The sequence below is a fragment of the Anser cygnoides genome, chromosome 38 (assembly GCF_040182565.1).
Source record: "Anser cygnoides isolate HZ-2024a breed goose chromosome 38, Taihu_goose_T2T_genome, whole genome shotgun sequence".
Taxonomy (NCBI): Eukaryota; Metazoa; Chordata; class Aves; order Anseriformes; family Anatidae; genus Anser; species Anser cygnoides.
In genome coordinates this window covers 302,118-363,762 of record NC_089910.1, presented here as the reverse complement: position 1 = coordinate 363,762, position 61,645 = coordinate 302,118, and the positions used below count along the sequence as shown (strand labels likewise).

Here is a 61,645-nt window from a genome sequence, read left to right as displayed (position 1 = left end):
CAGGGAGCACAGGGAGGGGACAGAAGTGGGTGGTCCTGTCCTGCCAGAGGAAAACTCAGGTGTTGTCTGAGTTGTGTGGCCGTGCTGGGTGAGGACTCACAGCAGGGGATTTGTGGTGCAGAGCCAGGACTCGTGGACAGGAGTAACATGCAAGTGCAGGAGGCAGGTGGCCAGTCTGGGCCATTGGTGGAATGATTAGCATGGGAAGGTGGCCCAAGACATTCGTCATCCCCAGCCTCTGGCTATGGCTATTCCTAGCACTAGTTGCTCATTCTGGTTTGTGGCTGAGGTTTGCTGCCAGGCCACCCACGTCCTCACCTTCAGCTCCCTGCCAGTGTCAGGGCAATGGCAAGCCCTGTACAACCTCTTCCCTGGACGAGACCCCTTTAGACCCCAGAGCAGGGATGTCTGTGAAGCCCCCTGTGGGACATTGTCAGGGCAAGGCAGGCTCCAGGCACAGGGGGAAGGGGAGATCCATAGGGAGAGGGCAGCAAGGGCTGCAGTGGGGATCATGCTGGGGGACCATTGCCCACCCTGAACACACCCTTCCCTGTGCTGTGTCTGAACAGTGGGGCCATGGGACCATGTACAGGGAAACAGGGCTGGGCTGGTGCAGGGACAGAACCCAGACATGGGCCATGAAGCCTCTGCCAAGAGGTGATAGAAAGGAAGGGGATAAACAAGGAATTAGTGGACGATTCCTTTGTTATGAAGGTATGATCGGGGGAAAGGCAATGCTCACCTGGAGCTTGTAGCTGCAAGAAAAGTCAAGAGTAAAAATCCAAGCTTCAGTGACTGCATTAGAGCCCAAGCATGGACAAGACAAAAGCAGGGCTGCTGTTGAAAGGGGGGGGTGACTACATAAGAGCAGACCCTGATGGGTCTGGAGGCACTCAGTGCCTTCTTTACCTTAGTTTTCACTTCTCACTCCACAGGTCTTCAGTCCTCTGTGCTTCAGGAGAGGGACCAAGGAAGAGGAGAACAGGGATGGACAGAAATTTCATGAAATCCCACAGGATAAATGCCAGTTTCTGCCCCTGCAGGGGACTAACCTCGGCAAAGACACAGGCTGGGGGCTGCCTGGTGGGGAGCAGCCCCATGGGAAAGGTCTTGGTGTGCAAGGGACTGGGCAGGAGGCAGACAAGTGCCCTGGCTGCAAGGGAGGCCAGCAGCGTCCTGGGCTGTGTGAGCAGGACCCTGGCCAGGAGATGGAGGCAGGGCATTATCCAGAATACTGCATCCAGATTTTAAATCCCAAAGCCAGGGAAGATGTCGGCAAGCTGGAGTGGGTTTGGGAGGGGCTGCCAGGATGGTTGGGGCCCAGAGCACTTCACCTCTGAGGAGAGGCTGGGAGAGCCGGGCTTGTCCAGCCTGGGGCAGGGAGGGCTGAAGGGGATCTCCTGGAACCTGCCAGGACCTAAGAGGAGCTCATTGAAAGGGAAAGAAGCCACTGATATGGCAGGAGCTGGGCTATCTATTGTCTGACATTAGTAGAGGAAACGTAGTGAAGCCTCAGGCCATAGCATGAGCTCTGCCTTGCCTGAACGTGGCATGTAGTGGTGACTGAGCAACAGTGAGCGGCATTGTGTGGGGCTCTGGGTGGCACCGATGAGGGACGGGGGATGTGCTGACCATGGAGGTGCCAGAGGGGAGCCTGCCCTGGGAGATAACATCAGCCATCCTGCCCTGCAACAGAGAACCACCAGTCTGAAGGAACATAACGTGTACATGTTAAGAACTGATTGGACCCTAGCAGAGGAAATTACGCTTGTACAGGTAGGAGAAGCCAGGGAAAGCTTTGAGCAAGGTCCCTCCTTGGAAGCACCCAGCTCAAGCTGATATATGGCTACCATTAAATTCTTGCTGTGTTCAATAAAAGTCAGCTCTGAGTGAATTCTGGTTGCCTGGGGGTACCAGGCTCTGTGCAAGACTCCTATCCATCTTTTTCTTTCAAGCTCTAGGCCTGAAAGATGCCAATTGATATCAATTAATATCAGTAAAAAAGAAACAAGGAACTGAAAGATCTAAATCTAAGAAAATGTGTCCGCACACTTTGCATATTCTACAATTCTTGGGAGGGGGGAGGGGTTCTCTTGGTTTAATACAGTAGTCATTGAGGGGATTCTGTGTCTATTGGAGTTTTGTTTGTTAATTTCTTTCTTTCTTGTTAAAGGTCAGTGTTTCCCAGAACTGGGGTTCTATGGGGGACACAAATGCCTTCAGCTACAGGATCACAGACACCTCCTGCCAGTGCCCATACCCTGGCACCCCTGACCAGCTTCCACCTGCAGCTCCAGCAGGATCTGGTCTCCCACAGATCCTCCGTGACAGCGACCAGTCCTGGGCAAACACTTCATGTACAGTGTTGCTTTGGAAACAGGCACTGCATGTCTCTGGTCAGACATCCAAGGTCTGCCTGGAACCATGAATAACCTTCTCAACATTTTAAAAACATATGAACATTTTCATCAGCTGAACTAATTGAGTGCCTTTAATAATACAGCGATGTTTACCCACCATGGAAGAACGTCAATTTCCAGGAAGCGCACTAATTGCAGGTGGAGAAATATTGATTTTTCCCCTGTACTTCCACGACCTCTGCTCAACCCTGCTACATTTTTAATCTGCCTCATCTTTCAGGTGCTGTTGGCTCCCCTGAATAAATGACCATGGCTAAGGGCGTCTTTTCAGTAGACTACCTGGATATGTGCCGTTCCAATTGCTCTCCAGATTTCTCCCTCCCCTTGCTTTTTCTTCAGTCAGATACTTCTCAACTACCTGGCTCCTCCATGAGCTTCAGGGAATTAAAGAATTTCCCCATCTCCCAAAAGTCCAACAAGCTTTAGTCAACTCCTTAACCGTGTTCATTCTTTTCTGTCTCTTTTTCTAAGACTTCTCTTGTGCAAATAACTCTAGCAGAAAATAGATCCCTTTAGATGCAACTTCGTCATGGCAAATGTTCCTTCTTCATTATAGGCCTGAGTCTTGGCTGTGGAGAAACTTTCCCAAAAGGTCCACCAACTTAAAAAGAGTATTCCTTCCTCCACACCTGCATGAACCAATATCTCAACTATTAGGAGTAAGCATCCGTCTGCTCAAGAAAGGGGATATGGTGGATACACATGCTATGCCACCCTGTGATTTTTCCCTATGTGACCATGTCGAGGAAATGAGAAAAGGGGATGGGAAATCTACCTCGACCCTAGAGGCACGGGTACGTGTGTTGCAAGGAAAAACAATCACAAAACGGGGGTTCTTCCAGGAAAATTGCTGCTCCTATTTCCATGAATACCATGACCAGAACTAGAAGGGCCCTGCCTCCAGCTAGGTGGAGGGACAACCAGCTTTATTGGACTGTGTGGATTTGATGGCCTGACACATCAGATCCACAAGAGTATAAGGCTCTAATGGACACCAGTGCAAAGTGTATCCTAACGGCATCAAGCTATAAAGGGGCAGAACCTATTTGTATTTCTGGAGTGACAGGGGGTTCCCAGCTGGTAACTGTATTGGAGGCTGAAGTGAGTCTCACTGGGAAGGAGTGGCAAAAGGACCCCATTGGGACTGGCCTGGAGGCTCCATGCATCCTTGGAATAGGATGAGGGAGGGTACTTCAAAGATCCAAAGGGGTTCCAGTGGGTTTTTGGCATATCTTCCTTGGAGATGGAGGACATTAAATAGCTGTCTGCCTTGACCTGGTCCCTCTCAGGACCATTCCTTTGTGGAGTTGATGAGGATCAAAGAACAGCAGGTACTGATGGCTACCCCAGTGGTGCACTGGAGGCAACATCTCACTAACTGAGATTCCCTGATTCCCATCCATGAGCTGATTGAAGTGGAGAGCCAAGGGGTGATGTTCTGGTTACAGCTAAGATAGAGTTAATTTTCCTCCTAGTAGCTGGTAGGGTGCTATGTTTTGGATTAGGATGAGAAGAGTGCTGATAACATGCCGATGTTTTAATTGTTACAGAGCAGCGCTTACACTAAGCCAAGGTCTTTTCAGCTTCTTGCTCTGTCCTGCCAGCGGGCAAGCTAGGGGTGCAGCAGGAGTTGGGAGGGGACACACCCAGGACAGCTGACCCAAACAGGCCAAAGGGGTATTCCATACCATCTGACGTCAAGCTAAACAATATATAGGGGTAGCTAGCTGGGGTGGGGGGGCAACTCCTCAGGGATAGGCTGGGCATCTGTCAGCGGATGGTGAGCAATTGCATTGTGCATCACTTGTTTCGTACACATTATTATTAGTAGTACTATTATTATTATTATTTTCCTGTCTTAATAAACTCTCTTTATCTCAACCCATAGGCTTCACTTTCCTGTTTCTCTTCCCCATCCCAGAGAGGGAGGGGGGTGGGTGAGCGAACGGCTGTGTGGTGTTTAGCTGCTGACCGGGTTAAATCACAACAGGTGATCAGCAGCAAGACTCGCTCACCCTTTAATAGTCCCATATGGCCAGTGTGAATGGCTGAGGGAGAGTGGAGACTAACAGTGGACTATCATGGCCTGAATGAAATCATGCCACCACTGAGTGCTGCAGTGCCAGACATGGTAGAACTTCCATACGAACTTGAATCACAGAAAGCCAAGCAGTACGATACGAGTGATATCACTAATGTGTTTTTTCTCAATCTCTTTGATATCAGAGTGAAAGAGAGAGTTTGCTTTACCTTGTAGGGCCATCCAATCCACCTGGAATTGACTGTTCCAGGGGTGGAAACACAGCTCTACCATTTGCCATGGACTGATCCAGACTGCACTGAACAGGGGGAAGATCCTGAATACCTGCACTATATTGATGATAACGTAGTGTGAGATGACACAGGAGCAGAAGTTTTTGAGGAAACAAAGAGAATAATCCGAATCCTTCTGAAAATCAGTTTTGCCTTAAAACAAAATACAATCAAATACAAAACACAATACAAACCTGTACAGGAGATCCAATTTATTATACTTTTAGAGTACTTTTCCAGAAGTTATGCAGGAGAGATGGGATCGCTTCTCTTAAGAGCTCTAAAAGTTATGTTCAAGTCTTAAGCCTGAACTGTCTCTTTTCCTTCAGTTTTCCATCTTAATTTAAGGTTTTGACCACCGCATTGAATATCTCCAGCTTTTGCAAGAGTTTTGAAGCTTGAAGATACGGTGCCTTTATAGTTTTTAATATCCTTCTATCTTTTTCATACTGTGCTTTCAGGGCTCCTATCTGTTTCTCAGCATCCTGGGTTTGACCTGTACAGCAGGACAGTTGACATTAGTAATCTGTTTTCATGGCTCAGATCTCTTCCACTTCAATATTCAGGTTCTCTCTTTTCCTGGTACTTTTTCCTCTTAATCCATTTATTTTTTGGCAGTAGATCTCACCTGTGCTGGCAATAAACTGCACTTCGGTCAGTTTTCTCTTGCCCTTTTGTCTTTCCACTCTTTTCAGCCTTGCTGCACCTATGTCATATACAGAGATGGTTTTGTGCCCAGCAGGCACACACTCTGCCAGCCCGAGAGAGCTGAGGCTGCTGTAGCTCCATGTCCCTGGGTTCAACCCGAGCAGGGCAGAGCATATACTCCTGGAAGACACACACACAAGCCTCTCCGGCTGAGCAGGACGGAGACACATTAGTGGGAAACGTAAAGTGGTTTTGTGTATGCGTGCATGCTTGTGTGTGTGTGTGTGCAAGGTGGATCCCTCCAGCAGCTGGGCTCAGACACTCAGCCTCCCCAGGACATGTCCCTGGCTCCCATTCTCTCCACTTGAGGGCAACTGAACAGGACCTCTGACACCCTGGTTCTAGTCCAGTTGCTGCACTCAGCCCCATGTATACACACCATGTGTCCCTACAGGCCTTGGCAGCAACCCCCTTAGTATATTGTGATGCAGAGAGCTGCTGCCAGTGGCTCACCTTCATGGGTTTCCTTCCTGGACACTGGGGTGGTGGTCTACCCAAGGCAGTCCTGGAAGGAGCTGGGAGAAGATCTTGGTTCCGCAGGAGCCTGTGACTTGGGTTCCCACCTGCCATTGTGCTTTGTGCTCTTCTGGGCTCATGGAGATGGGCTCTTGTTGAGCTGGGGGCTCTCCTGTGCTGGGCCTGGAAGCAGCCAGGGCAGGGCATGAACTGAATTACTCGTTCTGCCACCGCTTCCCTGGGCCTTCCTTTTGCATGCAGATGCACTTCTTATCATGCAGCCTAACACAATCCAGAAGGAACATAAACCTCCAGAGGCATCTTCATGTGGAGGTCACATATATGTGATTGTCCTGGTTCCAGCTAGGACAGAGTTAATTTTTCCTCATAGTAGCTGGTAGGGTGCTATGTTTTGAATTAGGATGAGAAGAGCGCTGATAACATGCTGATGTTTTAATTGTTGCAGAGCAGTGTTTACACCAGGCCAAGGACTTTTCGGCTTCTTGCTCTGTCCTGCCAGCGAGCAGGCTGGGGGTGCAGCAGGAGCTGGGAGGGGACAGACCCAGGACAGCTGACCCAAACAGGCCAAAGGGGTATTCCATACCATCTGACGTCATGCTAAACAATATATAGGGGTGGCTGGCCGGGGGGGGGGGCGGCTGCTCGGGGATAGGCTGGGCATCGGTCAGCGGGTGGTGAGCAATTGCATTGTGTATCACTTGTTTCTTACACATTATTATTATTAATACTATTATCATTTTCACTATTATTATTATTATTGTTATTATTATATTCCTGTCTTAATAAACTGTCTTTATCTCAACTCACAGGCTTCACTTTCCCGTTTCTTTCCCCCATCCCAGAGAAGGAGGGGGGAGGGTGAGCGAAGGGCTGTGTGGTGTTTAGCTGCCAGCCGGGTTAAACCACAACAGTGATGGTGGTATTACGTAAGATATGGCAGGAGAGAACTCAAATTGCTCTTCAGAAATGCATCACGATTAGGGGAAAAGCTGTGCTGTTGCACGGGCAATGACTTCCTTCAGAGCCAGCATCACAGCCTTGTTTCTAAGACTGTAGATGATTGGGTTTAAGAATGGGTACAGGACAGTGTTCAGCAAAGCTACACTTCTGTTGGTCTCCAAAGAAACATGTCCTGTGGGACGTGCGTAGAGAGCAATGCAGCTTCCATAGGCAATGGCCAAGGTGGTGAGATGGGAAGAACATGTAGCAAAAGCTTTTTTCCTCCCAGAGGCTGCTGGCATTTGTAGAATACAGAGAAAGATGCTTGTGTAAGATGCCAGAGTTAAACACGAGGAAGACAGCACGATAAACAATATGAAAATCGAGTCTATTTTCCAAAGCAGGCTGGTGTCAGAACAGGAAAGTTGGAATAAGGGAGTGTTGTCACAAAAAAAATGCTCAATCTTGTTTGAACCACAGAAAGTGAGCTTTGAGAGCAGCACCAGGCGGTAACTCAAGAATGTGAAGCCCGTGACCCAAACAGCAGCAACCAGGTGGATGCAGAGCCGATGCTTCATGATGGCAGCATAGCGCAAAGGCTGGCAGATGGCAACGTAACGGTCAAAGGACATGACAACAAGGAGAGCAAACTCTGCAGCACCCAGGACAAAATAGAAAGAGGACTGGGCAAAGCAGCCACCGACTGAGATTGTTCTCCTGCCAGAGCTCAGAATCACCAACAATTTGGTGCTTGTGGAGGACGTAAACCAGATTTCCAGGAATGCCAGGTTGCCAGTGAAAAAGTACATGGGGGTTTGCAGGTGGTTATCCACACACACCAGGAAAATGATGGCTGCATTCCCCATCACCGTTGTCAGGTACATAAGTAGAAGGAGCAGGCAGAGAAATAGCTGTAGCCTTTGATCAAGCCCTGAGAAGCCTGAGAGGATGAATTCAGAAACGACAGTTCCATTGTCTGTTCACATGCCCAATTTCCATTCATCCTGCTGAGGCAGGAACATGGCAAAACCGAGTACAGTAATTTCATGGTCTGGACAGAAGGCTATCTCCTTCCTTCTCTCTTTCCTTGCTTGCAGGCTTCCCATACAACAGAGAGAGACTGGCTTTTCTGTTTCACATATCAGCTAGAGTACTCTGGGAATTTCTTGTCTTCTTTCCAACTTTGTCCATCAGCCACAAATGATTCTTTCTCAAGAACACAGGGCTAACAAGGGGTTGTTAGTGATTGCACCCCGTTCCTGGGAAAGTCCACATTCACTCAGAACAATTGCAAACATCCATCATAACAATGTTTCAAAAGGAAATCTCATGTACTGCACAAATACCTTCTATAACATAGGTGCTAAACCATCAATTCGAATATGTACATTGAAAGTTATTCTCTCTCCTCTTCAGTACTTGCCTTTTTGGACTAGCAACATCTGGGGATCCCTTGCTTGATTTCAAAATAAGAAAATTTCAAGTACATCTTTTGTAATGCCCTGATTACTTCTATGTCATCTTCCTTTGTTTCTTTAGGAAAGAGGGAAAATGGGGACCAAGTGTGGCTTACATTTTTTAGTACTCTTAATTAAGGCCAAAATTCATATGGTCCCACCAGGTCAGTGGAAACGGATCTGTCACACAATCTCATCTGACCTCATTCTGTGCCAAAATGCAGTTGTTTCCAAACAGTTGCTCTTCTCTCCTACTATCAAATGTCCTCACCTAAATGCCTTACTTTTCTGAGAGCTGGAAAAATCTTGTCATCTTCAAAAGTTTAAGGATGGTCCTTGTTGTACAAAGAGGAAGCGCCTAAAAAAAGCAAAGTGCCAAGTACTATTGTGTAGGCTTATATTTCAGTTGTCTAAAAGTCATATCCTGGAGGCTGAGCAATTTACCTTACTCCCATCCTGTCAATGCTGAGAGAGAGAAGAGCATCTGAAAGAGATCCCTCACCTTTATTTTGCATGGCAGTTCTAGTCTGGGACGACCCAGCCACGAGCACTTTCTCTTGTCTCCATTGACTGTTGGGGGAGCCTTGGGAGAACAAGTTCTCACAGGCACCAGGAGTGAAGTAGATGAAACTCTTTACTCAAGTCTCAAGTCTCTGATTATTTTAGTAAATTATTCTCTTCTGTAAATCAAACTACTCCTCTAACAGGAACATAAAGAAAACTAAAACAAAAACCACAAGAGAAATTGATTTAATGAAGATGGAAATTTTCCCCTTCACCTTTCCCTATGTGTTTAGACATAGAAAGGATCACAGCAGATGACTACAAAAAGAGAACACCTCAAAACGTAAAGGTGGAGGAGGAGATGATGGGTTAGAAGCCGTGAAGTGGTTTCTCTGTGGGCTGTATTGTCCCCTCAGAACCTGTCCCAGGACAGAATGGGTCCACTTAGGCAGTAAAATGGGAAGCTCAGAAACAGGGAGTACTCCATGTTTGCATGGACATTTCAGCCTGGGACTTGGGCTGCTCTTAGACCCCAAGTGCCCCTCCTTGCTCTTTGCCTCTAGACTGGCAAAGGGAAATCTCTGCACTGGCTTCATCTGGAAAACTTGTTGAGATTAACCCATTAGCTGTAATTGTTTTAGCAAAAGCTCAAGCCCAGTCACCAACAGCAATATGTTGTGGTTTAGCCCTGACAATCAGCTAAGCCCTGAGGGGATCTGATCAAAGACCATTTCCCATGCAATGAGGTAACATAAGAATGGGAGGCATTGATAGGAAACAAGTCCGGTCAGTCACATCGATCACAGAATCACAAAAACAAAAAGATTTGGGTTTGAAGGGACCTTAAAGATCATCTATTTCCAATTGCCCTGCCATAGGCAAGGACAACTTCCACTAGACCAGGTTGCTCAAAGCCCCATCCAACCTGGCCTTGATGAATTCCAGGGGTAAGGCACCCACACCTCCTCTGATCAATCAGTTCTAGTGCCTCACCACCCTCAGAGAAAATAATTTCTTCTGAATATCCAATCTAAATCTACCCTCTTTTATTTTAAAAGCTACCTCTGCTCTGACTGGAAATGCAGGTTGGGGAGACCCACTGGGCACAGCTGTTTGTGCTGCTGCTGCTAAGGACAAGAGATATGGATCCCGATCTGTCTCAGGAGCCTCACACTGAAATGTAGGTGCACGGGGTTCACATCCAAGCCTGATACATGAACTCCTTATCCTGGTGGTGATACTCAGGGACGAGGAGCACTCTTTTGTCAGCACTCTGGGAGGCAGTGCACAGCAGCTGTCCCAGTCCCTGTCTTTTCTACCTCCTGCAGCCACTGTCAATGAGGGACAGTCACCTTAAAGGCCTATGTCATGCTCTTCTGATCGTCATCAGATAAGGGAAGAGCTACCGATGCCATCTACGTGGACTTGTGTGAGGCTTTTGATATGGTCTCCTACAACACACTCCATTAAACTGGAGGAATACGGGTTTGATGGACTGACTGTTAGAGGGAGAAAAGAATTGAATAAATGGCCTCATCCAAAGAGTTATAGTCAATGTTTTAAGAACCAAGCGGAAACCAGTAAGGAGTGGTATCACTTAAGGGTTCATGCAGGGCCCTACTATTAATAACATCATTACCACCATGGAGAGTGAGATTGAGTACACCCTCAGCAAGTTTTCAGTTGACACCAGGCTGAGTGGTGCAGCTGACATGCAAGTGGGAAGGAATGCCATCCAGAGGGACCTAGACACACTTGACAAGTTTACTCATGAGAAACTCCTGAAATTCAGCAAGGCCAAGTGCAAGGTGCTACACCTAGGTAATGGAAAGCCCCACTCTCCATATAAATTTGGGGATGAATAGATTGTGAGACTGCCTGCTGAGAGGGACTTGTACTGGTGTACTCCAAAAGACAAAGATCTGGCTATCAGCTGGCAGTGTGCATTTGCAGTCCAGAAAGCGAACATCATGCATTGTATGAGAAGAAGAGAGACCAGCAGGTCGAGGGGGGTGATTGCTTTATTTGTCTCCTTCCTAGAGAGTCCCCACCAGCAGTACTGCATCCAGCTCTGGGATCCCCAATGCAAAAAAAAGGCATAGAGCTGTTAAGGTGGCTGCAGAGGATTGCCATGAAAATGATCAGAGAGCTGGAAGATTTCCCATGCAAAGAAAAGCTGAGAGAGTTGGGGTTGTTTAACCTAGAGAAGGCGCCTTCAGCAACAACGGAGGCCTTATTGCTGCCTTATTGCTGCCTTTTCATAGAATCACAGAATGGCTTGGTTTGGAAGGGGTCTCATCTAGTTCCAACCCCCCTGTAATAGGAAAGGATGCTACCCATTAGATCAGGTTGCCCAGGGCCTCATCTAACCTCATCTTGAACACCTCTATGAACAAGGCATCCACAAGCTTTCTGGGCAACCTGTTTCACTGCCTCACCACCCTCTGAGTGGAGAATTTCCTCCTAACCTCTAATCTAAATTTCCCCTCTTTTAGTTTGAAGCCACTCCCCTTTGTCCTGTCATTATCCAATTGAGCAAGGAGTTGCTCCCCATCTTTTTTATAAGTCCCTTTCAAGTACAGAAATCTGCAATGAGTTCCCCCCAGAGCCTTATGAGGGTCTGTAGTGACAAGACAAGGCGTCATGCTTTTGAGCTGTAAAAGCTGATTTAGATTGGATATAAGGAGATATTTTTACAGTGAGAGTAGTTAGACATTAGAACGTTTCCCAGAGAAGCTGTGGATTCCCCATCACTAGAAGTGTTCAAAGTCAGGTTGGAAGGGCCTTTGAACAACCTGATGTAGTGACAGATGCCCCTGCCCATGACAGAGGGATTGGATTGGATGATCTTAGAGTCCTGTTCCAGCACAAACCTTTCCAAGATTCTTTCATTCTTTGATTCTACTATTCCATGATCTAGTCATTGCTTGGGGTTTCAGAGAGTCCGAAGTTTCCATTTCCATATGTAGACTAGAAGTATATTTAGGAAAGTCCTGAACTTTATTTTTACACAATCTTTCATGTCTACAGACTAGGGAAAACAAAAAAACAAACAAAAAAAGTGGTTATAACTTGTGGGAGATGAGCTTCATTGGGTACAGCATGGAACTAGCAAACACTTAAGAGAGTGTGCTTTATTGATTATTAAGCTTTCTCATACTTTATTTTAGTTTGCTTGCAATTAAGAATCATACTTCTCTACCTGTGTGCAACCTGTTCTCTAAGGAAAGCAGGAGGGAGTTGGGACAGGGAACTACAAGGTGCAACTGCAGACTTGAGTGGAGAAGTCTGATGTCAGGAGAAGTGATGCAAGTCCTAGCGGATCAATGAGAGAAATGGTGCGAGACTGGGAGGAGAGGAGCAAGGTTGTCTGTACAGTGTCAAACTTCTCCTACCTGTCCAGACCTCCTTAAGAGACTCTGTGTCTTAAGAAAGGCTTTCTGTGCCTTAATAAGGCCCAAGGTGTAGTTGCAGACAAGTTTATCAACATCAGCTCCTGAGAGGAGACTGATGAAATCTCTCAGAAAGCCAAAGTCAGAAGCCAAACCCCAAAGTCCTTCAAAGCATTGATTGGTCCTGCTGAGGGCCATTACTGACAAAGCCCCATGGACTCCTTAGGGAAGGTAATTGGAGGCCATGATTACAGGTAGGCCAAGGCTCTGTGCAGGCGGCTCTGAGGCTGAGAAAATGCTGGCTTTGTTTCATCAAGCAGAAAGGCCAAGCCTTGCTTGCAGCTCTGGACAGAGAGGCCCTGCCCCTCATGTGGGGCTCTGGGCTCTTCCTCAGGCAGTGGCATGTGGGGTACGCAGTGCCAAGTGAAAGACATTGGTGTGACATCCCCTGGCCTCTGTCAGGAGTTGCAAAGAGGAGATGAGGCCCCAGTTGTATCATCTTGTTAAAAAACAATGTCTCCTCCTAGGCCTTGGTGGCAGGGAGACCTGCCATAGCCCAGGGGACAAGAGCTTGGCTTTCTTGGCTATGTCTAGCCTTGCCAGTGCCCTTGTGCATTGCCACCACTGGCTGTCCTATGCTGTCCCACACCTTTCCCTTTTTCCCTGTAGGCTACAAACATCCATCTTGCTTTCCTACCTGGCACTCACATGGGAATTGCTGTGCCTTTATTGACGTCTGTATCCTCTCCAGCTGTGCCCTGAAGCACAAACACATGGACTGATTACAGATTCCTTTCAGGTGTCCTCTGACACAATATTGCACACCCCTTCCACTCACTTATCTTCCCTCTCACGTCCACCCCCATCACCGAAGCTTCCCTTTGAAGCAGGTTTTCTCTCACATGCTGTTTCCCATGATCAAGGAAAGTTCCAACATCTCAGAAACAATACTTCACACATGGTTCCACACCCATCAGCCTTCCTGGGGCCTGCCAGCTGACCAGATGGAAGGAACCTCGCTATGATCTTCCAGGCCATGTGTCCTTCCTGCTGGCCTTTCAGCTCCTCAGAAAGACACAACTAAGCCACATGCCTGCTGCTCCCCAGTCATGTACTCAGGCACAAGAGACTTGACAACCCACAGTCAAGGCCACTATTTCATGGGCATTTCAGGTACTCGAGCAGAGGGCATCACACAAGCACCATGCCAGCCAGGTGCCTTCTGCTGGCCTGTGAGAGATGCTGGTAAATGTGAGCCTAAAAGCCCATCTGCCAGCCAGGAGTCAAGGGCTGACCTGGCAGCTACTTCAGAAAGATTGGATCTCCCACTCCCATGCACCTTCTCATGGCCTTTCAGCTTCTCTGGTGGACAGGGTAGACCCATGTGCAAGGTCTATTAGGTACAAGGGCAGGAGTGACTTTGAAATAGATTTACACTCTTTGCATGTCAGTGGCTCCCCAGTTCCTTATGACAGCTAACATGACACCCTCATAGAGCAGCCATGTGCCTGGAAGTGGCTTCTCAGGTCCTCAGGCAGAAGTGCCCTGACACCCACCTGCACAGCCATGGGCCTCCTGCTGCCTTCTGAGGTCCTGAGGCACAGCTGACCTCAGCAGAGCATCCCCACCCATCTCCTTCTTGAGTCCTATGACCTGACCTGATCCATGTCACCTCACCTGCCTCTTCCAAGACCAAGTGATTGCTGCAGGACATCCTAAGCCCTTCCCAGCCTCATGGGGCCAAAACCCATCACTTACATGATAGGAGTGTAGGAATGAGAGATTTGAGGATTAGCTGTTCAAGATAGAGTTTAGGGATTAGATCTTGCCTTCCAGGTTTAGGGACTGGGTAGAGTCTTAGAGGGAGAGTTGGGTGTTCTGCTTTGGGTACCCAGCCAGGGTTTAGGGTAGCATCTAAATTTTTGGTTAGGAATGTATTAAATGCTTTTTTATGGCATGGGGGTTGTTGTTAAGGCTGGCAATTTAATGCTAGGGATTAAGGTATATGGATTAGAGAGAGCAATAGGTTAAAAATAATGGAAACAGGTGATGTGGATGGGGCTGGACTTCAAAGTAGGATTTGAGGCTGGAGATTAGAGAAGTGGATTCCCTCAATCCACTTTTCAGGTTCCTGGTTAGAAATATAGCCAGGACATAACATGAATATTTTCCCAGTGAGTGTTGCAGAAGCATCAGCCTTACCTGAACCCTTATCACCTCTTCAAAATCTTTCCTTCTGTTAGCCAAGACTCTCTTCTCTTCCCCAGGTCTCCCATGTTTATTCTTCTGGCTTTCCCCTGACCTCCCCAAATGTGTCACCCTGTCAGGTGACCTCGCAGCCAGCATCCACAGGGCCACAAGGAGCTGTTGTGCTCTGAAGACCTCTTCCCTCCCCCTCTCCACCCCCCCCCCCCTCCCACCCCATTAGCACCGGGTGCAGGGGATGCCCTGCACAATCCCTCAGGTACTCTGCCTGCCAACCAGCTCATGCTTCAGAAGGCCTCCCACATGTCCAGACTCATTCTTCCTCATGCACCCTTAAGAAACTCCAGGGCATCCTGAAGCAAATGGCCACCCTGGTGTGGAAAAATGATTAAAGAACTGAAAATATATTTTAGGAACAAGTTGAGAACTGTACAGAGAAGTTGTTGCTGTGAAAGTCATAATGCCTAGCATTCCTTTATTCAGCTGTTTTCCTGGGGGACCATACCACCACGACAAGTCCATCTCTTTGCAATATCCATGAGAGCAGCTTTGGGAGAAGAGCTGAGCCTTCAGGCACTGCCCTCAGCACATCCCCTTTTATGCTGGAGATGCTGGTACGGAGCCAGCTGTGTTAGAGAAGTGCCCCTGGCCTGTCCCTGCCTGTGGACACAGGACTGCCCCACAGCAGCATGGTGAGCAAGCGACAAGAGCAATCAGTCCTCACAGCAACACAAGGGCTCTGAAGAGAGCATGGGAGGTGAAAGAGGGTGACTTAGGAAAGACCAAGCTGTTTGGCTCCCTGGCAGTGCTGTTGTGCCAGGATTCTTTTTCCCTCCACCTCTGCACACAGCCAAGTCCCCCTGCAGCTCCACCACAGGTCTCCAAGACAGGATCCCAGGCAAACTCGTCACTGCAGGAGCCATCCTTTTATATGTCCTTTAAATGAACCTTGTTTACACCAAGACTCAGAGTCACATGAAACATTAGAGGGAGAAATAGAAGAGGAAGAAACAGGATTTTTTCATAGACAAAATATATCACAATTTAAGTAAAGCAAAAAGAAAATGAAAATGCACACTATATATGCCTTCGCCTTTAATAAGTTATTTTATGAGTGATATGCAGAAGACAGGCAGTTTACTGCTTCTGAAAAACATCCCATCATCAGTTTCCACACTGCATTCTTCAGCTCCTGGTTCCTCATGCTGTAGATGAGGGGGTTCACTGCTGGAGGCACCACCGAGTACACAACTGCCAGCAAAAGATTGAGGGAGGAGGAGGACATGGAGGGGGGCTTCAGGTAGGAAAATATTGCAGTGCTGATGAACAGGGAGACCACAGCCAGGTGAGGGAGGCATGTGGAAAAGGCTTTGTGCCGTCCCTGCTGCGAGGGGATCCTCAGCACTGCCCTGAAGATCTGCACATAGGACAGCACAAGGAAAACAAAACATGCAAATAACAAACAGGCACTAACCACAAGAAGCCCAACCTCTCTGAGGTAGGCATCTGAGCAGGAGAGCTTGAGGATCTGGGGAATTTCACAGAAGAACTGGTCCAGGACATTGCCTTGGCAGAGGGGAAGTGAAAAGGTACTGGCAGTGTGCAGCGCAGCATAGAGAAAAGTACTGCCCCAGGCAGCTCCTGCCATGTTGACACAAGTTCTGCTGTCCATTATTGTCCCATAGTGCAGGGGTTTGCAGATGGCAATGTAGCGGTCATAGGCCATGATGGTGAGAAGAAAAAACTCTGCTGTGAGAAAGACAACAAACATGAAGACCTGGGTAGCACAACCTGCATAGGAAATGGCCCTGGTGTCCCAAAGGGAGTTGGCCATGGCTTTGGGGACAGTGGTGGTAATAGTACCGAGGTCGACGAAGGCGAGGTTGAGGAGGAAGAAGTACATGGGGGTGTGGAGGTGGTGGTCGCAGGCTATGGCTGTGAGGATGAGGCCGTTGCCCAGGAGGGCAGCCAGGTAGATGCCCAGGAAGAGCCCAAAGTGCAGGAGCTGCAGCTCGTGCGCGTCTGCGAATGGCAGGAGGAGGAACTCGTTGGGGAAGCTGCTGTTGGACATTTGCTGCCTCTGGGTATGGTTGGCTCTCCATGGAGGAATTTAAAGAGACATGTTAGATAGTGTTTTCTGAGTAAAACCTAAACCAGGTTTCACTGAAATCCTCATCCTCAATCCTGCATCCTCAACAAGACACACTGCCTCTTCCAGGGAAGAATACATGCTCCTGCCTGGAGCTCTTGTCTTGGTTTCCTAAGAGTGCCACAGAGATGAGGCTAATCAACTTCGCTCTCTGGAAGGGTCAGTACTGCCCTTTAGGTACATGGTAAAGGGCAGCAGGAATGATCCATTTTCCTTGTTCTTCCTGTCCTCCATGGTAGCAGAACGGAAGCAGGTACTCCAGAGAGTGCTTTTCATTCAGGTAGCGTAGGCATTGGTCTTCCCTCTCAAGAATCTCCCTCAAAGATGTCCTCAGGGAGCTGTGGAGCTGTGAGCAGCCTGCCCCAGGCACCAGCCTCTGGGCATCAGCAACACCCTGCCCTGCCCTTCCCTGCCCTGATCAGGGGGCTCCTTCCATCACAGCTTCTCCCCACAGCGCCGTGGGCAGCTCCCCAGGCAGGCTGGGTGCTGAGCCTGGCAGGCGGCAGAGGCCCTGCCCCGGCACACAGCCCCTGGGGCACAGCAGGGACCCTTCTCTGCACCACAGCCCTGGCCATCCCTGCCTGCACCCTGGCTGCACAGCTTGCAGCCAGAACCGCAAGAAGAAATCCTCATGTCCTGTCCCTCTGACAGCTTTGGCAGATAATCCCTGCTCTAGCGGTTTTCACTCCCCTCTTATACAAAAAAACTCTGAGAGTTCTTCTGAGAGCTCCCAAAGGCTGTGGGATTTGCCAGCAAATCTGGAGATGGCACCAGGAACAACAGCTGTGCTGCCCTGCAGCCAGAGACTTACCCTGTTCAGGGCTGGGAAGATTTCTCCTGCAGTGAGCTCTCAGCAGCCCCCCTCCACACTGCCTTTAACATCTCCCTCCCTTCTCTCAGCTGCCCTTGTCCCCTGCACGCAGTGCCCCCAGCCCTGCTGCGCTGGGCAGAGGAGCTGCTCGTGGGCAGAGCTGTCTCTCTGCAGCGCTGCCCGCTTGCCAGGAGCTCCCCTTGGGCCCAGGAGCCCAGCCCAGCTCAGCAGCACAGGGAGCTCTTGACAAGTCCCTGGGCCTTCAGGGGAATCAACTTTGAAACAGACTGAAGTAATCATTTATATTCCTTCCCTCCACTGGAGAGGGACCACTGCCCTTCCTCATTTCAGAAGAGGTATGATGTCCAAGGATCACCTTTCCATGTCCTGGTTTCAGGCAGAACACCCACCCAAGGGTCTCCCTCCCCCTGCCAAGGGAAGGATTTCAGCTGAGTCAAACCAGGCATCTCATACTTTATTTGCAGTCCAGAGGCTAGAAGGGGGCTTAGCTGCCTCTCCCATGCCTCACAGAAGCCCACAGGAGTTGGGATTCCTCTTGTCTTGGTTCAGGTGGGCACAAATCAGGCAGCTGTATGTCAGCTGCTTGTCTCAGCTCCCAGCACATTGAATGGAGACAGAGGCCAGGAGGGAGCTGTTCAGATGCAGACACCAGGTGACATTGGAGATGCCAGAGTGACATTTGAGTGACATTTGACGTGCCAAATTCCTCTGGGTCATAGAGATTTTATTATTGCATGTCCGATATAATATAGCTGTAGGCATTGCTCAATAGGAAAGAAATAAAAGGCTAGCTATGACCTGGTTGCCATCACTGAAACCTGGTGGGACCACTTCCATGACTGGAGTGCTGCAATGACTGGTTATAGGCTCTTTAGAAGAGACAGGCAGCACAGAACGGGTGGTGGTGTGGCTCTCTATATTAGAGAGTGTTTTGATGTTGTGGAACTCGAGTCTGGGAATGATAATGCTGAGTCCTTATGGGTTAGGGTCAGCGGGAAGGCCAAGAAGGAAGGAATCCTGGTGGGGATATCTTATAGACCGCCAAACCAGGATGAGGAGAGGGAGAGGTGTTCTACAAGCAGACTTTGAGGTGTTCAGGACACTGGTTAGCAGAGTCCCTTGGGAGGCAGTTCTGAAGGGCTATTGCTGTTGAAGATAGCAAAAAATGTTTTTATAAATGCATAAACACAAAAAGGAGGACTAAGGAGAATCTCCATCCTTTGCTGGATGTTGGGGGAAACTTAGTGACAAGAGATGAGGAAAAGACTGAGGTCCTTAATGCCTTCTTTGCCTCTGTCTTTAGCAGCAAGACCAGTTGTTCTCTGGGTACCCAGCCCCCTGATCTGGTGGAAGGGGATGGGGAGCAGAATGTGGCCCTCATAATCCACGAGGAAATGGTTGGCGACCTGCTAGAGCACTTAGATGTATGCAAGTCAGTAGGGTCAGATGGGATCCACCCAAGTACTGAGAGAACTGGCGGAAGAGCTGGCCAAGCCACTTTCCATCATCTATCATCTGTCCTGGCTATCAGGGGAGGTCCCTGTCAACTGGCGGCTAGCGAACGTGATGCCCATCTACAAGAAGGGCCGGAGGGTAGACCCGGGGAACTATAGGCCTGTTAGTTTGACCTCAGTGCCAGGGAAGCTTATTGAACAGGCTATCTAGAGTTTCATCACACGGCACTTGCAGGGAAACCAGGTGATCAGGCCCAGTCAGAATGGGTTTATGAAAGGTGGGTCCTGCTTAACATACCTGATCTCCTTCTATGACAAAGTGACGTGCTTAGTGGATGATGGAAAGGCTGTGGATGTGGTCTACCTTGACTTCAGTAAGGCTTTTGACACCTTTTCCCACAGCATTCTCTTGAAGAAATTCTCTGCTCATGGCTTGGACTGGTGTACACTTTGTTGGGTTTGAAACTCACTGGCTAGCTGGCCCCAAAGTGTTGTGGTGAATGAAGGACTCCACTAGTAACCAGCAGTTGGAGGCCGGTCACTAGTGGAGTCCTCCAGGGCTCAGTACTGGGGCCAGTTCTCTTCAATATCTTTATCGATGATCTTGATGAGGGGATCGAGAGCACCCTCAGTATGTTTGAAGATGACACCAAGTTAGGTGTGTGTCGATCTCCCTGAGGGTAGGAAGGCTCTGCAGGAGGATCTGGATAGGCTGGACAGATGGACTGAGGTCAACTGCGTGAAGTTCAACAAGGCCAATTGCCAGGTCCTGTGTCTGGGGCGTAACAACCCCAAGCAGCGCTACAGGCTGGGAGATGAGTGGTTGGAAAGCTGCCTGACGGAGAAGGACCTGGGAGTACTGGTTGATAGTCGGCTGAATATGAGCCAGCAGTGTGCTCAGGTGGCCAAGAAGGCCAACAGCATCCTGGCTTGCATAAGAAGCAGTGTGGCCAGCAGGTCTAATGAGGTGATTGTCCCCCTGTACTCGGCTCTGGTGAGGCCGCACCTTGAGTACTGTGTTCAGTTTTGGGCCCCTCACAACAAGAAGGACATGGAGGTGCTCGAGAGAGTCCAGAGAAGGGCAACGAAGCTGGGGAGGGGTCTGGAGAACAAGTCTGACGAGGAACGGCTGAGGGAGCTGGGGTTGTTTAGCCTCAAGAAGAGGAGGCTCAGGGGAGACCTTATTGCACTCTGCAGGTACCTTAAAGGAGGCTGTAGCGAGGTGGGCGTTCGTCTATTCTCCCACGTGCCTGGTGACAGGACAAGGGGGAATGGGCGAAAGCTGCGCCAGGGGAGGTTTAGGTTGGATTTTAGGAAAAAACTTCTTTATGGAAAGGGTTGTTAGGCATTGGAATGGGCTGCCCAGGGAAGTGGTTGAGTCACCATCCCTGGAGGTCTTTAAAAGTCGTTCAGATGGAGAGCTTAGTGATATGGTTTAGTGGAGGACTTGTTAGTGTTAGGTCGTAAGTTGGACTAGGTGATCTTGGAGGTTTCTTCCAACATAGAGGATTCTGTGATTCTGTGGTAATGTCAGTTATTACAGGAATTGTCAATATTCTGTGTGTCTGTGTGTGTGTGTATGTTTATTTCAACTTTCTTTTTTTTAATTTGACTCATTTTGCAGATTAAAATTGTATTATTCATCCCATTTCCATTTCAGTATCTACACGTTCAGCATTGTTCAAAGACTCTGCACACAATGAGCCAGGCTCTCTGTGAACATAAACAAAAGAAAGGAGCCTGCACTGCCTTCTTTGTCTGACATCCTTCCTCTGAGACCTGGTCTGGATCTGCAGGGGCAGTGCCTGTGTGCAGGGGTGCTGAGGAAAAGAGCCCCATCCCAGCAGCACGGCCAGGGAGCAGCAGCGCTTGGTGCCTGCAGAGCTGCTCTCTTGCCACTGCCGCCCTCTCCTGCTGAGCCCTGCTGGTGGGGTCAGGCCCAGCTGCTCCTGTAGCTTGGTGCCAGTGCTGCTGTGGGGCTGCGCTGGGACTGCAGGCAGGGACAGGCAGTGGGCACGGCAGTGGCACAGCTGGCCTCCACTTGCTGCAGCACTTCCCTCCTAAGAGGGGATCTCCTCCGGGCACTGCCTGAAGGCTGAGGCCTTCCTGCAAAGTTGCTGTCAAGAACAAGCCCAAGGAAGAGACTCCAAAGAGGCTCTGTGCTTTGCTGCTTTCCAGATGGGCTTGGTGTGGTGAGAGCAGAGTCCCAGCATGGAGTTTAGGGATCTGGGGCTGGTTCACAAGTTCCCTGTTAGTTGCTAGTGGATATTCAGCTGATGAATATTTCTAATTCCTAGACACTTGGGCTCCACAGAACATGATGGTGCTGATGGCAGATGAGTTTTTTTGTTTGTTTGTTTGTTTGTTCCCTGGAGGGAGCCAGGAGCTTCCAGGAGAGCCCAGGTGATCTGCAGGGGCAATATGAGCCTGGGAGACAACCGCAGAGCGTGAGCCTGTCCAAGGTGGACTGACCAGAGCTCAAGTGCTCCATGTGGTGTGAGCAGGCAAAGGAGAGATCTGCAGCCCCAGGGCATGCAGCAGCCCCAGCAAAAGAGTCTGGCGAGTGAATTGTTCCAGCCCTGGGGCAATGGCAGTGACCCCATGAGCTGGGTCTGCCTCCCAGCCTTCCCAGCACGGCCCTGCAGAGTGCCCCTGTGCCCTGGGCACCACAGCCCCCTCGCTCTGCAGAGCAGCACCGCCAGCTGGGGCTGGGGCTGGGGCTGGGAGGACGCTTCCCCTGAGTGTCTTCTAAGCCAGCTTCAGGCACATGGCTTCTGGACGTGAGCATACTCCTCAGTGTGCACAGGGAGCTGAGAGACCACCAACAGGCACAGGGCTGAAACATTGCCTGCAAGATCCCTCCTGCCCTCGCACCCCACAGGAGTGGCATGGAACTGGCTCCTGTGCGCCAGAGAGGCTGGGAGTCCAGCAGCAGTGCCATGGGCTTGAAGGATCACAACCAGCTCACTTCTACCTGGGCAGATTCTGGCCCAGGAAGGGGGTGTTTTGTAGGTATGGTATTAGGAGGGCAGTGGTGCCTCAGAAGCTCTAAGTCCAGTAGGAAGCAAATGGCTGTTAAATGGCCTGTGAGTTGACTTCTTTCTGAAGTAGCTGACAGGTCATCCCTTGACTCCTGGCTGGGATCTGTGAGCCTAAAGGAGGCTCACATCTGCTGGTCTCCATGATAGGCCAGCAGATGCGCTTGCTTTGCACATAGTTTGTGAGATCCTCTCTTCCTAAGTACCTGGTAGGCCCATTGAGGAAGAGGTCTTGAAGAGGTGTTGTCATGTCAGAGGTTTCAGCTTTTGCCTCATTCATCCTTCAGGGCTGCTTTCAGTTTTCTACACAGAGGGGGCCACTGCCTCCCAGATGCCTGGGGGAACACAAAGCCTTCACAAGGCCATGGAAGAAGTTACCCTGAGTCCATAGGAGCCATTCTGGAACCAAAACGTGTAGGCAGGAAGTGCACTTTTGTGGTGTTGCAGAGCTGCTGAGCACATTGTGCAGGGTGCTCCGACAGCCTTTGTGTCCTTCTCCATGCTGGCTTAGGAGCTGCTTCTTTCTCAGGAACAGAGCAGCCAACAGAGGTGAGACACATACTCTGAGTTCATGAAAGCCATCAGAAAGCTGCCCCTAAGAAGATGACTGATATGGGGAAGGCAGGAGGAGCCTGGCCAGGAGAGATGTGAGATTTGGGGGAGGAAAGAGGAGCTTGGACAGCAGACGCTAATGATTTTGGAGAGGTAAGAATATTCAGGTAATGTTGATCTCACCATAAAGCTGACTTAAAGCAGTCATGTGAGGCCCTTACCCTATTTTAACTTGTTACGTTAATACCTAAGTCTAAATGCCTAAATGAGGAGATGGGTGGGAATGCTCTGATGAGCTCAGCTCTACCTCAGGATCTCCTGCCCCAGCAGGAAGAATGTGACTGTGGAAGGGACTGTGAGGTCACCTCTGTCTCTGCAGTTGATAGGGCAGCAGCAGGAACGTGTCACGGAAAGGGACTGTGAGGTCACTTCTGTCTGAAGTAGCTGGCAGGTCACACTTTCACCTAGGAACTGTACTTTTTGGCTGACATCTGCAAGTGGTCCTGGTAGTCCAGCAGAAGGCACCTAGTTGGCATGCTGACTGTGGGATCCCCTCTGCCTACACGCCCAGGAGGACTCATACAGAAAGAAGGCCTGAATATGGGTCGTACTGTCCCTTCTGCTCGAGTACTGAGTGGACAGCAGGCGGCACAAGGCTTGGTTGTGTCTACACAAGAAGCTGCAAGGCCAGCAGCAGGACCATGATTTGGAGGATGCTGGTGAGGTGACTTCTGGCTGGCTGGCTGACAGGCCGCAAGAAGGCCGATGGGTTGGGATGCCTACTTTAGGAGTGGTTTCCACCCTGATGGAGCTTTCTTTGGTAGTAGGAAAGAGCAGGAGAGAAAAAACTGCCACAAAGTACACATTGGAAGGTTGGCACTGGCCATGAAGAGGAAGAAATGTCCCTCAAAGGGTTGTGCTGTTGTGCCACAGGTCATCCAAAGAGTGTCTGTGATCAGACCATGGCTTTGTGTTTCAAGGAACAGCTGGTGAGGGTTGACAAGACATCAGTGAAACCACGGAAATGCTGGGATGAGAGCAATGTGGTGAACAGAGATGGGTGTCTGCAGCCTTCAAGGAAATAGGGCAAAGTGTGGGGCAGCATAGGGAAGCCTGGAGAGGACAAAGAGGTGGGTGCTGGCAAGAAGAGAAGGCCCCAGCAGCCCTGACATTTTTGTCCCCTTGGACAGAGCTTCTGAGGAGATGAGATATAGTCATTGCAAGGGGGCTCATTGTTTTCTTGAGACCCTGTGCAGAGGCAGGGAGGTGTCATACCGCTGTTCTTCTCAGGGCATCACACTGCCCACCACATCCCACAGACCCCCAGGAAAAGCCCTGAGCCAGACATGGGGGTGCAGGATCTTCCCTCCCAGTGGCTGGAGTCAGGACCTGGCCCTTTTACTTCACCACTACAAACCCAGAGTTTTCTCAGCACGGTGCTTTGCCTATCTGTAAGCATGGCCTCCAATTTTCTGCCCTAACAAGTCCCTGAGGAGAATCTCTTGGTAACAGCCCTCAGTGGGGCCCATTAATACTCCAAGTCACTTCAACTTTTCCTTCTGACTTTACTTTCTCGAGCAATTGCATCATTCTCCTCTCAGTACCTCAGGTTCACAGGCTGAGCACCAAAATCCACCATGGAATTTATTAAAATGCAGAAACTCCTAAGGAACCATATGTCTTCCATAGTTTTATTCAAGTCTTCAAGACTTGGACAAATAATTGGAGAGTTTTCATGGTGTAGTTAAGGGGGAAGATTTCAAAAAACACCTCATAAAAATCTTTTCTCATTTTAAAAGCTGAATTTTGTTGCATTTCAGCTTTGAGCATCTTTCTTCAATTGATATTAATCCAGGGCTTCTCCTATGGAGACGTCCACAGGGAGGAAAAGCAGACTCTTGAGGTCTGACAGTGCATGGACAACCTTGCTCCTCTCCACCCCAACCCTGACATTTCTCTCATTGGCCACCTGGCACTTGCATCACTTTTCCTTACACCAGACTTCTGCACTGAAGTCTGCAGCTGGATGTTACAGCCCCTTTGCACCAGCTCCCACCTGCTTTCCTTAGAGACCTGGCTGCACACAGGCACAGAAGGGTTTTTCCTCATTTTCAAACAAACAACAGGAAAACATGCAGCAATTTTCCAAACAGCAAAGCAAGCACCTCATCTGGAATGTCTTCAGTGGGGTTTACCTTCCCATAAGGATGACTGTAAATTAAGCACTTTATATTGATTGATAGGAAATTATAAGTATTAAGATTAACCTGGCAGGCACCTGAGCACCACACAGCTCACCCTCACCCCCCAAAAGCTCACGTGTTGAGGTAAGGACAGTTTGATAGGACAGAAAAAAGAGAGAGAATAATGATGATGATGATAATAATAATAATAATAGGTACAAAGCAAGCATGCACAATGCAATTGCTCACCACCTGCTGAACGATGCCCAGCCTGTGCCTCTGCAGTGGCCCCGTTGACCACGGCCAGCCTGCATCAGGATCCAGTGTGCCTGTCTCTTGACCTTATTTTTTTCAGTGCAAAATCATATTTCAGAAGGATTTGGTACATGTTCTTCCCTTTCTCAAGAACAGCCTCTGCTTTCTAACCCCACATAATGATGCCATCAATGTACTGCTGGTTTTCAAGAGCTTCCCCTGCTCCAGGGCGGTCTGAATCAGTCCATGGCATATAGTAGGGCTGTGTTTCCACCCCAGGGCAGTTGATTTCAGGTGGACTGGACTCCCCTCCAAATTAAAGCAAACTGTGACCTGCATGCTGCTGGCAAAGGAATGGAGAAAAATGCTTTAGGTATATCAATTGTGGCATAGCAGTAGGATGCCTTTGACTCCAGTTTGTATCGATGGGAGATATCATCAGGGATGCTGGGGATAAGGTACGGGATGACATGCCATCCCACTCATGCCAGCTGAACACCAGAGCCAGCAAAGGATGCCCAGAGCCTAGAGAGGGAACAGAGCTTAACAGGAGAGCTCCCGCAGGCCCAGATGGATGAGTTAAAGTTGCCCCATCCAGAAAGGCAAACGCATTGGGAGCCCAACTCAAATGCCTCTATGTAAATGCACGCAGCATGGGGAATAACCAAGGGGAACTGGAGGTGTGTGTGCGGTTGCAGGGTTATGATCTCGTTGCAATGACTGAGACATGGCGGGACATCTCCCATGACCAGAATGTGGCCATGGACAGCTTTGTGATTTTAGTGAGGACAGGCCAGGAAGGCGAGGTGGTGGAGTTGCTCTTTATGTCAGTGAGCAACTGGAATCTATGCAGCTCTGCCTAGGTGGGGACAAAGTGCACGTCGAGAACCTATGGGTGAGGATCAAAGGACAGGCCAACAGGGGTGACAGTGTGGTGGGTGTTTACTACAGGCCACCGGATCAGGAAGAGGAAGTGGATGAGGCCTTCTACAGGGAGCTGCAAGTTGTGTCACGTTCTCAGGCCCTGCTTCTTATGGGGGACTTAAACCACCCAGATATTTGCTGGGGAGACAACACAGCCCAGAACAAATGGTCCAGGAGGTTACTGCAGACGATTGTGAATAACTTCTTGATACAGGTGGTAGGTAAGCCAACAAGGAGAAGGGCGCTGCTGGACTTGGTGCTAGCAAACAGAGATGGTCTAGTTGGAAACATGAAGGTTGAGGGCAGTCTCGGCTGCAGTGATCATGATATGTTGGAGTTCAAGATCCTGCGAGGAGGAATCAGGGCAAAAGGAGGACTGCAACCCTGGATTTCAAGAGAGTTATCTTTGACCTCTTCGGGGACCTAATTGGAATAATCCTCTGGGCCAGGGCCCGAGGGGAAAGGGGGTCCAGGAGAGCTGGCTAATATTCAAGCACCACTTCCTCCAACCTCAGGGTTGGTGCATCCTTACAAGAAAGAATTCGAGGAAGGGAACAGGAGAACTGCATGGATGGGCAAGGAGGTCTTGGGAAAACAAACAGAAGAAGAAAACGTACATGATGTGGAAGAAGGAACAGACGACTTGGGTTGAATTTAGGAACATTGTCAGAGAATGCAGGGATGCAATGAGAAAGGCCAAGGCCCAGTTAGAATTAAATTTAGTGAGAGACATCAGGGATAACAGGAAGGGCTTCTTCAAATACATCAGCAGCAAAAGGAAGACTGAGGAAAATGTGAGTGCTCAGCTAAAGGAGGTGGGTACCTTGGTGATGGCGGATACAGAGAAGGTGGAGTTACTGAATGCCTTTGTTGCTTTGGTCTTCACTGCTAAGGCTAGAACCCAAGCACTACTGAGCCTGGAAACAAGAGGGAAAACCTGGAGGGAAGAAGACTTTCCTCATGTTGAAGGGGATTGTCTTAGAAGTTATTTAGGCAAGGTAGACACCCAGAAACCTATGGATCCCAATGGGATGCACCTGAGAGTGTTGAGGGAACTGGCAGGCGTTATTGCTGAGCCACTCTCTATCATCTTCAAAATGTCTTGGAGGACAGGAGAGGTGCTTGAGGACTGGAAGAAAGCCAACATTACTCCAGTCTTCAAGGAGGGCAAGAAGGAAGGCCCAGGCAACTACAGGCCGGTCATCCTCACCTCCATCCCTGGAAAGGTGATGGAGCAGCTCATCCTTGAGGCCATCTCTAAGCACATGGAGGAAAAGAAGGTGATCAGAAGCAGTCACCATGGATTCATCAAAGGGAAGTTGGGTTTAACCCACCTGGTAGCCTTCTACAATGAGATGACTGGATGGATGGATGGATGAGGGGAGAGCAGTGGATGTAGTCTACCGTGACTGCAGCAAGGCTTTTGACACTGTCTCCCATAACATCCTCCTGGGCAAGCTCCGGAACTGTGGGATCCATGAGTGCACAGTGGGGTGAATCGAGAACTGCCTGGATGGCAGAGCTCTGTGTTGTGCTCAACAGTGTCAAGTCTAGTTGGAGGTCTGTGGCTCGTGGTGTCTCCCAGGGGTCAGTACTGGGTCCAGTGCCATCCAACTTATTCATCAATGATCTAGATGAAGGGACAGAGTGCACCCTAAGCAAGTTTGTGGATAATACAAAGCTTGTCAAAGTGGTTGACACATCAGAGGCCTGTGCGGCCACTCACAAGGACCTGGACAAGCTGGAGAGATGGGCAGAGAGGAACCTCACGAGGTTCAACCAGGGCAAGTGCAGGGTCCTGCACCTGGGAAGGAACATCTCTGGGCACCAGTACAGGTTGGGGGCTGACCTGCTGAAGTGCAGCTTTGCGGAGAGGGACGTGGGGGTCGTGGTGGAAAAGTTAGCCATGAGCCAGCAATGTGCCCTTGTGGCCAAGAAGGCCAATGAGATCCTAGCCTGCATCAGGAGGAGTGTGGACAGCAGTTCAAAAGAGGTGATCCTCCCCTTCTGCTCAGCCCTGGTGAGGCCACACGTGGAGTACTGCGTCCAGTTCTGGGCTCCCCAGTACAAAAGGGATGTAGAACTTCTAGAGAGGGTCCAGCGCAGAGCCACAAAGATGATTAAGGTATTGGAGCATCTGTCCTGTGAGGAAAGACTAAGCAAGCTGGGTCTGTTTAGCCTAGAGAAGAGGAGACTGAGAGGGGATCTTATCAGCCTTTATAAATACTCGAGGGGACAATGTAAAGTGGATGGGGCCAAACTCTTCTCAGTGGTGGTGAGTGATAGGACAAGGGGTAATGGGTATAAATTGAATGACAGGAGATTTCATTGTCATATGAGGAAGAACTTCTTTACAGTTTGGGTGACAGAGCACTGGGACAGACTGCCCAGAGAGGCTGTGGAGTCTCCTTCTTTGGAGATATTCAAAATCCACCTAGATGTGGTCCTGTGTAACATGCTCTAGGTGAGCCTGCTTGAGTAGGGGGGTTGGACTAGATGATCTCTGGAGGGCCCTTCCAACCACAACCATTCTGTGATTCTGTGAAATAAATAAAAAGATGTTGTGTTGTTGTTCTTCTCGGTGTGTAAGAAGTCTTCATTTTCAGAATTTTGTAGCTTGTCTAGAAGATTTATGATTGTTTTCATAGGTCTGGGACATGTCCCAGCAAGATGAGGAAGTTCCCTCTATGCAAATATAAATTTATATAGATATTTCCAAAAATGCATGTCCTCCCAATAACATAAATGGAGGTATTATATCGCCCAAACATATTTATCTTGGCATATCTCGCATCTACGTTTCATATTTAAATGGATTTGAGAGCAATAAAGTCTTTAGAGGTTGAACAGATCCTGCCTTTACTTCTTTGCCATTGGGCTACAGCTGCTAGCAGTTTCCTCATATCGTCTCTGTTTATGACCCAGAGGAATCTGACACCACAAATGTTACTCAAATGTCACTCTGGCACCTCCAATGTCACCAGAGGTCTGCATCTGAACATCTCCCTCCTGCCTTCCACCTCCATTAAATGTGCTGGCAGCTGAGACACGCAGCAGACATGCAGATGTCTGGTTTGTGCCCACCTGAACAAAGGCAAGAGGAATCCCGGCTCCTGTGGGCTTGTGTGAGGCATGAGAGGCAGCTGAACCCCTTCTAGCATCTGGACTGCAAAAAAAGAAAGAGATGCCTTGGTTGACTCAGATGAAAAACTTCCCTCATCAGGGGGAAGGCAGATCCCTCCCTGTCCTTGTGTGAGTGTTCTGCTTAAAACCAGGACATGGAAAGGTGATTTCTGGACATCATACTTTTCCTGATATGAGTAACGACAGTGCTGGAAATGAGTTTCCTTCGCCAGTGGAGGGAAGGAACATTAGTGGTTGCTTCAGTCCGTTTCAAAGCCGATTCCCCTGGAGGTCCAGGGACTTCTGAAGAACTCCCTGTGCTGCTGAGCTGGGCAGAGCTCCTGGGCCCAAGGGGAGCTCCTGGCAAGCGGGCAGCGCTGCAGAGAGACAGCTCTGCCCAGGAGCAGCTCCTCTGCACAGCGCAGCAGGGCTGGGGGCACTGCCTGCAGGGGACAAGGGCGGCTGAGAGAAGGGAGGGAGATGTTAAAGGCAGTGTGGAGGGGGGCTGCTGAGAGCTCACTGCGGGAGAAATCTTCCCAGCCCTGAACAGGGTAAGTGTCTGGCTGCAGGGCAACACAGCTGTTGTTCCTGGTGCCATCTCCAGATTTGCTGACAAATCCTGCAGCCTGTAGGGATTTTTCAGAAGAACCCTCAGAGTTTCTTTGTATAAGAGACGAGTGAAAACCTTCAGAGCAGGGATTACCCGGCAAAGCTCTCAGAGGGACAGGACATGAGGGTTCCTTCTCACGAGGCTGGCTGCAGGCTGTGCAGGCAGGGTGCAGGCAGGGATGGCCAGGGCTGTGGTGCAGAGCAGGGTCCCTGCTGTGCCCCAGGGGCTGTGTGCCGGGGCAGGGCCTCTGCCGCCTGCCAGGCTCAGCACTCAGCCTGCCCGGCGAGCTTCCCATGGAGATGCGGGGAGAAGCTGCAGGTGGAAGGAGCCCCCCAGCAGGGCAAGGCAGGGCAGGGTCCTGCTGGTGCCCAGATGCTACTGCCTGGGGCAGGCTGCTCAGAGCTCCACAGCACCCCCAGGGCATCTTTGTGGGAGATTCCTGAAAGGCAAGAACAACACCTCCTGTGCCTGAAGGGAAGGCAGTCTCTGAGGTCTCTGCTTTAATCTTCCTGCTTTTCGAGGGCAGTCGGGATGATAATGGTTTTGTCAGGATTGTAGAAGAGACTGAAACTCAAAGAGCATTACACTGAAAGAGACCTGTAGGTCTTTGAGGAACCTCACAAACTCGCTCCACACTCTTTAGTCTACAGACAGCACCAACACCACCTTCATTGTTTCTTGTGGGATTGTTGGAACTCCCTCTCAGCACCTTTAAATAGGGAGATGCCTCTGGCCAGTGGACGCCTGAGATTCATCCCTGGTGCTCTTTACCATATACTGTACGGCAGTACTGACTCCTGCTGAGTCTACAGAGGATCTGCATGGTCTCTGTGGCACCCTTAGGCAGAGAAACCCAGAGCTCCAGGCAGGAGCAAGTCTTCTTCAGATGAAGATGCAGCGAGGATGCAGTCTTGGTGAGGAGGTTTCTGTGAAATATGGTTTAGGTTTTGCTCAGAAAAGTCTCTCTAACTTGTCACTGTCCATTCCCCCATGGACAGCCAACCATGCCCTGAGGCAGCAAATGTCCAACAGCAGCTTCCCCAACGAGTTCCTCCTCCTGCCATTCGCAGACACACGCGAGCTGCAGCTCCTGCACTTCGGGCTCTTCCTGGGCATCTACCTGGCTGCCCTCCTGGGCAACGGCCTCATCCTCAGCGCCATAGCCTGCGACCACCACCTCCACACCCCCATGTACTTCTTCCTCCTCAACCTTTCCCTCCTTGACATCGGCTGCATCTCCATCACACTCCCCAAAGCCATGGCCAATTCCCTCTGGGACACCAAGACCATTTCTTTCTTCAGTTGTGCTGCCCAGGTCTTTATGTTTGCTGTCTTTATTCTAGCGGAGTTTTACCTTCTCACCATCATGGCCTATGACCGCTACATTGCCATCTGCAAACCCCTGCAATACGGGACCATCATAAGTGGCAAAACCTGTGTCAACATGGCAGCAGCTGCCTGGGGTAGTGGGTTTCTCCATGCTGTGCTGCACACTGCCAATACATTTTCCCTCCCCCTCTGCCAAGGCAATGCCCTGGACCAGTTCTTCTGTGAAATTCCCCAGATCCTCAAGCTCTCCTGCTCAGATGCCTACCTCAGAGAAGCTGGGCTTATTCTTTTTACTGCATGTTCACTTTTAGTGTGTTTTCTTTTCATTCTGTACTCCTACACGCAGATCTTTAGGGCTGTGCTGAGGATATCCTCTGAGCCCGGACGGCACAAAGCCTTTTCCACCTGCCTCCCTCACCTTGCCATAGTCTCCCTGTATATCAGCACTGGCACATTTGCCTACTTGAGACCCCCCTCCATGTCCTCCTCCTCCCTGAATCTTTTGCTGGCAGTTCTGTACTCAGTGTTGACTCCAGCAGTGAACCCCCTCATCTACAGCATGAGGAATGAGGTGCTGAAGGATGCAGTGTGGAAAGTGATGTCTGCGTGTTTTTCAGAAGCAAAGTAGTTACTGTCCTCTGCATATCACTGATAATGCAACTCATTACAGACCGAGATATTTCCATTATGTTTTCCTTCCATCTTTACTTTTACTTCTTTTACTGATGGTAAGGTGGTCCAGAGAGATATGTGATCATTATTTGCATTCCACAGACAAAGCAGAGCTCTGCAACACCAGGAAATGGGAAAGGCGTTGGGAAAATTACTAGTTATTCAATCAGTGAAATTTCATAGTCTGGATCGAGTGAATCACCCCAAAACTTCTCCTGACATTGGAAATGAGTTGGACTTGATGATCCTTGTGGGTCCCTTCCAGCTCAGACTATTTCATGAGTCTCTGACTCTGAAGAAGGCCGGCTATCTGTGCTCACCCTCCACGGCCAAATAACCACTTGTGGTGGGAGGCAGTCAGTGGCAGTGCCCCCCACCAGCTGGCTCTGCCTTCCCAGCCTGACCAGCAAGGCCCTGCAGAGTGCCCCCATGGCCCCACGCACCACAGCCCCCTCACTCCGCAGAGCAGCGCCGCCAGCTCAGGAGCTGTGGGCAGCACGGGCAGAGACTGCAGGAATGGCTGCCCAGGCCAGCCCAGACGTGGTGGGCTGGGGCAAGGCTGTGTGGGACATGGGGTGTCCCAGGAGCAGAGCAGGGCACTGTGTGTGTGTGCAGTGGTGCTGCCTGAGGAGTCCCAGGGACAGCAGTGTCGTGCTGTGCTGTGTCTCGGAGTGGGGCTGGCGTGGGGGGCTGCAGGCTGCCTGGGGGAGGGAAATCTCTTGCAGACGGTAGAAGGAGAGACACTGCCACTGACCTCCACTCCTCCATTTGCTGCTTTGGGACCTGTCCAGCCTGGGCTGCACTGCTGGGCTGGGCTGGGGAAAGGAGAGGGAAGTATGGAGAGCTGGGGAGGGGCTGAGCTGGGCTGGCCTCCTGGGAGAGACAGGGAGGACCAGCAGAGCAGGGGCTGGGCTGGGCCCTTCTTCTCTGGACGCCCTGGCAGATGCTGCCCCAGGGCAATGGCCCTAGATCAGCCCCTTGCAACCACCGTTCGCAGCACTAGGCTCTCGCCCCAGCTCACACAGGTGGTTTCTTTCTCTAGGTACGGACACTAAATTACTAAATCAGGAGTCCGTCTTTACCTTGTCCATATGAGAGTGACCATAGTATTGGTGCAGTGAGATGAACCTGAGGAAGTCCAAGTGCCATAAACTATTCCCTAAGGTTGCCATCATGTCAGGTGGAACAGAGTTTCCAGGTCACTTCTTTTTGGCACTATGGTCCTTTGGGAAACCAGATGAATAAAGCAATACTAGTGTTCATTACTATTATGCTAACTCCTTCTCCGCAGAGTTCTCAAAGTTTTCCTAAAATATTTGCATAGTTCTTTTCCACACATTTCCTTCACTGTGACCTGGAGTTTCTAAAGTCTTCATGGGAAAACGTGAGTCAGGATGTGTGGGAGGTCTTCTGATGCCTGAGCTGGTTGGCAGGCTGAGTACCTGAGGGATTGTGTAGGGCATCCCCTGCACCCACTGCTCCTGGGGGGGCTGGGAAGAGGCCTCCTGAGCACAACAGCTCCTTGTAGCCCTGTGGATGCTGGCTGTGAGGTCACTTCTGTCCCAGCACCTGGCTGTCCAACAGCAGGGAGGCAGAGCCTCTGAGGTCATAAAGGCCATCAGAAAGCTGCCCCCAAGAGGGTGACACATTTGGGGAGGCCAAGGGAAAGCTGGGAGAATAAAGCTGAGAATTCTGGGGGAGAGAAGAGGGGTTTGGCTAACAGGAAGGAAAGATTTTGAAGAGTTAGGAGGGGTTCAGGTAATGCTGCTGCTGGTGCAACACTCACTGGGAGAACATTCATGTTAGACCACTGGTAATATTTCTAACCAGGAACCTTTAAACCTGGTGTTACTCTTAATGCCATCCCTCAACCTGGAAGGAATCCGTTGCTGTAATCCCTAAATTCAAATCCTACCTTGAAGTCAAATCCCAGACACATAACCTGTTACCATTAGTCTTAACCTATTGCTCTCGGTAATCCCTAGTCCTTAATCCATAGCATTAATTTGTCAGCTTTAACACTAACCCTCATTCAGTAACAAAGCACATAATAAAACCCTAACCAAAAATCTAGCCCATACCCTAAACTCTGACTGGGTATTAAAAGCAGAACACCAAAGCCTCTCTCTAAGACTCTGCCCAATCCCAAAACATGGAAGGAAGATCCAATCCCTAGAATTTAACCTGAATACCTAATTCTCAAATCCCTCATTCCTACACACCACAAAACTGAAGCGGTTTGTCTGCGTGATTCTGGGCAGCGCTTGAGATGTCCTGCAGCAATGACTTGGTCTTGGAGGAGGCAGGTGGGGTGACATGGATCTGGTCAGGCCATAGGGCTCAAGGAAGAGATGGGTGGGGATTCTCTGCTGAGGTCAGCTGTTCCTCAGGATCCCAGAAGGCAGCAGGAGGCCCATGGCTGTGCAGGTGAGTGTCAGGGCACTTCTGCCTGAGGGTTTGATAGGCCACCTCCAGGCACATGGCCAGTCTATGAGGGTGGCATTTTAGCTGTCATAAGGAACTGATGAGCCACTGGCACGCTGCAAGTGTAAATCTTTATTTCAACATCATAGCTACTCTAGTGCCTAACAGAGGTTGCACAACGCTCTCTCCTGCCCATCAGAGAAGCTGAAAGGCCATCAGGAGATGCATGGCCTTGTAGGATGACAACGACTTTGCTTTTATTTTGTGGGTGTTGGGCGTCAAGGAGGACACCTTGTAGGTACGTTCTTATAAGGTGTCGCCTGTGCCTTAGAAAGTTTGAATCAAGCAGGAAGCAGTTGGCTTTGGTGGGGACTGCGAGGTAACTTCTGCCTCTGGAGCTGAGAGGCCAGCAACAGGAGCATGGCTGGGCAAGGGACTGGGAGGTCCCATTCTGTGAAGTATCTGCCAGGTCAACCCTTGCCTCCTGGCTGGCAGGTGGCCTTTTAGGCTCACACCTCCCAGCATCTCTCACAGGCCAGCAGAAGGCAGCTGGCTGGCATGGTTCTTGTGTGATGCCCTCTGCCCAAGTACCTGAAAGGCCCATGCAGAAGCTGCCTTGGCTGTGGGTTTTCAAGTCTCTTGTGCCTGAGTACATGACTGGAGAGCAGCAGGCATGTGGCTTGGTTGTGTCTTTCTGAAGAGCTGAAAGGCCAGCAGGAAGGCCACGTGGCTTGGAAGATCATGGTGAGGTTCCTTCTGTCTAGTCAGATAACAGGAAACAAGAAGGATGATTTAGCATGCCTTTTCTGAAGGATAGTCTGAAAGATGATGGAGCTTTTCTTGGTAGTGGGACACAGCATGTGAGAGAAAAACTAGGGAGGAAGAGATATCAATGAAGCTATGGAAACGCGAAGGTTGGACCACGGTAGGAAAGCAAGATGGGTGTTTGTATCCTGAAGGGAAATGGGAACAGGTGTGGGACATCATAGGACAGCCAGTGGTAGAGATGGACAACGGTACTGGCAAGGTGAGAGTTAGCCAAGAAAACAACAGTCTTGTCCCCTTGACTATGGCAGGTCTCTCTGCCACCAGGGCCTGGGAGGAGATGTTGTCCTCTTAGCAATTGGGGTTCGTCTCCTCTTCGCACTTCCTGACAGAGGCCAGGAGGTTTCATACCACTGTCTTTCACTTGGCACTGCATACCACACATCCCACCGACCGAGGAAGAGTCTGGAGCTTCACATGAGGGGCAGGGCCTCTCTGCCCAGAGCTGCAAGCAAGGCTTGGTCTTTCTGCTTGATGAAACAAAGCCTGGATTTTCTCAGCCTCAGAGCTACCTGCACAGGGCCTTGGCCTACCTGTAATCATGGCCCCCAATTACCTGCCCTAAGGAGTCCATGGGGCTTTGTCAGTAATAGCCTTCAGTGGGACCAATCAGTACTTTGAAGAACTTTGGGGTTTGGCTTCTGACTTTGGCTTTCTGAAAGATTTCATCAGTCTCCTCTCAGGAGATGAAGTTGATAAAGTTGTCAGCAACTACACCTTGGGGCTTATTGAGATACAGAGAGGCCTAAGAGTCTCTTAAGGAGGTCTGGACAGGTAGGAGAAGTTTGACACTGTACAGACAACCTTGCTCCTCTCCTCCCAGTCTCGCACCATTTCTCTCATTGATCCGCTAGGACTTGCATCACTTCTCCTGACATCAGACTTCTCCACTCAAGTCTGCAGTTGCACCTTGTAGCTCCTTTGTCCCAACTTCCTCCTGCTTTCCTTAGAGAACAGGTTGCACACAGGTAGAGAAGTATGATTCTTAATTGCAAGCAAACTAAAATAAAGTATGATGAAGCTCATTAATCAATGAAGCACACTGATCAATTGCATGCTAGCTCTAGGTTGTATGTAATGAGGCTCACCTCCCACAAGGGATGGTCTCATCAACATTTTTTTCAGTCAGTAGACATGAAAGACTTTGTAAAAACATAGTTCAGGAGTTGTCCAAAGACAGCGTTAGAATACATAAAGGAAGTAAAAGCTATGAACTCCTTGACGCTTAAAGCAGCAACTAGATCATATTGTGATAGAGACATAGAATCTTAGAATCAATGAATGATACAATCTAGGAACGATTTAGGCTTGAAAAGGACTCTAGGATCATCTAGTACAATGCCCCTCCTATGGTCAGGGGCATCTCTCAACACATAAGGCCGCTGAAAGGCCGTTCCATCCCAACTTTGAACACTTCCAGAGATGAGGCAGCCACAACTTCTCTGGGAAACCTCTTCCAGTGCTGCACTACTCTCATCCTAAGATCTTTCTTCCTTATATCTAACCTATATCTACGCCCTTTCAGTTCAAAATCATGACCCCTTGTTCTGTCACTACAGACCCTGATAAATAAAATAAAATAAAATAAATAAAATAAAATAAAATAATAAAATAAAATAAAATAATAAAATAAAATAAAATAAAATAAAATAATAATAATAATAATAAATAAAATAAAAGTTTTTCTTTCTCATAAGCTCCCTTGAAATACTGAAAATAATAAGGTCTCTCTGGAGCCTTCTCTTCTCCATGTTGAACAACCGCAACACTCTCAGACTTTCTTTGTAGGAGAGTTATTTCTTCCCTCTTATCATTGCCCTGTACTGTAGCCCCTCTAACTGGTCTATACCTTTCTTGCACTGGGGGCCCCACAATTGGATGCAGCAAGGCAAGTGGGGTCTGATGAGAGCAGAATGGAGGGGGAATCACCTCTCTGAGGCTTCCTTGCAAAGAACCTGGTTTGCTCAATGCCAGCTGGATAAATCCTTCCTCAACACAGAGCAGAGAAAAACTGAAACACAGGACTGCTTTAGCTCACTGGAGATAACAATTTTAAGGGCTGTCTGATTCTCAACTTCTAGCAAACACAAAACACAGGATCATTGCTGGATGAACACTTGGACAGATGAAGATATTTCTCTGGAGGTTTATGGAGAGATAAAATTTTTCTGAGGCCTCTAGCTCATCAGCTGAGATTTCTCCACATGAGACAGCCAAGTGGGAGACATGAAGTAGAAAGGAACTTCTCTCCATCTCCACCATGGACATGGCCCCCGTGTAACATGTACAACCAAGGTTCCAAAGTACTGAGATGATGCAGCTGATGCACTGGGGGGGTCCTTAGCAAAGGAATAATGTGGGAAGAGTGGAGTCCAGCTGGAGGAGAGATAGCATGTGGATAAGAAACTGTGAATAAAAATAGATGGGATAACCTGGACATTGGTTTCTGAGGCCATTTCTGATATTTCTGGGTATCTGAAACCTCTGCATTGATCAGAAGAGCATGGCATAAGCCTTCGAGGTGACTGTCGCCCATTGCAGTGGCTGCAGGAGGTAGAAAAGACATAGACTGGGACAGCTGCTGTGCACTGCCTTGCACGGTGCTGACAAAGTGTCCTCCTCTTCCTTGATCACCACCAGGATGAGGAGTTCATGTATAAGCCTTGGACATGGATCCTGTGCACTTACATTTCAGGCCGGGTGCCGAGTAAAGCGCCCCATGGTCAAAAAAGCCAAAAGTTCTGTGTTGGCACCAGCCTCTGAGCCAAGCGTTAATCAGGTGGGCTTTCCGTGTCCACTCTAACTGCTAATCTACTTGCTACTATAGGGATGGATGAAAACACCACCTGTACTCCCGCTCCATCCACTAACCGTCCCAGTCCCCTAAAGTCCTGTTTGATAGCCTTCAGGCTTCTCTCTTCAATATTATCACTGCCAGTTTGGACTATCAAAAGCGGATAGTAGTCAGAGGGGCGAACCAGGTTGGGAAGCTTTCTGGCAACATCCCTGACCCTGGCCCCAGGGAGGCAGCAGACTTCCCTATGGTTAGGGTCAGGCCGACAAACAGGGCCTTCTGTCCCCCGGAGAAGGGAGTCGCCTACTACGATTACCCTTCTATCCTTCTTGGTGGAGGCAGTCTTGAGGCGTGGAGTCGACCTCCTCGCCCTAGGTATCCTCCTGGGTAGACTTTCTACCTCATCTTCACCTGCCAGTCTCTCAAGCTCTAGGGCCTCAAACCTGTTGTGTACACACAGCTAGGAAGGTGGGGGTGGTGGGGGGGCGTCGCCTGCGAGGTCGAGCAGGGGCCTGTCTCCATTCCTCCTTAAATCCTAGGTCCCCTCCCTCTGCCTGACAGGGAAGGGGGTCCACCCCCATTTGGGTTGTCTCACCCCAGTACCTCTCCTTCAGGCCCTGCAGGGAGTTGCTCCACCAGTCTATCTCCCGCTCACACTCCCTGATAGCCCTCAACCTCTCCACCTCCTCCCTGAGCTCTGCCACCAGGCGGACCAGGTCATCCACCTGCTTGCACCTCACACACACAGTCCCTCTGCCTCCTTCAGATGGCAGCAACAGGCTCAGACACTCCCTGCATCCAGAGACCTGAACTGCCGCATTTTTGAGCAGGCGGTCAGTCTGGGTGGTTACAGACTTTCTAGAGAGAGCAGTCTGCCTGGTGTAGACCATTGCAGCCCAGCTAGTGGTCGACAGCCGTTAGAGGAGTTGTTCGTATGGGTGGGGGGGGGAACGTTCTGACATCTCTGACCCCCCTGCTCACCCTGCCTGCACGAACTGCCGTGCAAACTGCTGCGCCCCGCCTTTCTGATGCGTCACGCCCTGTTTGCCTGCCCTGTTCGCTGCGCTCCTGGTTGCTCGCGCTCCCTAGGGGCTGCTTTTGAATGGCCGGGGAGGAGGCGCTGCTGGCTCCGCCTACGCCTCGTCAGCCTCCCTCGCGGGGGCTGCCGGATCCTGGCGGCTCCCTCGAGTGGCCTCGATGCTGGAAAAAAAGCCCTGCCTGTCCCTATCCCCCGCTCCACTGCAGAACGCGTCTGCCCCAGAGCCGATCACCTCGGCAAGTGGAGTAGAGTAGGAATGACCTTGAAATAAAGATTTACACTAGCTGCATGTCAGCAGTTCCTCAGTTGCTTATGAGAGCAAAAATGGTATCCTCATTGACCATCCATGTGCCTGAAGGTGGCCTATCAGGTCCTCAGGCAGAAGTGCCCTGACACCCATTTGCACAGCCATGGGCCTCCTGCTGCCTCCTGAGATCCTGAGGCACAGCTGACCACAGCTGACCACCCATTTCCTCCTTGAGCCCTATGACCTGACCAGGTCCATGTCACCTTACCTGCCTCTACCAAGACCAAGCAATTGCTACAGAAACTCTCAAGCCCTTCTCAGCCTAATGGGGCCAGGCAACTTGAGTTTTGTGATAAGAGTGCAGGAATGAGGGATTTGAGGATTAGGTATTCAAGACAGAGTTTAGGGATTAGATCTTGCATTCCATGTTTAGGGATTGGGCAGAGTCTTATAGGGAGGCTTTGGTGTTCTGCTTTGAGTACCCAGTCAGTGTTTAGGGTATGAGATAGATTTCTGGTTAGGCATTTATTATATGGTTTGTTATGGGACGAGGGTTGGTGTTAAGGCTGGCAGTTTAATGCTAGGGATTAAGGGATATGGATTATCGAGAGCAATGAGTTAAAAATGGAATGTGCTGATGTGGTGTGGGCTGGACTTCAAAGTAGGATTTGAGGTTGGGGATGAGAGCAGTGGATTCCTTTGAGTGTAAGGGATAGCATTTAGGGTAGCACCAGGTTTTCAGGTTGCTGGTTAGAAATATTGTCAGGAAATAAAACAAATATTTTTCCAGTGAGTCTTTTAGCAGCATCAGCCTTAACTGAACCCCTCTTACCTCTTCAAAATCTTTCTTTTCTGTTAGCCAAACCCCTCTTCCCTCCCCCAGATCTCCCACCTTTATTCTTCCAGCTTCCCCCTGGCCTCCTGTAACATGTCACCCTGTTGGGGGCAGCTTTCTGATGGCCTTTATGACCTCAGAGGCTCTGCCTCCCTGCTGTTGGCCAGCCAGGTGCTGGGACAGAAGTGACCTCACAGCCAGCATCCACAGGGCTACAAGGAGCTGTTGTGCTCAGAAGGCCTCTTCCCAGCCCCCCCAGGAGCACCGGGCACAGGGGATGCCCTGGACAATCCCTCAGGTAGTCCGCCTGCCAACCAGCTCATGCTTCAGAAGGCCTCCCACACATCCGGAGTCATGTTCCCCATGCAGCCTTTAGCAAGTCCAGGGCATCCTGAAGGAAATGGCCACTGCTGTGTGGAAAATTAAATCAAGAACTTAATATATGTTGTAGGAGAGTGTTGAGAGCTCTGCAGAGAAGGAATTAGTGTGAAAGTCATGTTATTTGGCATTGGTCATATCCATATCCAGTGAACAAGGGCCCAGCCCAGACTGCACTGTGGTTCCCCCCAGCCTCTCCCAGGAGGCCAGCCCAGTCCAGACCCTCCCCAGCTCTCCACACCTCCCTCTCCTCTGTCCAGCCCAGGCAAGCCCAGCCCAGCCCAACAGAGGAACTGAGGCTGGGCTGGCCCTAAAGCAGAAAATGGAGAAGTGGAGGTCAAAGGCAGTGTCTCTGCTCCTGCCATCTGCAGGAGACTCCCCACCCCTGGGCATCCTGCAGCTCCCTAGGACAGCCCTGCTTCCCAGCACAGCACACTAAAACACTGCTGGCCCTGGGATCCTCAGGCAGCACTGTACACACACAGCGCCCTGCTCTGCTCCTGGGACACCCCATGTCCCACACAGTCTTGCCCCAGCCCACCACGTCTGGGCTGGCCTGAGCAGCCATTCCTGCAGCCCCTGCCCATGTTGCCCACAGCCCCCGAGCTGGCGGTGCTGCTCTGCAGAGCTAGGGGGCTGTGGTGCGTGGGGCCGTGGGGGCACTCTGCAGGGCCGTGCTGGTCAGGCTGGGAAGGCAGAGCCAGCTGGTGGGGAGCACTGCCACTGACTGCCTCCCACACAAGTGGTTCTTTGGCCATGGAGGGTGCGCACAAATAGCCAGCCTTCTTCAGAGTCAGAGACTCATGGAAGAGAAACAAACAAAGCAAGAAGCCTCCTTTGAGTCCATCCCTTTGCAATATCCATGAGAGCAGCTTTGGGAGAAGAGCTGAGCCTTCAGACACTGCCCTCAGCACATCCCCTTTTATGCTGGAGATGCTGGTACAGAGCCAGCTGTGTTAGAGAAGTGCCCCTGGCCTGTCCCTGCCTGTGGACACAGGACTGCCAAACAGGCAGCACGGTGAGCAAGCGACAAGAGCAATCAGTCCTCACAGCAACAAAAGGGCTTTGAAGGAGAGCATGGGTGGTGAAGGAAAGCACTTCCAGACAGACCAAGCCCTGGGACTCCCTGACATTGCTGCTGTGCCAGGATTCTTTTTCCCTCCACCTCTTCACACAGCCAAGTGCCCCTGCAGCTCCACCACAGGTCTCTGAGGGAGGATCTCAGGCAAGCAAGTCATTGCCAGGTCCTTTCTATTATTTAAGTACACAGAGAGCCTGGCTCCTTCACACCAGGTTCCTATGTCACAATAGACAGCTAGATACTGAAATGGAAGAGGATGAACAAATACATTTCTTATTCTATCATGAATAACGGAAATGAAATTTAAAACATAAAAATTAAAAAGCACCAAATATATTGGGTCTGAAGCTGTAATGTTACATTATGAGCAGTATGTAAAAGATGGGCAGTTTATTGCTTCAGAAAAATGTCCAGTCATCACTTTCCACACTGCATTCTTCAGCTCCTGGTTCCTCATGCTGTAGATGAGGGGATTCACTGCTGGAGGCACCACCGAGTACTGAACTGCCAGCAAAAGATTGAGGGAGGAGGAGGACATGGATGGAGGTTTTAGGTAGGCAAATAAGCCAGTGCTGAGAAACAAGGAGACCACGACCAGGTGAGGGAAGCATGTGGAAAAGGCTTTGTGCCGGCCCTGCTTAGAGGGGATCCTCAACACAGCCCTGAAGATCTGCACATAGGAGAAAGGAATGAAAGCAAAACACCCAGATACAAAAGAGAAGCTAACAACAAGAAACCCAGCTTCTCTGAGGTAGTCATCTGAGCAGGAGAGCTTGAGGATCTGGGGAATTTCACAGAAGAACTGGTCCAGGGCATTGCCTTGGCAGAGGGGGAGGGAAAAGGTATTGGCAGTGTGCAGCACAGCGTTGAGAAAAGTACAGCCCCAGGCAGCTGCTGCCATGTTGACACAAGTTCTGCTGTCCATTATTGTCCCATAGTGCAGGGGTTTGCAGATGGCAATGTAGCGGTCATAGGCCATGATGGTGAGAAGATAAAACTCTGCTGCTACAAACACAAGAAACATGAAGACCTGGGTAGCACAACCTGCATAGGAAATGGCCCTGGTGTCCCAGAGGGAATTGGCCATGGCTTTGGGGACAGTGGTAGAGATGGAGCCCAGGTCGAGGAGGGCGAGGTTGAGGAGGAAGAAGTACATGGGGGTGTGGAGGCGGTGGTCACAGGCTACGGCTGTGAGGATGAGGCCGTTGCCCAGGAGGGCAGCCAGGTAGATGCCCAGGAAGAGCCCGAAGTGCAGGAGCTGCAGCTCGCGGGTGTCTGCGAATGCCAGTAGGAGGAACTCGTTGGGGAAGCTGCTGTTGGACATTTGCTGTCTCTGGGACCGGTCCATTGAGAAAAAAAAGAGAGAAAAGTTAGAGAAACTTCTCTGAGTAAAACCCACTCCTTCTCTCACCGAAATCACCACTCTCTGAGCTTGCATTTCAGCTATGGACATGACACTGCAGGGCAGGGACTCAGCCTCCTCGTTGTGTATCACCTTGCAGGACACAGGCTCCTCTCTTCTGGAGGTCCAGCTGAGGAGGAGGTGGCTCATGCCCTAAAGCCCCTGAGGGCAGAGGCTGTGCTGGGTGTCAGAGGAGAGCAGGGGGTTGCTGCAGAGAAGGTGCCTGAACTGCAGGCCTGCCAGGGAGTGCCTGACTCCCTCCTCCCTTGGTGTTCCGGGCAGCAGCTCCCTCTCCCTCCCTGCCCAGGTCTCTGCTGCCAGGTACTGGCCCTGCTGGCAGCTGCTTCCCTGTCCCCACATCTCCTCCCTGCCATTGCTCACAGACTCTGTCCCACCAGCTGTGTGCTCAGGTCTGCCTTGCAGACACCTCCTGTCCCAGGACATATTTAAGGGACAACTCCCCAAGTTCAGAGTCTAAGGACCAGCTCTAACCTAAGAGAAGGTAACAAGAACGGGGGACTCAGTGTCTTTATCATAATGGAAAAATAAACTCCCTTCGTCGTCTGCCACCCAGTAAAGCAAGAGGAGAAATCTCAAAGCACAGAATGCTTCTCTTCAAGAATCCCTTGCTCTGGCATTTCTCTTGTGGAGTCCATTCTGAGACACCTTGGGAGTGCTCTGGAGCTGTGAGCAGCCTGCCCCAGGCAGCAGCCTCTGGGCATCAGGAGGACCCTGCCCTGTCCTGCTGGGGGGGGGGGGCTCCTTCCACCCACACCTTCTCCTTGCTGAGTGCTGAGCCTGGCAGGCAGCAGAGGCCCTGCCCCGGCACACAGCCCCTGGGGCACAGCAGGGACCCTGCTCTGCACCACAGCCCTGGCCACCTCTGCCTGCACCCCGGCTGCACAGCCTGCAGCCGGCCCTGCAAGAATGAAGTCTCATGTCCTGTCCCTCTGAGAGCTTGGGCAGGTAATCCCTGCTCTGAACCTTGTCATTCTCTTCTCCAAAGAAACTCTGAGAGTCCTCCTGAAAGCTCCCATAGGCTATGGGATTTGCCAGCAAATCTGGAGATGGCACCAGGAACAACAGCTGTATTGCCCTGCAGCCAGAGACTTACCCTGTTTAGGGCTGGGAAGATTTCTCCCGCAGTGAGCTCTCAGCATCCCCCCTCCACACTGCCTTTAACATCTCCCTCCCTTCTCTCAGCCGCCCTTGTCCCCTGCAGGCAGTGCCCCCAGCACTGCTGCGCTGTGCAGAGGAGCTGCTCGTGGGCAGAGCTGTCTCTCTGCAGCGCTGCCCGCTTGCCAGGAGCTCCCTTTGGGCCCAGGAGCCCGGCCCAGCTCTGCAGCACAGGGAGCCCTTAAGAAGTCCCTGGGCCTCCAAGGGAATTGGCTTTGAAACAGACTGAAGCAGTCACTGATTTTTCTTCTCTGAGCTGGAGATGGACATTTACTTCCAGTGGTGTCTTTTCCCTTAATTCAAAAGAAGAGTTTGGCATGAGAATCATCTTTTCTTGTCCCATTGTGAGACCGGACACCCACAAATGATGCAGGCTGCATTCCATCTCTTCCGAGCACTTGTTGTTTTTCAGGGGGAGGAAACTTTTTCACAGAAATAGAAATTCCTTTGTCTATACAAGCTACACAACCAATTTTGTGCCTCCACTCTCATAGAACTACGGAACGTCTTGGGTTGGAGGGGACCTTAAAGACCTTCTTGTTCCAGCCCCGCTGCCATGGTCAGAGGCACATTCCACAAGACCAGGTTCCTCACGGTCCCATCCACCCTGGCCTTGAACACTGCTGGGGAAGCGGGGTTCTACTTCTCTGAAGAACCTTTTCCAGTGCCTCACCAACCTCATAGTGAAGATTTCCTTCTTTAGATTTCAAGTAAATTTTCTCTATTGTATTTTAAAAAGATTGCACCTTGGAAGGGTATGGGATCTCCTGCAGATGGCAGCAGCAGGGACACTGCCACTGACCTCCACTTCTCCATTTGCTGCTTCGAGGCCAGCCCAGCCTGGGCTGCTCTGCTCTGCTCGGCTGGGCTGGGTTGGGGAGAGGACAGGGAGGTGTGGAGAGCTGGGGAGGGTCTGGGCTGTGCTGGCCTCCTGGGAGAGGCAGGGAGGACTGGCAGAGCAGGGGTTGGGCTGGGCCCTTGCTCTCTAAATGCTGCATGAGGAAACATGAGTCTGGACATGTGGGAGGCCTTCTTAAGCATGAGCTGGTTGGCAGGCAGAGTACCTGAGGGATTGTGTAGGGCATCCCCTGCACCCACTGCTCCTGGGGGGGCTGGAAAGAGGCCTCCTGAGCACAACAGCTCCTTGTAGCCCTGTGGCTGCTGGCTGTGAGGTCACTTCTGTCCCAGCACCCGGCTGGCCAACAGCAGGGAGGCAGAGCCTCTGAGGTCATAAAGGCCATCAGAAAGCTGCCCCCAGCACGGTGACAAATTAGGGGAGGCCAGGGGAAAGCTGGGTGAATAAAGGTGGGAGATTTGGGAGAGATAAGAGGGACTTGGCTAACAGAAAGGAAAGATTTTGAAGAGTTAGGAGGGATTCACGTAAGGCTGCTGCTGCTGCAACATTTAGTCGGAATAAATTCATGTTGGATACTGGTAATATTTCTAACAAGTAACCATAAATCCTAGGCCTACCCTTAAGTGCTATCTCTCATCCTGAAATGAAGCCTCTGTAGTAATCACCAACCTCAAACTTTACCCTGAAGACAAAGCCCATAACCACTTAGACATAACCACTTAGTGTTTTTTACCCCATTGCTCACTGTAATCCACAGCCCTTAATTCCTAGCATTAAATTGTCTTAACCCTAGCCCTCACCCAGGCAGAAATAAAACCATAACCAAAAATCCAGCCCATACCCTAAACACTGAATGGGTTCCCAAAGCAGACACTATCTATTCCCTAAATCCAAATCTGAACAACTAAGCCCTGAATCCCTCATTCCTGGACTTTAATAACCAAACAGAAATGTCTGGCAGTGGTGGTGACTATGAGGTCACTTCTGCCTCTGGAGCTGATAGGCCATCAGTAGGAGCATGGCTGGGCAAGGGACTGGGAGCAAGCACGTGGCTTCTTTGTCTATCTGAGGAGCTGAAAGGCCAGCAGGAAGGCCACATGGCTTGGAAGACCCTGGTGAGGTTCCTTCTGTCTGAAGAGATGACTGGTCACAGGAAGGCTGATGGGTGTAGATGTCTGTGTGAAGGACAGTTTTTGAGATGTTGGAACTTTCCTTGGTCATGGGAAACTGAGTGTGAGAGAAAACTTTCTAGAAATTGAGGCTTGGATGGTGGAGACAGGGCATGAGAGGGAAGATATATCACTGAAAGGATGATGCTTTAGTGTCAGAATTTCCCTGGAGGTAATATGTTATCACTCTATGACACTATGTTTCAGGGCACAGCTGGAGAGGATACAGACATCAATGAAGGCACAGAAATGCTAAGCTGAGAGCAAGGTAGGAAGGCAAGATGCATGTTTTCAGCCTGCAGGGAAACAGGGATGGGTATGGGACATCATAGGGCAGCCAGTGGTGGAGATGGACAAGGGCACTGGCAAGGATAGACTTAGCCAGGAATACCAAGGTCTTGTCCCCTTGGTTTTGACAGTTCTCTCTGGCACCAAGGCCTAGGAGGAGACATGTTGTCCTATTAGCAATGGGGCCTCATCACCTCTTTGCACCTCCTGAGGGAGGCCAGGAGGTGTCACACCACTATCTTTCACTTGGCACTGCATAACCCACACCCCACTGCCTGAGGAAGAGCCTGGAGCCTCATGGGAGGGACAGGAGCTCTCTGCCCAGAACTGGCATCAGGGTTTGGCCTTTCTGGTTGATGAAACAAACCCAGCATTTTCTCAGTCTCAGAGCAACCTACAAAGTGCCTTGGCCTACCTGTAATCATGGCCTCCAATTAACTCATCAGTCTCCTCTCAGGAGCTGATGTTGTTGGACTTTGCAGAAGCTATACTTTGGGGTTTATTAAGACACAGCAAAATCCCTGAGTGTCTCTTAAGGAGGTCTGGACAGGTAGGAGAAGCTTGACCCTTTATGGACATCTTTGCTCCTCATCTTCCAACCCCACTATTTCTGTCATTGCCCCACCAGGACTTGCATCACTTCTCCTGACATCAGACTTCTCCACTCAAGTCTGCAGTTGCACCTTGTAGATCCCTTGCACCAACTCCCTCCTTACAGAAATGGCTGCACACAGATACAGAATAATGACTCTTAAGTGCAAGCAAACAAAAATAAAGTATAATAAAGGTTAATAAGCAATAAAACACACTGCTCAGGTGTATGCTAAGTCCAGGCTGTATCCAATGATGCTAACCTCCTTTGAGGGATAATCAGGATTTTTTTCAGTAGGTTATGTAAAAACACAGCTCAGAAGTTGCCTAAAGAAACAGGGCACATAAAGAAAGGGGAATCTTTTACCTCCTCGAAGGTTAAAGCAGCAGCTAGATCACAGAATCATCAAATTGAAGAATCATACAAGCATTGGATGTTCAGCGTTGAAAGGGACTCAGTGATCATCTAATCCAATCCCCCTGCCATGGGTAAAAATCTCTTTCACTACATCAGGTTGCTGAAAGCCCCTTGCAACCTGACTTTGTACACTTTCAGTGACGGGTCATCCACTCCTTCTATCAGAAACTTGTTGCAGTGTCTCTCTACTCTCATCCAAAAATGTTTATTCCTTATACCCCACTTAAATCATCACCATTTCCATTGTCCTGTTAGTACCGACCCCAGCTTTTCTTTCTAGGAGAGCTTTTTCAGTCCTCTTTTCATTTTCGCGGTCCTCTTTTGGGTCCCCTCTAACAGGTCTATGTCTTTCTTGCACTGGGCACCTCAGCACTGGATGCAGTATTGCAGGTGGGGTCTCATGAAACTAGAGTTAAGCAGGAGAATCACTACACTTGACCTCCTGTCCACTTCTTTCATGCATCTCAGTATGCTGTTGCCATACTGCCAGATCATATTTTTCATCCACCAATATTCCCAAGTGCTTCTCTGCAGAGATGTTCTCAATCCATTCATCCCTCAATCTACACTGAGATTGGGATTTCCCTGATTCACATGCAACACATGTGAATCAACAATTTTAGGACTGTTTGCTTCTCAATTTTAAGCAAACACAAGCTACATAAATCTTTGCTGGGTGAACTCTTTGACTGATGAGGATATTTCTCTGGAGTTTCACAGAGAAACAAAATTTTTCTGAGGCCTGTAGCTCATCAGCTGAGATTTTCTCCAGATGAGACAGCCAGATGGGAGGAAGAAGAGGAAAAGGGCTTTTCTCTATCCCCACCATGGACAGTGACCCTGGAGGAATATGTACTAGGGAGTTTCCAAAACAGTGAGCTGTTGCAGCCCACTGGGTGTTTCTTGGCAAAGGAATGAGGTGGGAAGGGTGGGGTCCAGCTCAAGGAGAAATACCATGCAGATGACAGCCTGTGAATAGGATGGGATGGCATAGCCTGGACATTCACATATCTCACATCTCAGCTGAGGATAGGGATTGTGTGGTTACTGCCACTTTTCTGATATCTTCCTCCTCCAGTTCCTGTGATGGCCCTGCTTTGGAATAATCTGCCTCATCTTCTTCTTCCTCCTTCCCCTTCTTAGCTGGAGTTTCTTCCCTTACTAACTGGGCTCACTTTCACATCCATTGTTTCATCTTCGATGTAGGGGTGACTGATACCGGCCTTTGCATTACGGTTGAGTGTGGCTCGGTAGGCATGGGTCAGGCTGCAACCCATTGCAGTGATCCATGTCTCTCTAGAATCGGCAGGATGACAGCCTACTTTTTCCAAATATTTTGCTAGTTTTGCAGGATGTTACACTTTTCCTGGGGTGCAGTTCCAAAACATTGGAGGTGCCCAGTGTCCTAGGTACTTGCCCATACTGTCCCACGTGCCCTGCAACTCCTACCTGTCGTGCCTCGGTGCAGACCTCTGGGTGGTATTCTTCAATAGTTATTTAACATCAAACAAAGCCAGAAACACATTCAGGAGATGTAGCAAGAGGAACATGCTGATGTGAATATCCAAAGGATATTCAGAATTATCAAGGGCTATTGTTGCTGCTCCTACAGCAGGCATTTCATCATTCTTCTAGTCCCTGCCTTTGTATTCTGGGACTTGAGCAGTGTGGCTAGAGCTCTTGCCAGTGAAAACTGAGGCAAAAAAGTCATTGAGTACCTCAGCCTTCTCCATATCCCAGGTAACAAGGTCTCCTCTTTTCTTCTGGAGAGGGCCCACAATTTCACTAAGTCTTCCTTTTATAACCAATGTAACTAAAGACGCCTTTCTAGTTGCTCTTGTTGTTCCTGGTCAAATTTAATTCTAACAGGGTTTTAGCTAACCTGATCCCTGGCTGTTCAGACTGTTTCTCTGTATTCCTCCCAGGCTATCTGTCCTTGCATCCACCCTCTGTAGGCCTCCTTTTTCTACACGACTTTGTGCAGGAGCTTCTTGCTTGTGTATGCCTGCCTCCTGGCCTTTTTCTCTGACTTCTTCTTTGTTGGGATGCACACTGTGTAGTGGGTTTACGTGGCAAGCTTTGGGTAGCAGGGGGCCATAGGAGTGGCACCTGTGAGAAGAATCCAGAAGCTGCCTCATGTTAGGTAAGGGGCCTGCTGCTGGGCAGACCTGAGCAAATAAGCGACGTTGTTTGTGTCTCTGTGAGAGCAGATTTAAGAAAAGGAATAAAGAAAGAAAAGAATAAAGGAAGGAAGGAAGGAAGGAAGGAGGGAGGGAGGGAGGGAGAGGGGGAGAGGTGGAGGGAGGGAGGGAAAGGAAGGAAGGAAGGAAGGAAGGAAGGAAGGAAGGAAGGAAGGAAGGAAGGAAGGAAGGAAGGGAAGGAAGGAAGGAAGGAAGGAAGGAAGGAGGGAGGGAGGGAGGGAGGGAGGGAGGGAAGGTGGAGGGAAGGACGGAGGGAAGGAAGGAAAGAAGGAAGGGAGGAAGGAAGGAAGGAAGGATGGACGGACAGACGGACGGACCTGCTGGGGAACAGCAGCTGAGAGATGAGGGAGAAACAGCCTTGCAGACACCAAGGTCAATGCAGAAGGATGGGGAGGAGGTGCTCCAGGCGCCGGAGCAGAAGTTCCCTTATGGCCTGTGGTGAGGACTATGGTGAAGCAGGTGGACCTGCACTGAAGGAGGCTGCAGCCTGTGGAAGACCCGCACCAGAGCAGATTCTGGGCCGGAGCTGTAGCCCATGGAGAGGAGCCCACGCAGGAGCAGGTGACCTGGCAGGAGCTGCTGCCTGGGGGGGACCCAGGTTGGAGCAGTGTGGTCCTGAGGGATGGACCCCATGGTACGGAGCCATACCTGGAGCAGTTCTTGAAGAGCTGCTGCCTGTGGGAAGCCCACGCAGGATCAGTTCGGGAAGGATGGCATCCCATGGGAGGGACCCCATGTTGGAGCAGGGGAAGAGAGAGACCGAGAAGGTCAGAAACGAAGCGCTATAGACTGACCACAGACCCCATTCCCCTGTTCCCCTGTGCTGCGCGGGGGGAGGAGGTGGAAGAGGGTGGATGGGAGAAGGGGTTTTGGGGTTTCTTTACTTTGTTTCTCACTTCTCTAACTTGCTAGTAATAGGCAATAAATTTTACTATCTATCTCCCTACTCTGAGTCTGTTTTGCCCATCACAATAGTTTTGAGCGATCTCCCTGTCCTTATATCAACTCTTGAGCCCTTTGCATCATATTTTCTCCCCCTTTCCCTTTGAGGAAGGGGGAGTGATAGAGCGGTTGTGGTGGAGCTCAGCTGCCCACCCAAGTAAAACTACCACAGCTTGGAAGAGGTGATCCTTGAAGACTAAGCAGCTTTCTCTTCCTTGGCCCCTTTTCCCTGAAGGACTTTGTCCAATGGTACTCTACAAAGGAGATGCCCCAAGAGGCCAAAGTCTGCTCTCCTGAAGTCCAGGGCATTGTGATTGCTCTTCTCCCTCCTTGCTGCACTTAGGATCCTAAACTGCACCATTTCACAGTCACTGCAGCCCAGGCTGCCCTCGAGCTTCACATTCCCCACCAGCCCCTCCTTGTTGCTGGGAACGAGGTCCAGCATAACACTTTTCTCCGCTATCAATGGGAGAAGGAAGTTATCATTAATGCATAACAGGACCTTCCTGGATTGCCTATGCCCTGCTGTGCTGTCCCTCCAACAGATACCAGGGTGGCTGAAGTCCCCCCTGAGGACCAGGGCTTTTGAATGTGAGGCTGCTTCTATCTGTTTATAGAGGGCCTCACCTGCTGGTTTTCCTGATCAGGTGGCCTGCAGCAGACTCCCACTATAATGTCCCCTGTCTCTACACTCCCTTTACTCCTGACACATCAGCTCGCTGTCAGATCCTTGTTCGTCCCCATGCAGAGCTCCATGCACTCCAGCTGCTCACTCACATAGAGGCCACACTGAACTGAACCAACTGAAGAAGCTCCCGTGGGTTTGTGGGGTGTGTGAGAGGAGCAGCATCACACAAGGATCATCACATGGATCAAGGCTTACCAGATCGGGATGAGATGCCTCAGATGGATCAGTGCCCCACACAAGGGTAGCTAACCCCTCCTCATCCCTGCGTGTGTGTCCTATTTGTTATTGGCCATGAACAGAGTTTTCCAGAGAGAACGTTTGCACCTCTCAGTAACAATCAAACTCTCATAGGATTAACCATAATTCTGTACTCCATCTCTCTCCATTGTTTCAAGAGGGACATTTGGTGATTATTTCAGTTGACTTCATTATTTCAGTTGACGTTAAAGCATGTTCTGCAAAAGTGACTGTTGCCTTGCAGGAGCTGTCAGCCCTGGAGCCCCAGGGACACCTCAAGGGAGACAAGAATTAAAAACACGGTGAAACCTTGGGCTGGAGCTGTGCTGCTGAGCTGGGCTGGGCTCCTGGGCCCAAGGGGAGCTCCTGGCAAGCGGGCAGCGCTGCAGAGAGACAGCTCTGCCCAGGAGCAGCTCCTCTGCACAGCGCAGCAGGGCTGGGGGCACTGCCTGCAGGGGACAAGGGCGGCTGAGAGAAGGGAGGGAGATGTTAAAGGCAGTGTGGAGGGGGGCTGCCGAGAGCTCACCGCGGGAGAAATCTTCCCAGCCCTGAACAAGGTAAGTCTCTGGCTGCAGGGCAACACAGCTCTTTTTCCTGGTGCCATCTCCAGATTTGCTGGCAAATCCCACAGCCTCTGGGATCTTTCAGGAGGACTCAGGACTCTGGAGTTTTTTTGGATAACAGAAGAATGACAAACTCCAGAGCAGGTATTATCTGCCAAAGCTGTCAGAGGGACAGGACATGAGGGTTCCTTCTCATGGGGTCAGCTGCAGGCTGTGCAGCCGGGGTGCAGGCAGGGGTGGCCAGGGCTGTGGTGCAGAGCAGGGTCCCTGCTGTGCCCCAGGGGCTGTGTGCCAGGGCAGGGCCTCTGCCACCTTCCAGGCTCAGAACTCAGCCTGCCCCCCATCTTCTTCCCCCCCCCACTTCCCTCTGCTGCTTGTGGTAGGCTGCTGCCTGGGGCAGACTGCTCACAGCTCCACAGTACAGCCTAGACATCTCTGGAGAAGACTCTTCATTAACATGATCAAAGAAGATGCTTAAGTCTGTGCCTTTCTGTAGCTTTCTTTTTAGCATTTTTCTTGTTCATGCTGATGGGAATGCAAATACAGATGCCAGGTTTAGAGGAAGGTCTCAGATTCCTAAAGTGTCACCGTGAGTTTAAGAGGAACCTCAGCAACCATCAGCCTTCAGATAAGAACAGCATCACCCTTCTGGTTTCATCTGGGATTGTGTGAGGTGCCTGCAAACATAGTGTCCTGATCTTGGCTTGGATAGAGTTAGTTTCCTTCCCAGTAGCAGTTATAGTGCTGTGCTTTGGATTTAGGATGAGAATAATGCTGGTAACACACTACTGAGCACTGCTTACACTGAATCAAGGACTTTTCATCTTCTGATGAAGAAGATGTGAGGGGACAGAGCCAGGACAGATGACCCAAACTGGACAAAGGGATATTCCATACCATATCACATCAAGATCGGCACTAAAACCAGAGGGGTTCTTTCGGGTGTTACCGTTGCTCAGGGACTGGCTGGGCATCAGCTGGTCATGTGCAATTCTTCTGGTCTATCACTTCTCTGTGTGTCCTTTTCCTTGTGATTTTTTTCCCCCTTTACTTTCCTCTTAAAATGTCCCGATCTTGACCCTCATGTTTTTTTTCTTTTTTTTTTTTTGTTTGTTTGTTTTTTTCAGATTCTTTCTCCCATCCCACTGTGGGGAAGTGACACCGAACGGCTGCATGGTGCTGAGCTGCCTGCAGGGCTAAACCACAACAGGTGGTGATGCCCCTGGGCTGCTCCCTGCCCCTGGAGGTGTCTGCAGGGCAGAGGTGAGCACACAGCACAGGGCATGGGGTCTGTGAGCCATGGCAGGGCACAGACTTGGGGACAGAGAAACAGTTTCCAGCAGGGACAGCTCCAAGCAGCGAAAACAAAGGCAGGCACCAAAAGGAAATATTTAAGCAAAATCCTGTGTCAGGGCAATATGGGCACCTCCTGCTGTGTCATGCAGTGCAGATCCCTTCCCCTGAGCAAACCCCCTCACCTCGCCTCCCCAGTCCAGCTAGGAAAGGGGAAGCCTCGACTGAGTGCCCAGCTTTCCCTCTTCTTGTCCCTCTCCCCTACACCATCACTGTGTTTCTTCTTATTTCTCCACCTGCCTGTGCTGCTCTTGGTATTGTTGTCGGACCCTCGGGGGATGGCAGGTTCAGCTGCAGAGTCAGGCACTAACCTTGCGGCTCCCATCCCACGGATGTGTCCATGGGGCTGTGGTGTCCCAGCATTCCTCTAACCTGTGGGACTCTGGCAATGCAGATAGTGGGGGTGGGAAAAGACCTTACTTTCCCTTCACCAGATATATCTTCATTAGGACACCTGACTGAGTCCTTGAGATGTCCTTCCAAGTTGTGAGCTGCCCTCCAGACTGCAATCCCTCCCATAGCAGCTCTGCTTTAGCTGATGGAGAAGTGTTGAAATGCTATGGGCAGGAAAAGGCTGTTGGGGTGGTAAAAGGAACTTTTTGGCTAGCAGTGGGGTGCTGAGACCTTGCTGGAGGCAAGGTGAGGCACTCAGTCATCTGCAGTGGATGCCTCTGCTCTCAGAGGTCTTTGGTTTCTTCTCAGGGGGACACAGGACTGTAATCCCCCTCCATATCAAGAAGGAGCAAGCACAGGACAGATGGGAAAAACACCAATGGACACACCAACTTGCCTCAGCCTGCATTGAGCCACCAGAAGGATGTCACCTGGGAGATCCTGAATATGAGGTCTGGCCCCTGCAACCACCCTGTTCCTAGATACGGCAGAGCACAACCAACACTTTGAGAGTCTATGGACAGGGGCCCTGCTTCTCTTGGCATACTCAGGCAGCAGAAAGCATAACTCCAGGCAGGGAACTGCGGCAAGGTCTTGACAAGAAATACAAAGGGTGGACATGCTGTTGGGGAGCGTCTATGAGAAATGGCTTTGGTTTTGTGCAGAGAAATCTGTCCTAACTCTTCCTTGTCTTTTCCTCTTGGGACAGTCATCAGGGCCCACAGGCAGAAAATGTCCAACAGCAGCTTCCCCAACGAGTTCCTCCTCCTGGCATTTGCAGACACACGTGAGCTGCAGCTCCTGCACTTTGGGCTCTTCCTGGGCATCTACCTGGCTGCCCTCCTGGGCAATGGCTTCATCATCACGGCCATAGCCTGCGACCACCGCCTCCACACCCCCATGTACTTCTTCCTCCTCAACCTCTCCCTCTTTGACTTGGGCTCCATTTCCACCACTCTCCCCAAAGCTATTGCCAACTCCTTGTGGGAAACCAGGACCATCTCCTATTCGGGATGTGCTGCACAGGTCTTTCTGCTAGTTTTTTTGATTTCAGGAGAGTATTTTCTTCTCACTGTCATGGCCTACGACCGCTATGCTGCAATCTACAAACCACTGCACTACAGGACACTCATAGGTGGTAGAACTGTGGACCAGTTCTTCTGTGAAATTCCCCAGATCCTCAAGCTTTTCTGCACAGATGCCTACCTCAGAGAGGCTGGGCTTATTGTGGTTACAGCATGTTTACTCTTTGCGTGCTTTGTTTTCCTTGTACTGTCCTATGTGCAGATCTTCAGGGCTGTGCTAAGGATGCCCTCAGAGCAGGGACGGCACAAAGCCTTTTCCACGTGCCTCCCTCACCTGGCCGTGGTCTCCCTGTTTCTCAGCACTGTCATGTTTGCCTACCTGAAGCCCCCCTCCATCTCTTTCCCATCCTTGGATCTGGTGGTGACAGTTTTGTACTCAGTGGTGTCTCCAGCTATTAACCCCCTCATCTACAGCATGAGGAACCAGGAGATCAAAGGGGCACTGAAGAAACTGATCCTACTGGTGGTAGTTAAGAAGAAATAAAGTGCCTGTCTCTCTCCACAGGTGATCTTTGATTGATCTCAGACAAATGTTGTGCTTTGGGGCATTCTGTCATTTATAACCATGGTTGTACACAAGTGCTTGAATTCATTTCATTTCTGCAGGGACAGGAATCCAGTCACACTGACTCAGAGGCCTTATGTAAATGTGCCTATTGTCGCATGGCAAGTGGCCTCCTCTGTTTCTTCTATTCATTATAAAAGGATGTCTTCAGTGCAGAAGCCTGCAGTCAACACCAAGCTTTTTCTCTATGTCTCCCTCACTTGTCCATAGACTGCCTGTTTGCCAGCAGCTCATTCTTTCCTCCCTGAAAGGTATGCTCCAGCTGCTTCTCATCATCAGATCGGGTGCTGGCAGTCCTGTACGCGATGATAGTCTCTGACATTGAACTCCCACATCTAATGTCTGAGGAACCATGAGTTCCAGAAGAGGAGTGAGCACTGAGAAATTTACCACAAGGAACCTTGTACCATCCACAAGAACCTGCTTCCCCTTCTCTGCACGGTTCCCAGAGTGTGTCTTTTCCTGTAGATATTTGTAGCAATTGGTTATTCCTTCCTGTACGAGATCTGGCCTCCCTACTAGCATCTCTGGAACAGAAGGGGTATCCTGAGTACACTGCCCACGTTCCCTGGGGCAGTGAAGAAATCAGGCAAGGGAGGCAGGAGACCAGCATGGCTGAGTCAGGACCGCTTAATAAAACTGAAGCACAGAAAGGAAAAGCAAAGGCAGTGGAGGCAGGGACATACAAGCTTGGAAGATTATAGGGGTACGGCCCAGGGGTGTATTGATCAGGAAAGCCAAGGCACAGATAGAGAGAAACTTGGCTAGGCATGCAAAGAGTAACAAAGAGTTCCTGCAGATATATATGGCAGCAAAGAAATTGTAGCCTCCATAAAGAGTGGCATAGGGGACCTGGCTACAACTGACATGGAAAAGGCTGAGGTACTCAACAACTTTTTGGACTTGGTCTCACCATCTCATTCCAGTCACAGAATGTCAAGGCAGGGGCTGAGATAGTAAAGTCCACTCATAGTAGACAGAGAACAGGTTTGAAACTACTTGAGGAACCTGAAGGTGCACAACTCCATAGGACCCAATCAGGTGCATTCCAAGGTCCTGAGGGAACTGGCAGATGAAGTTCCTAAGCCACTAACCATTGTATCTGAAAAGTTGTTGTGGTCATGCAAAGTCTCAAAAGGCTGAAAAAGGGGAAATATAACACCTATTTTTTTAAATGGCTAAAAAGCACAACCCCTGGGAACTACAAACTCTAGTTCAACAAGTCCAAGTGCAAGGTCCTGCTCCTTGGTCAGGGCATTCCCCAATATCAATACAGACCAGGTGATGACTGGATTGAGAGCAGACCTGTGGAGGACTTGGGGATATTGGTAGATGAGAAGTTGGATGTATGCTGGCAAAGTGCACTTCCATCCCAGAAAGACAATCATATCCTGGGCTGCATCATAGTAGTGTAGCTAGCATGTCTAGGTAGGTGATTCTCCTCCTCTGCTCCACCTGTGTGAGAGCCCACCAGGAGTACTGCATCCAGGTCTAGGGCTCCAGTGTAAGAAAGAAGTAGACCTATGATAGAAGGTCATAAAAATCATCACAGGACTGGAAAGACAGCAAGGTTAGACTGACAGGCCTGTAGTTTCCCGGACTCTCCTTCTGACCCTTCTTGTTGATGGGCATCACATTTGCTAGCCACCCATCGACTGGGACTTCCCCAGATAGACAGGACTGCTGATAAATGATCACAAGCGGCTTGGCGAACATTTTGGCCAGCTCCCTCTGTACCCTCAGGTGGATCCCATCCAGCCCTGTAGACTTGCATAATTCTAACTGGTTTAGCAGGAAGCTAACCATTTTCTCATGGATTAGGAGGGCTTCATTCTGCTCCCTGTCCCTATCTGCCCGCTCAGGTGTCTGAGTCCCCGGAGAACAACTGTTCTTGCTGCTAAAGACTGGGGCAAAAAAAAGACATTATGTATCTCAGCCTTTTCCTCATCTCATGTCACTACAGTTCCTTCTATTTCAAATAAAGAGTGGAGATTCTCCTTAGTCCTCCTGTTCTAGTTTATGCCTTTATAAATATATATATATATATATAGAGAGAGAGAGAGAGAGAGAGAGAGTCTTTAACAGCAGTAGTCAGGTTGAGATCCAGTTGGGATTTGGCCCTTCCAATTTTCTCCCTGCACAGCCCCCGACATCTTTAGAGTCCTCCTGAGATCCTTACCAAAGATCTGCGCTTAGTAACGGGTGTCTCAAACTCAAGGAGTAGTCATGAGACATGTCCCAGCTCAAGCGGAGATCACTGCTGTGTGGACAGCTGCTTAGCAGGAAGGGGTCAAGAAATTTAAATGGTTGTCTTGTGATCAGGTTATGAAAGATGAGAAAAATAAGCATCAGACTCCTTGTACCTACAAATTCTTTTGTCCCTTGAGAAATTAGTCTTGAAAGAACCTGCTGCTATTCATACAGGAATTGCATGATTGATGGTCTGGTTTCCAAACTCATGAACATCAAAGTATGTGGTGCAACCTGTTCCTGTGTGGGTAGTCAAAGAGCAAGCTAGAATTCAAGAAGTTCATGGCCCGGTCAGGGTCGAGACCTTTACTTCCTTTGGAGCCTGAACGAAAGTACCACCATTTTGGTCAGGGACTTGAGCACATCCATCACAATAGCCAGCCCTGTGTGACCTTCTCCTAGCCCATGGGCTGCCATGGGGACTGTTCTGGGGGGGACATTTCCCTACCCCTGAGTGCATCCTGGTTCGTGCAGTATCTGCCCCATGGGTCTGTGGGTAAATGGGATTTGGCCAGCCCATCTGTGGAGATCTTCTCTTCTCACCGTACAGATCCCAGCTCTGCCCAGTGGCAGCCCAGGAGCACTGCCACCATCCCTCTCTCCTGGGTGAAGGGGTGTCTCTGTGTGCCCTTCTCTGAGCCATGCAGGGATTCACAGGGCATGTCTCTGCTTGGAGCTGGTCACTGCATCCTGCCTGCACAGACCCAGGAGGCCCTGGCCAGGCTGTCCTTGGAGATGAGCTTTTATGGTCCTCAGCCCACAGCTGGACCTGAGCACTGGCCTGGAGCACCAGCCTGGGAATGCACCCCACAGAAGAGCTCATGCTGTGCTGGGGCAAGTGTAATCCCTGTGGCATGTCCTCACCACATGCATATTCCTGGTAGAAAGAAGATTGGATTCCAAAGTAATTTCAGCTGGGTGCTGTGAGTGTTTCCCAAATGCCCTAAGATAGAAACAATATTTTCACAGAATCACAGAAGCATCTAGGTTGGAAAAGACCTCCAAAATCACCTAGTCCAGCCTGTGACCTAACACTAACAAGTACTACACTAAACCATATCACTAAGCTCTACATCTGAATGACTTCTAAATACCTCCAGGGATGCTGACTCTACCACTTCCCTGGGCAGCCCATTCCAATGCCTAACAACCTTTTCAGTAAAGAAGTTTTTCCTAATATCCAACCTAAAGCTCCCCTGGCCTCACCAGAGCTGAGTACAGGGTGTTTTTTTCAAAACAAACAAACAGACAAACAGTTATGACTTCCGTACAATGGGTGCACGTGCAGGAACAAGTTTATTACCCAGCTCCACTACCATTACTACTGAAGAACATACCAGTTTCGTATTGACGCTCACTTACACTGCATGGGCCATAGCTCTTGCCAAAGGTTGTCTCTAATTGAAGCCCCTTCTCAGACAGTTCATGCTACATCAGGTGCTTAGGGCCGTATCTCAACAAGTTTGGAATCCATCAATGTCCATCAACAGAGATCCCACCATCCCTGTGGGACCTTCCCCTGGCATTTGGCTCTGAGGAAATTATCAAAACAAAACGAAGAAATTTCAAAGAAACAAAAAGAAAACCCACGATCTTTCTCAGTCTCTGCTGGTACGTTACGTGCTCCAGGCCCCAGACATCATTCTAGCCTCAGCTGGTCTGTCTGCAGCCTGTCAGGGTCTTTCTCATGCGGGGAAGCCCCACACAGCAGTCCTGATGTGGCACCAAAGAGAGAGGAAGGGTGATTTCCCTTTCCCTGATGGCTGTGGTTTTGCTAATGCAGCCAAGGATGCACATGGACATCCTCACTCTAAAGGTACACTGTTCCCTTCTGTCCCACTTGTCTGCCCAGACCCAAAGGGCCTTTTCTGCAGTGCTGCTTGCCAACTGGTCATCCCAGCCTGGGCTGTTGCATGGAGTTGTTCCAGTGCAGTGGCAAAATGGCCATCACATTTGTCTTGCTTGAACTTTGTGGAGTTCTGGTCGGCCCATTTCATCAAACTGCTGAAGACTACTGCAGCCTCCTGCTACTCCTCCTTCAAAGGGTCTATCAAATCATCATAAAAGGCATTCAAGCTGCACAATTTGCTCTTGTTGAATTCACACCAGATGTTTCGAGTCCTCTCTTCATCCTTCAGGTGCTTGGAAATTGCTTCCAGGAGGATTTGCTCCATCACTTTCCCAGGGACTGAGGGGAGGCTGACCTGCCTGTAGTTCCCCTGGCCTTCCTTCTTGGTCTTTCTGAAGATGGCCAGGACATGCCTTGTCCCAAGCATCAAAAACCTCCCTGACCACCAAAGCCTATCCCAGGTGACAGAAGCAGACACAATGATGTTGGGCAACACCCTCAGCACCCCGGGCTGCAGCTCATCACATCCCATAGCTGCATATGTCCAATGAGCTCACTGAGAGTGTCTCCACAGGTCCTTGGTCACTAGGTCCTGTTCCTCCTGATTAGTTTGCCCACATTTTTCTTTGCCTTCCTCTTGCTGCTAGCACACTTACTGAAGGCCTTCTTGCTACCCTCTGCATCCCTCACTGGTTCCATTTCCAGCTGAGTTCTGGCTCTCCAAGCTGCATCTCTGCATGAACAGACAAGGTCTCTGTGCTCCGCCTGAGCAGCCCGGCCCCCTTCAGCCATCCAATGCCTTCCACCCAGGTCCACCGAGCTCTGGTAGCCAGGGCAGTGGTAGAGGCTCAGTGGGAGCAGCTCCTCCAGGAAAGCTCCTCCCCCAGCTTCCTCCCTGGGAAAAGCTGTGCCCAGCCTGGGGATGCTCTCCCCTGAGCATGGGGAGATCAGAGGGACAAGGACCAGGGAAGGCTGGAAGAAGACAGAACAGCTCTGCAAACGGTCAAGGGGCACCCGCAGGATTAGGGGGTGCAAACCCATGCCCTGGCCTGCACACTGCGTGTCTGGTGCCTCTATAGGTGGCCAGGCTATGGGATGAGGGTGGGTGCCAGCCTGAGGGTAGGAGTGCTGGGATTTTGTGTGGGCTTCCAGTGCAAATGGGACTGTGAGGAAGGCAAGTGGGCAGGCTCAGGCACAGGAGACTGCAGTGCCAAGGGTGGAAGAAGGACGTGGGCTGGCCTTGAGCCATGTGTGCTTGATTATATCCATAACAGCCTGGATGGTTCTTGTGCTTGGAGGAGGTTCTCCTTGAAGATGAAGCAGCTGGCTGAGGCTTCTTTGACCTCCTGGGTTGTTTCCCATGAGATCCAGCCAAGGAGCTCCCAGAACAAGCTGAATCTGCTCCCGGGAACTTAAAGGTTTCAATACTGGGATTTGTCTTGTGCACCTCCATTGGGATTTGAATCCCCACCATCTCCTGTGCACTGACCCTCTGTGGAAGAGCTCACGTATCCATGGCTCCACTGTGCTTGTGGCTCTGTCTCAAACATTCGCTCCAGGAGGTAACTACAGGCAATGTGGTCCAGCAGGCTTTCCTCCTGCATCAAGCCTCTCACTGAGCTGGGCCCATTCACAGAGGAAATGGAAAGTGGCAGCATTGGACAATCCTCTTTCCAGTGCTGAAGCCGATTTTGGGAAAGCATGGTGCTTCCCCCTGCCTCAGCACCTCCATCTCATTCAGATGGGAGGAATATAACATCTGCTGGGAAGCCAGCTTGGACTCCAGATGCCACCACCATGCTCTGGGGACTTCCCTCTTTTAGCCACCAGCCATTGCTGTGTCCTGCTCCATCTGCTGCCAATGGAAGGGCAGGTTCAGCACCTTTCCTGCCCTTGGCACCTTCTGCTCTCTGTGCCTTGCTGCCCCTCCCAGCTGCTCTTTTCACCCCACTGAGGCCACTCACAGGTTTCCAACAGCACCTGTAACAGTGGCTGTAGAGGAGAGGGGAGGTACCCCTGAAGAGTGGCACTAACCTCCTGCCTACAGGACTTGACTTCTTCCTCTCAGAGCACAGGAAGTCCTGCCAAAGCATCTCCCAACTTCACTGCTGGCAGGAGGATCTCCCATAAACACGTCTGCCTTGTGCCTGCTCCTGACTTCCCATACTCTTGGGAACAGATGTTCTGCTCGGCATGGGAGGGTCAGACCATTCTTCATGGCAAAGATCTCCACAGGACTGTCTCCACATCATGCCTTGCTTCTCTTTGAAACAAAACAAAAGAAAAAATAATAAATATTAATAATAATAATAATTAAAAAAAATTAAAAAGACAACATCTTCAGGATACAAAGACATGCTTCAGGCCTGCCCATTACTCCCACCCTCATTCTCTGGCTATCCAGATGGTCCTGAGGGTTGCTGAGGCTCCTCTTCTGCAGGACATTGTCTGAATGCTCAC

At 50.2% G+C, this 61,645-nt stretch overlaps 4 protein-coding genes and 1 long non-coding RNA gene across 7 annotated transcripts; 2 read left to right on the top strand and 3 right to left on the bottom strand.

Moving 5' to 3' along the window:
* Positions 1-6,895: 6,895 nt before the first annotated feature.
* Positions 6,896-8,246, bottom strand: LOC136788492 (olfactory receptor 6E1-like). The gene has a single exon (XM_066987045.1). It carries the CDS (start codon positions 7,739-7,741, stop codon positions 6,896-6,898), a length of 846 nt encoding a protein of 281 aa, XP_066843146.1. The 5' UTR covers positions 7,742-8,246.
* Positions 8,247-15,523: 7,277 nt separating this feature from the next.
* On the bottom strand, positions 15,524-16,486 carry LOC136788491 (olfactory receptor 14A16-like). The gene has a single exon (XM_066987044.1). It carries the CDS (start codon positions 16,484-16,486, stop codon positions 15,524-15,526), a length of 963 nt encoding a protein of 320 aa, XP_066843145.1.
* Positions 16,487-41,520: 25,034 nt separating this feature from the next.
* LOC136788509 (olfactory receptor 14A16-like) lies at positions 41,521-43,220 on the bottom strand. Its single transcript, XM_066987062.1, has one exon. The coding sequence runs from the start codon at positions 42,709-42,711 to the stop codon at positions 41,521-41,523; it is 1,191 nt and encodes a 396-aa protein (XP_066843163.1). The 5' UTR covers positions 42,712-43,220.
* A 1,005-nt stretch (positions 43,221-44,225) lies between these two features.
* LOC125181540 (uncharacterized) lies at positions 44,226-46,812 on the top strand. 3 transcript variants are annotated; one of them, XR_010827248.1, is made up of 3 exons: positions 44,226-45,042; positions 45,970-46,030; positions 46,679-46,812. It is a non-coding gene; the product is annotated as an uncharacterized lncRNA (long non-coding RNA). The 3 variants fall into 3 exon arrangements; XR_010827247.1 differs by having other exon boundaries at positions 44,226-45,171; XR_007160445.2 differs by lacking the exon at positions 44,226-45,042 and adding an exon at positions 45,435-45,708.
* Positions 46,813-54,168: 7,356 nt separating this feature from the next.
* On the top strand, positions 54,169-55,005 carry LOC136788508 (olfactory receptor 14J1-like). The gene has a single exon (XM_066987061.1). It carries the CDS (start codon positions 54,169-54,171, stop codon positions 55,003-55,005), a length of 837 nt encoding a protein of 278 aa, XP_066843162.1.
* Positions 55,006-61,645: the final 6,640 nt, after the last annotated feature.

What these genes read in the sequence shown, in the direction of transcription:
- LOC136788508 (XM_066987061.1), top strand. Translation starts at nt 54,169, where the DNA reads ATGTCCAACAGCAGCTTCCCCAACGAGTTCCTCCTCCTGGCATTTGCA.
- LOC136788491 (XM_066987044.1), bottom strand. Translation starts at nt 16,486, where the DNA reads ATGTCCAACAGCAGCTTCCCCAACGAGTTCCTCCTCCTGCCATTCGCA.
- LOC136788509 (XM_066987062.1), bottom strand. Translation starts at nt 42,711, where the DNA reads ATGAGCCACCTCCTCCTCAGCTGGACCTCCAGAAGAGAGGAGCCTGTG.
- LOC136788492 (XM_066987045.1), bottom strand. Translation starts at nt 7,741, where the DNA reads ATGTACCTGACAACGGTGATGGGGAATGCAGCCATCATTTTCCTGGTG.